The following is a 68,525-nucleotide window of genomic DNA, read 5'->3' as shown; positions in this document are numbered from 1 at the left end:
AAAAAAAAAAGGAAACCCCCAAACCCTTACTCACCTCCCTCATTCCTCTCAACCCTTTCTCTTTCATCTTTCTCACTCCAACATTTTCTCTGTCATCCTATGGTAGCCCCAACTGAAAAAATCAGAAACACTTACCTAACCCTAATCCATCTTCCTCACTTATTCAATCTGTTTCTCTGTCATCTCCATACTCTCTGTCTGTCACATACATACAGCAACCCGCGACACCGTAATTTGTTGCTCTTACTCTGTTTGTTCATTTGTTTTCCTTCTTCTTATTATTAAATTTCATTTTTCAAATTTTAGAATTAATAGTTTATTTTGAGGAGATTTAATATTTTGACTATTAAGTTATTCGAAAATACTGCATATCGCATAAATAAAGAAATTAGATATACTGTTACTTTTTAAATTGATTCCATTTTTTTTTATAAACCCTAAATTTAATTGTATGCAATGTTACTCAGGTTATAAGAAAATAGAAACATATTGGCGTTTGTGTGAGACTGAGAGGAAGGGTTGCATTTTCGGATCATTCAGAGGACGAAAGGCTAAGTTTCTGGAAGGTTCCCGGTGCGAAGGAGGTCACGGAGCGTGGGATTGGTAATCGCGTGGATGAAGTTGCAATGTCATTAAACAACTCCCAACACAGGTATGAGAAAAGTGTATTCAAGTTTTAAATTCTCGTAAATTTGAAAAGTGTTTATTATTATAAGACTCTCCATATATAAGAAATTGTCTCCATATATAAGAAATTGCTGATCTTTTATAATTTTTATAACTTTTGCTTTTCATATTAAACATTAAGAATATTTATGCGTTACTAAATGATAAAAAGAGAACATTAAAAATTATTCATATATTGGTAAAATGCATGATTATGTTAGAAGTATATGGAAAAAGAGCAGAAGTTAAATAGTCTATTATATGAATATATATATATATATATATATATATATATATATATATATATATATATATATATAATTTGTACATCTAGTTATAATTTTTGTCTTATCTAATTTTATCTAATTTTCACAAGTATAATGACATCCGAAGGAATTGGTAATTGGCCTCAAGGGTTATTTAGAGATGATGATTCAACATCTGCAGATGATGAAATTAGAGATATTAGTGAAGATGATGAAATGGAAGAGATCTTGAATAAACCTATGGTTGAAGGCGAATATGCCAATGACTCAACTCTTTACAAAGGAAAATTGTTTAACAGCGACACCGATGCTTACAATTTTTATTGTTTATTTGCAAAGACTTCTGGTTTTTCAGTTAGACGTGGACATAGTTACAAACGGATCAACAATAACATTGAAGATATATATAAAAGAAAGTTTATTTGTCACCGAGCAGGTGTTGCTAAACAAAGAAAAATTACAGAAGTAGAAAACCAAAGGAAACGAAAAAGTTCCAGATGTAATTGTAGTGCAAAATTGTTGATATCTAAAAGAACATTTGGCTTCGAGGAAAAATGGATGGTTACATGTTTCGAAAACTCTCATAATCATGCGTTATTAGATGAGAAAGAAATTCGATTTCTTCCAGCTTATCGTGATATCCCTATTAATGATCAAGCTCGTATATTATTATTATCGAAAGTTGGTTGCTCGGTAAGTCTCATTATGAGAGTGCTTGAAGCGGAGAAAGGGATAGAGGCAGGACATCTACCATTTCTGGACAAAGATATTAGAAATTTTATTAAATCTCAAAGTAGCATTGATAAAGAGAACGACGCTTCAGGTGTTCTCAAATTATGCAAAGATTTGAAAGACAAAGATGATGCTTTCCAATATGATTTTACATTGGATGAAAGTAACAAGTTGGAACATATTATTTGGGTATTTGGTGATTCGATGCGAGCATATGAAGCTTTTGGGGATGTGGTTGTCTTTGATACTACGTATCGGATTAATCGTTATGATATGCCTCTTGGACTATGGGTTGGAATTGATAATCATGGAAGTTCCATTTTTTTTGGTTGTGTTCTATTAAGGGATGAGAAGATACCTTCCTTCACATGGGCTTTAAAGGTAAGTTATAATTATTTGTTGTTATTTTTGTTTCTTAAATATTAACTTTTGTATTTTCATAATTTTTATTATTTTTTATATTTTCAGAGTTTTGTACGCATTGTCAAAGGAAAATATCCACAAACAATTCTAACTGATCAAGACCATGCACTTAAAGAAGTTGTTTCAACAGAATTGCCAAATACAAAGCATGCTTTTTGCATATGGCATATTGCGACAAAGTTGCCAACTTGGTTTTCTTTCGTTTTGGGTACAAAATATGACGACTTCAAAACTGAGTTTTATAGGCTATATAATTTAGAATGTGAAAGTGATTTTGAACAACAATGGGATTTGATGGTTGACCGCTTTCATGTAAGTAATAACACATACATTGAGGCATTGTATTCTCATCGTCAATTTTGGGCCTTAGCCTATTTGAAAGAATTCTTTTTCGCTGGGATGACGACAACCGGACGTTCAGAATCTATAAATTCATATATTAAAAGATTCTTGGATGTTAAAACGAGTTTGGTGGACTTTGTGAATCAAGTAAGAATATATTATTGTTTGGTGCTACAAGTTTTTTCTCTTCCTTTTTTATAATCAACTTATAAGTTTTTCATATTTCCTTTTTTTAAGGTTGGAGTTGTTGTGAACATTAGAAATCAAGTTGGAGAAGAGGCGAGAATGCGTCAAAAGTATCATAATCCTCTAATGAAAACGAGTTTTCCGATTGAGGAACATGCTGCATCCATACTCACACCATATGCCTTTGAGTTGCTTCAACATGAGATTGAGTTATCTACAAAATATGCAGCAACTGTGATTAACAATGACTCTTACTTGGTGCGGCATTATACCAAACTTGATGGAGGTCGTTCTGTAACTTGGATAAAGGAAAAAAATTCAATTCGTTGTTCTTGTAAACAATTTGAATTTTCTGGGATACTATGTAGACATGCTATTCGAGTGTTGTTGAAGAATGACTATTTTAGCATTCCAGAAGAATATCTTCTTTCTCGATGGAGAAGAGAAAGCTCATTGATCCCACAATCAAGACACATAATCAACTATAATGATAACTCCTCTGTTGAGTTTCGATCACTCGTGCAATGTTTAGAGGTTGAATCTTTAAAGACCAAAGATCGAGTTGAAGTAGCTACTAAAGAGTTAAAGAAAGTCATTCACTATTTAAAAGGCATGCATGATGTTCAAGAAAATTCAATTGATCTAGAACATGGTGTTTTAAATGTTGATGAGTGTGATGTTGAAAATCCTATCACTTCTAAAACAAAAGGTCGACCAAGAGGATCAAGGGCAAAAGGAGGAGTTGAAGCTGCAAAGAAGTCTCATCATTGTCATTATCCTAATTGTGGTGGAACCGATCATGACTCACGAAATTGTCCAATTAAAAGGAAGAAAGATTCATTATTAGCTTCTCAATCATCTCCTAATAAGTAATGCATGATTCTGTTGTATTCTAAAGTTTCATTAATTTGTAATATGTAGGTGATTGATTGAGAGTGACATGTATTGGTTATATTTTCCTCTTAATTAAACTTGTGATATTGGTTATATTATGTGATTGTTGCACTACTTTTTTCAGTAGAACTTTATTACACTACACTATATTTTTCAAGACGGTGAAAATGGAGACAAAACAAAACGCATAAATTTCCTAAAAATGAAATACCAAAAACGACATTCATTTTTCTCATTATTTACTAACACAAAAATGACTATACCTTTTTTTTTTATTATACGTTATTACATAACATTTAATAATAATAACCATTTTTAACTTATTATAAACTAGTTTTAGTTCTTAGAGAAACTTATTTTATTTTCTTTTTCTTATTTTCTTCTCCTTAAAAAAAGTGTTTATATAGATGTTCATGTAAATAAGTCTAATGTTAAAAAACAACAAATACATAAACTGTTTTTTGTAGTACCTCAATTCTAGCACAGTGTTACAGAAAAAGGAGTGTTTTACTTATTTAATGACTTCATGTTTTACTTTTACGGTCTTAATTATAAGATCAAAATTCCCATAAAAGAAATGAAAGTGTAAAATTTCAAAATTAGTTCATGGCCATTTTGTGTACCAAGGAGTGATCCAAGTTTTGAATGTTTATCGTGAACTGTCTTTGTTGGTCAGTCACCTAAATTTCAGAAGATTTCAAACAAGTTAAAAGTTGAGTATAAACTTTTTGAATTGAACGAGTTACCTACAAATATGCCTACATAATTAGACTTAATAGAAAGCATGAGCTATATGAAGGTATTTAACAAAAATCCTATTCATACTTAAAATGTATCTCCTCATCATGTCCAACCCATGTTGTGGTGAAACTGGCTAACATCTGGCATTCTTCATGAGACTTTGCCTCAGAAACAACTCCATTAGATTTGATGATCTCGAAATCATCTGGTAAAACTTTGGCCATATAATTGTGAAGTTGCTGATATGCACTGTCTCAAGATCCTCAACTGTGTTGCCAATATCAAGATGTATAACACTAACATCATCAATCTTAAAATGCTTCAAGGACCCTTTGCCAACGAGTTCAAAGAACTCAAGTGCACAATCTTTCAAGTGCAAGGTCTCAAGCCCGTCAGCCTCCAATATAAACTTGTCCAAACTGATTGATTCTACATACACCTTCTTCAGCGTTGAACTACTCAATTCAACAGTCACCTGTGCATCAGACATTGCAATCTCAGGATTCACAAGCTCCAAAGCTTCAATCTTCGGGCATGCATATACCAGAAGATTCAAATCCAATGCAGATATACTGACATAACTCAGGGAAAGAGACTTCAAGCAAGGGAATAATTTTTTTTTTAATTTTAATAATTATCACTAAAAAAAAGTCATGTATACACATCAATAAATAGACTCAATGTATACTGTGATAAAGATATAATGAAATGTAGTGTAGACGTGCAAATGATGCATGGAAATTTCTATGATTTGAAAAAAAAAACCGAGACCCTTACTCACATCTCTCATTCTTATCAACCCTTTCTTTTTCATCTCTCTCACTCCAACCTTTTCTCTGTCACCGTGACTTAATTTAAAAATAAAATTTAATAGTAATAAGAAGGGAAAATATATAACATAGTCCTCCAATCAAAAATCAACATCATCAATTATTTTGTTATTAAAGTGGAAAACAAATAAACGAACAGAGCATGAGCAATTCTAAAATTTAAAAATGAAATTTAATAATAATAAGAAGGAAAATAAATGAACGAACAGAAGAGCAATTCTAAAATTTAAAAATGAAATTTAATAATAATAAGAAGGAAAACAAATGAACGAACAGAGTAAGAGCAACAAATTGCGGTATCGTGGGTTGTTGTATGGAGATGACAGAAAGTATGGAGATGAGAGAGAAACAGATTGAATAAGTGAGGAAGGTGAATTAGGGTTAGGTAAGTGTTTCTGATTTTTTCAGTTGGGGCTACCATAGGATGACAGAGAAAATGTTGGAGTGAGAAAGATGAAAGAGAAAGGATCGAGAGGAATGAGAGAGGTGACTAAGGATTTTGGGGTTTCTTTTTTTTTTTTTTAGTTTTGAGAATGAAAATTATTAAAATACCCTTAACCTTAAAACTTAGAATTCATGATATATTAGGGTAATTTTGTCTACTAAAACCCGATACACATTGCTAAAATGTACCAACTGAAAAACAGGCGTACGCGCGTTAGCAAACCCCTATATATATATATATATATATATATATATATATATATATATATATATATATATATATATATATATATATATATATATATATATATATATATATATATATATATATATATATATGAATAACGTTGGAAAATCTAAAAACCAATCATATCGGCTTTAGACATTAGTTTAAAATAGTGATGTTTAATTTTTGAGTAATGGTACCATAATATACTTTTATATTCATTTGATATAGAATATAACAGTAAAATGATCATAAAAAAAGTAAAATTTTATATTTTTTCAAGAAAGAAGAAAGTAAAAAATAAATAAAGATAGTATCAAATGAACGTAAAATATTCAAGTGTCAAATAATATATATTTTTTAATTTTTTTAGACATTTAAAAAAGTCAATTAAAAAGAATATTATCATAGAATTTGACATAAAAAAAATCAAAGTATCCACATGATAATAACGCATTAAATCATTAAAAAAAACTCTTCTTAAAAATACCATTCCTAAAAACCCAATTGACCGACATAATAGCTTCTTTTTCCCTATTACCAATCTTCGCACTATTTTTTTTCTCACCAGATCCAAACAATTTAATAGTTTTTTTCCTTTTTAGAAAAAAAAATACTCTTGTGATGTTTGCATGCATTTTCTTTTCTGTTACCGTGATTTTTATACATTAGTCATTGTTTACCTAAGTTATAATGATGGGAAAGATTAAAATAAGAAAAGAAAAAGAAAACATGAGTTAGGTTTGTATTGTGATGGAGTGTCATTTATAATTCATTGATATACTATAGTACAGTTTTTTAAAAGTTTTGCATGATCCGAGAAGCTCAAGATCCAACCAATAACAATTAATAACGACCGCTCATTAGTACTATCGTGAAAGAGACATTCTTTGTTCAGAAAATGCAAAATCAAATTAATCCCATGTGCTCCTTTCTTAAAGAACAGTCAAACAATTAGCGTACTGTGCTTTTTAGGTTGACATAACTTAACTCTTTGAACTGCAATATTGACGGAAGAAAATGGTTTATGTTAAAAGAAAGAAGAAGCGTGAACCACTTCGTCCATCAGAGCTTCATAGCAAAAACTCTCCTCCCAAGTTTCTTAACTCTTCATTATTGTACATAACTTACCAGAGTTTGAAATGAATGAAAACAGAATGCATTTTTAGTTAATTTATTGCATAACAGTCAAGTTTGTTTTAAATTCTAGTTCTAATTAGATGTTCCTAAAATTCTCCATAATAGATATATCAGTTTTAATTTGTCACAAATTATTGATAAGAAGCGTATAAATTAAGCCAAAGTCGACACCAGTTTGAAAAGAAACCAAGTGAAACCCGTAGCTATCCCAAAATTCACGCCAAAAAAACTATTAACTTTACTCAGCGCACGAGGGAACTGAACAATGATTAGTAGGCCTTCTTAAAAAAACAGTAGTATCAGTGATTTCCTTTTTCTTCATTGTTGAAGATGCATGATCAGAGAACTTATATTAAGTTGATTCGAGCGAAACAATATGTTCAGCAAGGATTTGAGTTTATGTAAATGAAAACAAAAACAAAAACTGATTAGGAAAAATAACCACTCAGGTTTTCTGATAATCATATTACGTACTAACTATAACATAATTAGCAAAAATGAAATGTGTATGTGTGAGTAAAGTACAAAGTTTTAAGGGATGAGGGAAAGATTGAGGTTGGGATGTTAAACTTTTGTTGTGGGATCTGCTTCTAATATATGTGAGTTGTTGATTGCTGAAAGAAGAAACCTGAAATTATTCTACCGAGGGTTTTGCTCCCGCTATCACTCATCTCCACCAATGCAAACATCCCACGTAGGGTTAACACCGACACCATGCATTAGCCTGCGGAGCAGTGACACCACCTGGCCTAACTTGCCCCATGCATGTTCATGTGCATGGCCGCATATACAATTCCAAGATCATATCCAAAGGCCACTCTCACGTGCATTATTATAAAACGAACTTCACCTTTACACTCAACGTGCTTTATAGGAGTTCAAACCCTCACCATCACACATAATCTTCTATAATCAATTCAAGTCTTCCTCCTCTCTCTCTCTCTCTCACACACACACACCACACACAAAGTATACAAACAAACCATCGAGAGGGAAATGCATTGATTGTGAGTGGTGATGGAGAGAGGGTGGAAGGCTAACAGTGTTGAGATTTCACCAAATTGTCCTAGGTGTGGTTCTTCCAACACCAAGTTCTGCTATTACAATAACTACAGTTCAACTCAACCACGGTACTTTTGCAAGGGCTGCAGAAGGTACTGGACCAAAGGAGGATCCCTCCGCAACGTACCAATTGGTGGTGGCTGCCGGAAAAGTAGAAGGGGTAAATATAATAAGGCCCTAAGACAAGCCCATGGCCCAGTTGGGCATTCTGATGATTTAAGGCCTTCATCTTCAGTGGTGTCTGATGGGCCAAATATTGATCTTGCGCAAGTCTATGCAAGTTTTCTCAATGTGAAGCCAGATCAAGTGCAAACAGTTTGCTCTCCTTCTCCTGAGTATTCAAGCATAGTTAACACTGATTTTGGCCACAGTGTTTTGTCTGAAGAGCATCATGGTCTTACTGGGCGTTTGCATTTTCATGAACAGCCCAGAGAATCCCATTTTGGTGAGGATATCGAAATGTACTTTTGCGGGTTGAACTCTATCCAGAAGCATCAGAAGTATAGTAGCAGTCATGATACAACGGTTACAAAAACAAATTTTGAGTTGCCTCCATTACCAGGTGAAGTTGCAGAAACCTCACATGGCAATGTGTTGTGGTCCAATTCTGAGATGATGGTAGATCATGCTTTGCAAGCCACCCAATGGCCCCTTCTTGGACCAGAAGCTTATGATGCAGACTTCTTAATGGGTAACTGTTGGAGCCACTTCGATTTTCCAAGGGATGCTTCTTTTTCCATGCCTTGATAATATGTATAACATGTGATTCTTTAATACTGCTGCCTTTGTTTGGTTTTCTGCTAATATACAGTTTATGTATAGGTTGGATCAAATCACTAATAAATAATATGTAAGCATATGCACCCAAATAATGATTGATTAGAAACACTTTTCTAAATCTTGATGAATATATATCTCAATATCTGCATCCAGTCTAGTTATACTTTAGTATGAATTTACTATAAATACAAATAAGGATATATATTTCTGCTGGATAATGATTGATTAGAAACACTTCTAAATCTTGATGAATATACATCTCAATATCTGCATCCAGTCTAGTTATACTTTAGTATGAACTTACTATAAATACAAATAAGGATATTTCTGCAGGATGAAACAAGTACTGGCTCCCCCAAACTTAAACTGTAGTATTTTTTTTTCTTTCTTTTAACTATATATTGTGTCATGTTCTTATCTTCAAATAAATCTAAATAATAGTATATAGTAGTTTGAAGTTTAAATTTTAAATATTTAATTGTATTAAATATTCAACAAGAAAGAATTCCTTCTAATTATCTTATTTAATTTAAATATAATTGTTTTATATGAAAACATATATAAATATATTATGTATGGATTTATATCATTTATTTTCTTAAGCATTCTTCCACGTTCGTATGATTTTCTTAAACTGTTTAACATATTTATTCAAATACATATAGGTGAACACTCGAAAAGTACGTTATCTGGGATTAGAAAAATCTTTCGAAAAAGCTGTGTGAATTCATGGGAAAAGTTGCGTCACTGTTAGTGGAGTTTTGTTAAAATCGCCGGTATTATTAGGAGTTTTACCAAAACCACTGGTATTAGCGGAGGTTTTGCTAAAATCGTCAGTATTAACGGAGGTTTTGCCAAAACCGCCAGTGGAGTTTTGAGAAGAAAATGAAGACAAAAGAAAACAAAATAAAACGAAGGCGCGAGAGGGGGATAGGTTTTCGAGGAAACTTATTCTAAAAAAAATGTTTAAATTTTAGGACGGTTACTTTTATAAACCGTACGGATAATTTTTTTTTTTTTGAAAAAAGAATTACGGGTGGTTTATATTATAAATCGTCGAAAATTATTCGGAATTTATAAAATCGCAAGAAAGAAATTCCTACTAAAATATATTATTTTTGTAGTGCATATTTAGATTATGTGATATACGTTATAAAATAAAAGTAAAATGATTATAATGAGTAAATTTTTGTACTTTTAAAAAAATAAAATAAAACAAAATAAAAAATAATTTTAAATAAATGTAAAACATTTGTATATATAAAGTATATTTTTATCCAAAATTGTGATGAATAATTACAATAATTTGACAGAGTCCAATGAATCATGCCAAATTCAATAATTATAAGTCTGAATACTATTTTTTTTTTACCAATTTCTTTTTAAAAATATATAAATTTAACAAGCCAAATTTACAGTCCAATAGGCCATTGGATATTGAGCCGTAAAAACAGACTTTTAGGCATGTTCCACCCACTTTTACATTTGATGCCTCAAACCGAGTCTTACATCACATTTTGAACCTCTAGAATTTTTTCCATCTAATTTGAGTATATTATTGTTTTTAAAAATATATTATTGGTTAATATATTGCTAGTTTAAGTTTTATATATTTATTTTGGGTATTAAAAAAGCCGTGGAAAAATGACATTTGTATGGTTGTAAGAATATAACAAAAGAAAAAAAGCTCATCTGATATTGTTGCTAAAATTTAGTGCATATGTGTTTGCGTTCGATAAATAATATTGTCAAATAAGATCTAAACCTTTAGAATTTGAAGTTGTATTTATTGTTTTTTCACATCGAAACATATATTATAGGTGGTAAATTTTTAGCGATATCTTTCTAATGTAAACCATCACGTAAGAAAACTGTTTTTCATCCTTCTATATAACCTTACATTTATAATTTTTCAGTTAAAAAAAACATGTTATTATTTGATCGAAATAAATCTTAACACTTCGACATCAACAAGACAAAGATAATTTCTTATTCTTATTCTCAACTACATCTTGATAAATTCACAAACAACAGACAAATTCTTTGACTTATATTTAAAAGCACACCAAATGTTTCTATTCATACTCAATGAATCTTTTCATGAAATAATCAAGACAAAATTTATCAATGCGTCTTTTCATGAAATAATCAAGACAAAATTTATCAACTAGACTACTGATATTGTTGGAAGTCCTACATCAATTAAAGATAAAGTCAATTTAAAATATATAGAGATAAGATCAATTTAAAATATATAAATGAGTGCAAACTTCACTTTATTCTATAAAATTTAAAATTGTGTTCGTGCAAAAAAAAACTCATTGCTCAATAAATTTAAAATTCGAATTTAACCATCACACAATATATTTTCATCATAAGAGAAAGAAAGACTTATGCATTAAGAATTTGAATATCAAAATTACTAAAAAAGTGTTTTTTCTCTATGATAATATTTACCCAAAACCACTTACCTGTTCCATTAATGGTTTTTTTTCTTCTTCTAGAAACCAAACTCATAACATAAAAGAACTATGTTGAAATATTTGTTGCAAAGTTTGACAATGTTGTTCCTTAACACCCTTCTAGCCTTGAATCACTCGCCTTCATTTCTTTGTCTCTTACTTTCTTCTTGAAAATATATATAATGTCGGTTACCAAATTCAATGCCATGATCTCTGGTCTACTATTCCAGTTTGGTAGTGCATATACAGTGAGTTGTCATCAGCAAGAAATTCACTCGTTCTTTTGAAGGAAACCTAGCTTTTCCTTCATTCAGAATCAAACAAGTCATATCAGTATCAATTTTTTTAACACACACTCTAACCAGGTGAAAAAAACAGTCTAAAAAGAATCTCGTAAGTAAATTATTTCTTTGCACTGAGTAAGATTCTTCACTGTTTTCCTCAGCAAACAATTATTTCTATTTTTCTTCACTCAACATATTACAAGTTATTAGCTTTGATTTGTATTTTGAAAATCTTCGTTTCATTTCTGACTTGGTGTTAAAAAAATTTATTTTAAATTTTTACCTCCTCAATTTTCATAACAAAGTCAATGGCATTTTACATATATTTATGAACCAAATGAAAGTTAAAAAAGGAAAACTAAAGTGATTATTATTAGAGACTAAGTCAAAGCTTTGTTAAATTTGTTGAATAAAATAAGAAATGCTAACTTCTTCTGATCTCTCGCAGTCATTTCAATCCAGCCACTCCAATTCCAAATCTTGTCTGAACTATTTTTCTCCTTGTCAAGGGCTAGATCTTTAGGTTGAATTCATTATGTTAAGGTTTTCTAGGTCTGTTGGCAAAATAACTTGTAAGCAATGTCTAGAGGTATTTTTTTAGGCTTAAAGGCCATTATTAATTATATGTGCTCATAAAAATGAATATCATCTTATCACCTTTTACATATAAAAGATATATAAGATTGAAGTTGAAAAGAAAAGTGAGAGAATTTGTGGGTTCAACTCTCTCACTAACACTTTAGAAATATAAAATGTGTTTAAGTTTTTGGATTCAACTCTTCCACTAATATTTTAAAAGTGTGTATAAACCTTATTCGTATAAATTAACATATATTTTGTAATAACAATTCTATATTGTTCTTTCTTATTTAAAAAATATATAAGAAAGATTAGAGTTGAAAATCATACAATAATTTCTTTTAATGGAAATACACTCCCAAATAATAAAAACACAAATCTAATGAGACTTATATAATTACGTTAAATTAACTTTTTATTTACATAATAATTTTATATTTTTGAATATTTATTTAATATGAAACTTGGATGTATATCCACTTAAAAATAACAAAAAAAAAAGTAAATGATATGTTGTAATCTTAACAATTATCTTTTTAAAGTATTTAGTGGGGGGAATTCTAGAAAACCTCAGTCTTGTGATGAAAATAGTAAAATAGAATATAAGATATTTACTTTCGGAGACAACCATCTCTATTAAGTCGATTTTGATTGTACTACCCTTGTTTCTTATGTCCATCTGAAGGTGGTAAAACAAACCAACGTTAGAGAGGAAATGCAATCAGATAGTGGCAAGAGAAGGATATACTCTATGAGGATACGATACTCAAATAAAAGAAAATATAAAGTGTGTTAATAATAAAGAATGTAAGATTCTATTGTCAAAGTTAAAAAAGTAGTATAGTCAATAAAATTAAAGAATTAAGGAGGAAGATACTACAATTCAAATACAAAGGAGAAAAGGTTTATACAAGTCTTGTTATTTATATGTAATAGAGACAGATTTAATTAAGAATCCATTTACCAAGAGACTCATAAACTCATATTTTAAGACCAATTTCAGTATTATTTTTTTCACATTTAATTTTTTCCCCCTCAAGTAGCCTCCTGTTGACAAAACCCATGTTAAATCTTTTGCTACAATAATTATGAATATTGTTCACTTTTCATTAAAAAAAATACAAATAATACTCTAACCATTATTAACAATGCCTGTGACTGCAGCATAATTATGTTAAAGTCGATTACTCATTCAAATTACACTAATTCAATTTTTTTAATTAATTAGATAGGTTTACGTAGAAGTAAACTCCAATTGCATCCATCAATGGGTGATTCAATTGACTTGATCCTGAATGTCCCAGATAAAATGGTAGATTCTTAAAACAAAAACCGCAACTAAACTAGAAAATTCCATAAATATAATTAGCTAGTATTTTCATAACAGCAAAAATTATCAACAAAGCTAAAAGATATTTTATATCAATAATATAACCATAAAAATTCTATATTATGCATTTTATTATTAAATCACCACGCATTTTTTCTATTTTTTATTCCTTTCTATTCGTTTGTATATATTTTACCGATTCGTTAAATATTTAATAAACCTCATAAAAAAAGACGACAAAAAAATATGATACTATTTTTAAAAATTAGTCACAAAGCAACACCATTTTTATTTTTAAATTTTATGACACGTTAATATGTTGTTTAATGAAGTAGTAAAATATGTAATTAAAATTATGACGATAAAATACTTACAAAATAATTAGATTAATATTGAATGGTAATAGATGTAATTAAATTTCATTAAGAAAAAAAAAGGCAAAGAAACTTGAATAGTTTGTGGAATTAAATATTTGGTGTAATTTTGCGTTGAAGCAGAAGAAGCTTTGACAATATAAAGGTCAGAAGAAGGGTACTGAGTAATGGTGTATAAAAAGAATTTATTATTGGAGGTTCCAACCAACCCAACTTGCAGCTGTTCATTGATCAATGGCCGAAACCAGCTAATAGTGATGGTCTTTGGTTCTGCATTATTCGGTCAGAAAATCATATTCAAATATATACGTTGTTCTTTCACGTTCACCGATATATTGACCTACTACAATGAACACAATCTCACTCTTTGAATTTAATACTAAAATTCATGAACCACATATTCTTGTGTAACGAGGTGGCCACAACCCCACCACACTGTCGTTTTTTGAGAGAGAGGGAAAGTTTTCAATGTCTGAAAGTTTGGACAATCAAACAAACTAAATTAAAGAGCAACCACCGTTCAAGCTGTGTGCAGCACATGACTCTAGAAAATTAATAAGCTATTACAAATTCATAGATTCATCTTTCTGCAAAAATAAATTGCTTAAATGTATAATAGTTTTGATGTCATCATGCATTGTATTCTTTTCGGGATAATGATAATTTTATATAGGATTAATTATATATTTTTTTATCTTCGACTTACAAAATTAAAATTCATTCATATATAAAATTTGATGTTTTAAGTTATAAATTTAAAAAATAATAGATATAATTCTTATAATCTAATTATATTAAAAAAATTATGTGTCAGACACGGTTTTTTATTAATTTGGAACGGAAACCTCTAAATTTAAATAATTCAAATTCCAACATAAAACATATTTAACATATAAATTTTTTTTAACGTAATTAAATTAAAATGATAATATTAATTTATTTTTTAAATTTAAAAACTAAAATATATCAAAATTTCATATAAAAAAAATTTCAATTGTACAAAAGTTTAGTACTAAAAACATATTTGAGATTAAGAGAGATTTAAGAATAACAATGACATATCAAATCTTAATTATTAAAATTAAATAAAATAATTATGAGTGTAAGGATCGAAAAATTTAAGAAATTGGAGAAGACAGGTGTATGCGCAGGATTGGACGCTCTGTTTTCAGAGTCATATATAAATAAAAGTTTCAAAAATTCATCTCATGTTGGAAGTCCCACATCGACTAGAGATAAGGCCAAATGATAATATATAATTGAGGTGCAAACCTCACCTTACAAGCCGGTTTTGTGGGGATGAGTTAGGCATAAACTCACTTTCTAATATGTCTTTCTAATATGGTATCAGAGCCATGGTTAGAGCCTATCCTAGCGAGTTCTAAGTGGGCATTCTATTCTTCTCTTCCACCCGCAATCGGGCCGCTATCGGACCACCCAATTTCTACTATCACGCACGAGATGTCTATACCTCGGCGTGAAGGGGGTGTGTTGGAAGTCCCACATCGACTAGAGATAAGGCCAAATGATAATATATAATTGAGGTGCAAACCTCACCTTACAAGCCGGTTTTGTGGGGATGAGTTACGCATAAACTCACTTTCTAATATCTCATTCTCTGCATGCACAATCTCTCCCCAACCTTCTGATCTCTCTTTTCTCCTCCTTCTCTCTAGATTTCTTTCATCTCATTCTATCTGTTCAGCAACCAAACCGTGCTTAAGCAATCTAGGAATCAAGGGCTTTCTCTTTCACCAATCAAATTAGAGTTTATAGTTGGTAAGTTTCGTCCTCTTTCATTCTTGTGAAAATTCTGAAACTTTTGAGTACATGCAAGCCACGATTTTGGTTGCATGTGTTCATCAGTTTCCTCTTCTTAATCCTGATCTTATTCTTGGTCTTTTGGTTGATCTCTCTCATCAATCGTTGAGCTATAGGTGGTTCTAGGATTTTCTGGTGTTGTGAGCAAAGTTTTGCAGTTGTTGAGCTCTTGGTTCGATTAAGAAGGTAAGGGATGCTAGTTAATTTAATTATGATTTTCTATGTATGAAATTACTGTTTGGATGATTGCATGTATATGAATTGAATGTTTGATTGAATTGTGTTGAATTGATGAATGATGGAACCTGTGAACTGGTTGAAGTCTCTGCATAAGTGTTCGGTCTATTTTGGTTTTGGGAAAGTGAGTAAGTGAAAATGAGAGTTTGGGGCCGAGAGTGAAATTGGTCAGTGGGAAGAGTCTGAGCATGTGTATTTAGAACTGTTAGAACCTTTAAGTCCTCCTATAATGTGTCAAAAGTAGAAAAATGAATTTTTGGTCATTTAGTTGTGATTATGCAGGAATTAGGATGAAATCTGATAAGAGATTCTTTAGGATAATGTTAGAAGGGTTTAGGTATCCTTCGATAGGTGTAAAAAGGAATATGATTCGTGTTTGGGGAAGTTGGGAAAAATATTCAGTTTTGGTAAAGTTAGGAGTTGTTCATAATTCTGTAGATATTTCTGCAGAATTATGCAGAATGTGGAACATGCGTTGTTGACCGATCGACCATGTGCTGATTGGTCGTTCGGCCAGATTCATGTGCTCGTCATTAACTGGGTTCAGTCTCTTTAGAGTCTTACCAGTTCATGACCGTTCAGTATTAGGTGCGAGTGGTCTTCCTCTTGTGTTCGGTCTTAACTAAGTTCTGCTTTTGTAGAATTTTCAGTTAATGACCTGACGATCTTGCACTAGTACTGGGTCTGGTATTGGTGTTCGATCTTAACTGTGTTCTGCCCTGATGGGTCGTACCTGTTAATGACCGTTCGGTCATGTTTTAGCGTTTGGTCTTGTTCTTTGGATACTGAAATACTGCTCGGTCTTACATTAAGTATTTGGTCCTAGCAGAGTATTCTGTCCAGGTCCAAAGTGTTCGGCTTTAGGTGGGCACTTGGTCTTGGTAGTGCTCGTTCTTGTACTAACACTCGGTTTTGGTAGTGTTCGGGTTTAATTATAGTGTTTGATCCTTAACTGTGTTAAGCTCATGTTTGAGCCTTACTCTTTAAATGACCATTCGGTCATGTTGGTGTGTTTAGTGTTTTCCCGTTCAGTCATGTTCGTAGGTTATATTGATCTGTTCCGTTCGGTCATAGTCAGGGGTTGTGTTGTTTGTCGTTCGGTCTTCATCTATGAAATGTTATTTTATCTTTAAAATGTTGATTTCATGGTTTGACTCTGATTGCTTATTATATTTGCATTGATCTACTATGTATGAGAAATTATATTGGTATTCAAATAAGTTATATGTTTCAAGTAATGTGGAAGAGAATTCCAAGGAGGAATGTCTCAGTGAAAAATGTATTGAAGTGGTAAATGTATCAGTGAAAAGTGTATCAAAGTGGTGTTATAGTATGACTATGGATAGTGAAATTCACGAAGTTCATCCTGATATTCTGATGATTACCAATTCTCAAGTAGAGATGGATAAGGCATTGTGTGAGAATGGCAGGATGTCCTAGCCCATAGGTTCTTGGGTGAGTTATAATGGACTAACATCGGGTGGCAACTGATGGTTTTCCAGTTACTACACCACCCGGGTGCATGAACGGCCTCAAGCTACATATTCATACAATCGAGACGGTCAAGTCAAGTGTTCGGTTTATGCATGAAGTATATTGTTCAGTCTTGTATGCTTATCTGTATTTGCATTGGTTGTACTTGTATGAAATGTATGTATGTTTGCACAATTAAATTCCATTAGCTTACCCTTATTTTTCCTGTCTTGTCATGTTATCCGTTCGATCGTCTACGTCTTTGCAATGATCACCCTGTGGGTGTGAGCAGAGTGCGAAGAGGGTTCTATGTAGAGGTGCTGAGCGAGGAGTCTTCAACCTCTTAGGATATGACTTCGGTTGATACATCTCTTGTATGATCGATCAGTCTGCTCTTATGATTTGTATCAGTGTAGAATTTTGTAAGTTTTAAATTTCTTGGTTATTTTAGGATAAGTGTAAGATAATTTTTCCTACAGTAACTGTTCTATTTTATCATTATGTGATGTTTCATTAATGTAGTTTCATATTATAACTTTTGGAATGTTACAATGAGTGTCCAATGAAGATTACTAATCAGTACTATATTCATTCTTAAATATAACATTGGTAATTAATTCACACTTAGTAAGAAAGAATGTAGTCAATTACATAAAGTTTTGTAATTGTAATATATCTTTCAAAAATTACAATTAAATAATTAAGCAAGAGAGATAAATAGTAGTGAAAATTTAATTTATAAAGTAATTTCTTGAATTCTATAATGAGATAAGGAGACACAATTTATAACATTTGTATCTGTGAACTAAAATAATTAAGGATATTTCGGACAGAAAATAACGCATACAAGAAATAATTAGAAAAGAATTAAGAATATATGTTTTTCTCAGAAAATTATCCTCGTAATAAAAATAAGAAACTTTAAACTAATTAGAAAGGAATCTTACGAAGTGGTTTGACTAATTCATTAGCATTGGTTTGACGATTTATTTATCATTAATTTTTGGACGTCCAAAGCATTCTGCTGTCTAACTTTTTGGTCAACATATATAGATGAAGAAGTTTAAAGTTTAAAAGTACATTAGGTTTTAACGTTTAAAAGAACAAGGTAGTTTCTTTAGCTTGGTCTATATATGAGTTTGAACACCACATTCACAACTATGTAATCCTAGATACCTCATTTTCTAGAAGTACATACATGTCACGATTCATTTGTTGAAGAAACCGAAACTTTTCATTAAAAAAAAAATACAACAACGCATTTGCACCAAACATCATGAAAGTTTCAAAATAAATCAAATTTCGCGATCTTTGCCGAAGTAGTTTCAAGTGCGTGTCACAACATAATTATTCCTGACAATGCACCACTCTTTGAATAAGTTTTTATGCAAAGTTAATTTTTCATAAGTACAGGTGTATACTTTATGATGAGCTTAACTTTTTCCAGTGTAGAATGCATTTCTATAGTGATATATATCACGAGGAGAAAAGTGTTTTATTGAAAAAACGAAGCTAAAGAAAATATGGAGTAGGTTATTGTATATAATTTGGATTGATCATAAAGATTATTCCTTTATACTTTATAATAAAAATAATAGTTTCCAATCAAATGTAAATTGTGTGCGACTATGTAAAGTTGTTTGCTTTATTCAATGTACTGAGTTGCGCACGTCTTACCCATGAGAGCCGTTTCAATATTAACATAATGGAAGAAATTTTAATATAATTAGTATTAAACAAATTTCCTTGTTACAGGACAATTAATTAATGCTATCCAAATTAGAATAAAATAGTTGCTTATTAAAACTGAATTACTCTTACTTGATTATAATTATGGAACATACTAGGAGATCAAAAGTGGTAAAAAAAAAAATTTGGCATGTTGGGGAAGAAAAATATTTTTATACCAGTTAGAAAAAGTTTTATATACTGGTTCCATAATAGGTATAGAAAAAAGAGTAAGGAAAGCATTAAAATTTCTATATCGAGAATCATTATAAAAAGTTTTTTTCTATACCAATTCTGAAAGTGTTATAAAAGTTCCTTTTTTTATATACGTCTCACCAACGACCATCACGACACCTTTTCAACTTCTCAACTACAACACCATACAACCACGATGCATTCACTAGCAATTGTAAGTGCAAAAACGTATATATATATACACCTACTTTGCAAGAACGACACAGTCATCGCATTCAAATATGCAATGCGATAACACACTTACCAGACAATCACGCGAGCAGCCACCACAAATCCCTAAATCACACTTCCACATACATAGATATGCATTGCTGGCCACCAACAAACTACATATGCAACACACCTAAAAATGCATTCAAAAATAGACCCATGACCTATAAAAAAAGTGTTGTAAAACAAAAAAAATGAAAGACTAACGCGCCAACTTGCTAACTCGTCCAATGACAAAAGGAGTTAACTCATTTAATTGTGTCGAATTGGTCTATCTGATAGGTCATTAGCATGTCAAACATAAACTGAATGAATTGAATTGTTTTTCCACCCCTACAGAAAAGAACAATTTTGTAAGATAAATTTTGCTTTAGCAAATTATAATAACTTGAGTCAAACTAAAAAAAAAAACAATTTAATTTTCAGTCTTATTTTTACTCAAATGAAATTATTCTGCTTAAGTAAAAATAGGTTTTTTCATCCATAATATAGGTTTCAGTGAGTGCAAAGAAATCCATTTGAGAAAAGGTCATTAATTCTCCAATATCTATATGATTAAAAAATAGATTTGGAAGAGAATGCAGAGAGAAGAGATGATTACGAGCTGATAAGATATTGTTTTGAACTCAGAATATAAGATTCTACCTCAATCATTTCTCTTTTTCATCCTGTTCTGTAACTTAAATTATGCCGCGCCAAGAGTGAATAAACCTCTTTTGTATTTAGATTGAACGTAATCTAACTGCTTATGATTTATATATTTTATATCATTTTGTTCATTTAGGTTGGAAAACAAATCTTGAGTTGAATCACATAATCTAATAATTTGTAATACTAAGGATAAATTTAAAATTATTATAGTTGAATAAATTTTGAACTTAAGAAAAGAAGTTTGTTAGTATGATTTGGGAAATCAATTTGGTTTAGAAGAATCTTTAAACTTACAATAATATTTAGTAATTGAATAAAAATATACGGTGAGGGTGTAGAAGAATTGAATAGTCAAAGTTCAATCTCAATACTTTTATTAGTGAATTACCATAATTTTATTAGCTCTTACTTTTAAGCTAATTTTATAATTCGAAGTCCTAGATAAATTTTATTGAAATGTCACTCTTTGTAAATTTTTAATGCAGGTTTAAAAATATATTATGTTAATTAATAGGTGATTTTTTTTAATTTTTATGATTATTAACTTAAATGTTATTTTACTTAAAATTAAAAAAATAATGAGTATGTGTTATATGAATAAAGGTTATGAACAGTTAGAGGTGGCAATAATCAATGATTTATTTAGATCAGGCTTTGGCAATGATATGTATTAGGATCACAAGTTCTATTCTGCTTGAATTAAGATATGCCCACAATTGATAGCTCCAAATTCAATTTGAACATTTCATGCAAATGACTGTAGGGGGGGGGGGGGGGGGGAGAGAGATGAACTCAAAAGTTTGGAACAAAATCGTATGAATGAATGTATGAATGACTAACCCTTTCTGTGTCAGTGTAGCAAAAACAAAAATTCATTGCACAATTGTGAGGAAACACAAAGGAAAACCTAAATGGCTATCCACCTATAGTTTTTGCGGGCAATCAGTATGCTAATATGTATAACTTGAACCTAACTGTGTTGTGTCTGTACATAAAAAATTGTAAAAGAGGTATATATGTTTCAAAATTCTCTATCAATGGTTTCACGCATAAGCCGGGTATGAAGAAAGCAAATTGTTGGGTATGCATGGAGTATTCTTCCACGCCCGAGCATGCAACTTGAGTATCTCTCTTGCCTTTTCCTTGGCCTTGTTTCCGCTATCCACCTGAAGCACCAAGCACAGTTTCGCTGCCACACCCAGTTTCAGCATCTCTTGAACAACGTGTGGAGTCGCAGAGAACTTGGAGACAGAAAGAAGAATCCTAACAGCCCTATCATTCGCCAATGTCGAAACTCTTAGAATCTTCTTTGAAACAATGGCAAGACCTGCTCCATGACTCAATAGTTCTGCTCTTCCCTCCGCACACTGGCATAGTATCTCCAACAGCACCAGCATCATCTCGCAAGGCTTTCTATCCTTGCAATCCAGAAGAAGCTCTATCAAAACAGGCACTGCTCCTGCTTCCACAGCCTTGACCCTGTTCCTCCCCCAAGGAGAGAATTGGATTAAGGTTTGAAGGATATCCTTTGATGTCTTCGTTGAAATCTGATCCCTCAAGACTTGTACTAGTTCCACGAAAATTTCTTGTCTTAGATGCAACAGTTGCACTGGATCAGCCACTTCAGACATAGATTTCAACAAGAAAACTGCATAAGCGCGTGATTCAAAGAACCCTTTCTGCATGACTCTCGTCAAAGAGTCAATAAAATCTCCGTTTCTGAAGCCAAGAAGAGTCTTCAACCCTTGTTCAGTTAAATCAAGCGTGTGAAGCAGGCTCAATGCTTCATCGCTTGCAGTTGTTTTCAACTCGAATCCAGATCCATCATTTGGGTCAGCCCCATTTGAAGAATCGTTGCTGTTGCTGTTGTTGTTCATTACAATGGATGCGAGGAACTCAACAGCACCCGCAGCCTCCATGCATCGCTTATTTGTCTCGCTTCCTGAAGCAATGGATTTGAGTCTTCGTAGGCATACGAGAGGGGAGTGAGAAGCGTCTTTGAGAAGCTTGGTAATCTGTGTCCTGTTAACGGGAGGTTTTGGAGTTGGGATCCTTTCGATGCCGTGAGAAGCGTTCATGGTACACCAGGCTTGGATGAGTCTCCGAAGAGTGTGGTTAGGGGTGAGATCGGTGTAATCCATCAAGGGTTGTTTGGTGACGGGGCATGTGGTATTTTTCTTGGAAAACAGCCACGTTTCGATGCTTTCACGGTCGTAGGTGATGCCCGTTGAGACCGTCACCGGATCCTTCATGATTTCTAAGGAAATGGGGCAGACGAAGAACGAAGGAACATCGATCTCGTTGTCCATGGTGATCTTGTAGAAGAACTATAGAGCTTAACCTTGATTAGATGGGAAAAGCAATCGAAGAAGAAGATGAAGAAGGCTTTGATCTGTGAATGGTTTTTGAGCGTTTGAAAGTTTTGGAGTTGAGAAATGAGAGGGGAGTTGTTGGTATATATACAAAGTGGGAGTGTGAAATGTGAGAAGGTCAAAAACACGCAAAAAAGTAGAGCCTCCGTTGAAGAGAGAGAAAGAGCGTGCTATGACTATTCCAAAGATGAAACCTTTGAGATTCACTTTATCCAGTCTTCAACACGGACAAGAGACAAAAACATGAGCAGAAAATACGAGTGAACCATTTAATGCACATGGCGAATTAGCTACTTGCCAGCTTCACCAGTCATTATCATCAACTTGCTTTTTTTCATCCTTATCCTCACACCACACCAATTATACCAATCTTACCGTTTCTTTTTTATAATAACATTTTTACTAATAATTTTATTTAATTATAAATTTTCCTTAAAATTAATTTTACGCATCCTGTTGACTTTCAAAAGTAACAAATTTTCAGATACATTAACCTAGAGTTCAAGCTGAATTCCTCCCACCCCAAACGTAATTTGTAGGGCAAACCCGATAGACACAGTACGCAGGTTTATTTGATTTAAGGTTGACTGCATTTTATTTTCATAATTTTAATTACACACGTTTATTATTGTTTCGGGTATAAGGTTTGGGAACGTCTTACTCTCAAAACACTTCACGTTGTGCCGAATATAGGGCAGTCCTTGATAACCGGACGAACGTTGAAGACTGGACGTGTCACATAAATACTTCAGGCGCTCCAAGCTGTAGAAGATCGGACGGGCTCTCTCCTCTTCTTCGTATCCCAGTTGTAGTATTTGTTCTCCCTCCTTGTTCTCCAAGCCGGCGGGCGGGCACCTGTCAAAGACACTCCGACGCTCAAGTCAGTAAAGTGACCGAGCGGTTATTATAGCAAGTAGAGCATGTATTATGCAACCTCTCCAGAAATCATACCTGGAACCTTTATTTATACTAGTTGTAATAGGTTTTTACCTTTTGTGGGCCTGATGATGGTCCAATCACGCCTTAATCTTCATTAGGGACTTTAATGAGTTATTACTGTTTCTAATCTAACCATGCGGTCGGCCTAGTGGTTGGTCGGCCGAGACGGTCGATCAGTATGGGTGGTCGGCCAGGGTTGTTGGCCTGGTGGCGGCCTAAGAGGAACCGTTCGACCTAGGAATAGTCGTTCGATCTGGACCATGTGGTCGGCCAGGGTTGTAGGCCTGGTGGCGGCCTAAGAGGAATCGTTCGACCTACGAATAGCCGTTCGGTCTGGACCATGTGGTCGGCCAGGGTTGTAGGCCTGATGGCGGCCTAAGAGGAACTGTTCGGCCTAGGAATAGCCGTTCCGTCTGAACCATGTGGTCCGTCAGGGTTGTAGGCCTGGTGGTCGGCCTAAGGACCGTTCGACATATGGGGTAGGGAGGACCGTACAGTACACAAGCCCCCCAAGCCCGAGCATGATTTTATTATGCGAATGGGTTATGTAGATGGCCTTCCTGCTACGGACGGGATCTTCTGTTGGCCTTTTTTCTGTCTTCGTCGTTCGTTGATTAAGATGACTGGTTAGAAGGCTGAAACCGATCGTGCCTTAAGGACAAACCGCCAAGGCTGAACGTTTGATACCTAATTCCGCGAAGTTCGAGGTCATCGAAGGTCGAGTAGTAGAAGCCGAACGACCAGAGATTGATGGCTGAGGAGGACGGATGACCATATGGTAGAGGCCGAATGGGCGTATACTGAAGGCCGAATGGCCATATACAAGGCCGAATAGCCATATAGCTGACGCTAATTTGGTTAAGTATCTGAATGGTAGAGAGGCCGGATGGCCGAACAGTTAGGGCCGAATGGTTGGCTGAGTATTTGTGAGGTTGGACACTTGATGCCAGTTTTGGCTAAGTACCTGAGGCCAGATGGAAGAGGTCGTATGGCCGAATGGTTGATTGCCGAATTTGGCTAAGTAAAAGTGAGGCCACGGACGGCCGAGAGGAGGACTTGACGCCTTTAGAGGCCAAGTTGAGGCCAAGAAATGGCCGAACGGTTGAGGCCTTTGGAGGCCGAGAAGTTGAGGCCTTTGCAGGCCGATAAGTTGAGGCTGAGGGGGCCGAACGATTGAGATGTTGAGGCCTTTTGGAGGCCAAGTTAAGGCCTTTAACGGCTGAGCGGGTGAGCAGGTGAGGCCATACGAAGGCCAAGTTGAGGCCAAGGAGTGGCTGAAAAGTTGAGACCACGGGAGGCTGAGAGGTTGAGACCACGGGAGGCCGAGAGGTTGAGACCACGGGAGGCCGAGAGGTTGAGGCCACGGGAGGCCAAGAGGTTGAGATCTTTTGAAGGCCGAACAGGTGAGGCCTTTTAAAGGCCGAACGGTTGAGGCCGTTGGAGGCCGAGATGTTGAGGCCTTTTGAAGGCCGAACGGTTGAGGCCACGGGAGGTCGAGATGTTGAGGCCTTTTGAAGGTCGAACGGTTGAGGCCATGGGAGGCCGAGATGTTGAGGCCTTTTGAAGTCCGAACGGTTGAGGCCTTGGTGGCCGAGAATGTTGAGGCCTCTGAAGGCCGAACGGTTGAGGCCGCAGAGGCCGCAAAGGCCGAGGAGTTGAGGCCTTTGAAGGTCGAGGAGTTGAGGCCGAGAAGCCCAAGTTGAGGCCAAGCAGTGGCCGAACAGTCGAGTTTTGTGAAGGCCGAACGGTTGAGGCCGTAGAGGCCGAGGAGTTGAGGCCGAGAAGGCCAGGTTGAGGCCAAGCAGTGGCCGAATGGTCGAGGCCTGTGAAGGTCGAACGGTTGAGGGCGCGGAGGCCGATTGCTTGAAGCCTTGGTGGCTGAGAATGTTGAGGCCTTTTGGAGGCCAAGTTAAGGCCTTTTGGAGGCCAAGTTAAGATGTGATCGGTGTTAGGCCGAACAGTTCAAGCCTTGGAGGCCGAGAAGTGGAGGTTTGTGCAAGGCCGAACGGCTGAGGTCTTTGGAGGCCGAGTTGCTGAGGCCAAGGAGTGGTCGAATGGTCGAGACCAAGGATTACGAGTATCGAGGAGTTTGAGGCTGATGAATGGTCGAACGTTTGATGCCAAATTTGGCTAGAGACCTCCGAGGCTAGGTTCGAGGAATTACCTGATCATTAAGGCCGATAGGCTGAGGTCTTTGGAGGCCGAGTTGCTGAGGCCAAGGAGTGGCTGAATGGTCGAGACCAAGGGATGGTCTCGAGGAGTTTGAGGCCTTTTAAGGTCGAGAAGTTGAGGCCGATGAATGGTCGAACGGTTGATGCTAAATTTGGCTAGGTACCTGCGAGGCTAGGTTCGAGGAATTACCTTGGAGGCCGAATGGTCGGAAAGTGGAGACCGAATGGTCGTACGAACGAGGCCAAGTGGCCGAGTAGACAAGGCCGAGTTGTCGGGTAGTCGAGGCCGAGCGTGAGAGGCCGAAAGGTTGAGTTGACGTTCTTTTGAGGCACCACTCACTGGTTCCTTGTGGCTATAATGGGAAATACCAGCTCGGCCCCACAGTAGGCGCCAAAATGTTTCAGGTATAAGGTTTGGGGACGTCCTACGCTCAAAACACTTCATGTTGTGCCGAATACATGGCAAACCTTGATGACCGGACGGACGTTGAAGACTGGACGGGCCACATAATTACTTCAGGCGCTCCAAGCTGTGGAAGACCGGACAAGCTCTCTCCTCTTCTTCGAATTCCAGTTGTAGTATTTGTTCTCCCTCCTTGTTTTCCAAGCCGGGCGAGCGGGCACCTGTCAAAGACACTCCAACGCTCAAGTCAGTAAAGTGACTGAGCGGTTATTATAGCAAGTAGAGCATGTATTATGCAACCTCAGAAATCATACTTGGGACTTTTATTTATACTAGTTGTAATGGGCTTTTACCTTTTGTGGGTCTGATGATGGCACAATCACGCCTTAATCTTTATTAAGGGCTTTAATGAACTATTATTGTTTATAATTTAACCATGCGGTCGACTTAGTGGTTGGTCGGCCGAGACGATCGATCAGTATGGGTGGTCGGCCTGATTGGCCAGGGTTGTTGGCCTGGTGGCGGCCTAAGAGAAATCGTTCGGCCTAGGAATAGTTGTTCGGTCTGGACCATGTGGTCGGCCAGGTTGTAGGTCTGGTGGCGGCCTAAGAGGAATCGTTCGGCTTAGGAATAATCGTTCGGTCTGGACCATGTAGTCGGCCAAGGTTGTAGGCCTGATGGCAGCCTAAATGGAACTGTTCGATCTGGAAATAGTCGTTCGGTTTGGATCATGTGGTCGGTCAAGATTGTAGGCCTGGTGATTGACCTAAGAACCGTTCGACACATGGGATAGGAAGGACCGTACAGTACAATTATTATTTTTAAGTTCACTACATTATATATTTGATCAAATTAATTTTAAAGCTTTATACATAATTGAGATGTGTATTAACAATATTCCCATTGCTTAAAAATACGTGGTCAAAAGAACGTTTGTAATATCTTACACATCTTCAAATGAAATAATACATTTTTTAAGTAAAAAATGTAAATTATTTTAAGAATGAATAAAATGCAGTGCTACATACATCAAGTCATCCACCGTGGATCGTTTCATAGTGGCCATCAACTCATTATTATTATATTTAATAGTTAGGATGGGTCGGTTTGATTAAATTATTTTTAAATTGTCAATGTAAGTTTGTAAAATAAATGTCCATTGGATAAATAAAATCTGTAGAAAATTGTTATATATATCGGTCAAAATTTATGCTACATGGTGAATCATTGACCTATTAATTTAAGTACAATAACGTATATTATTTATTCTATAGTGTCGATCTGGCTGCTGGCTGGCCGACCAAATAAAAGTGTTTGTTCCGCCACAGAACACGTGTAAAGCGTAACTTATAATAGAATAAAAAGAAAAAAATGAAAATTTTATTGTTTGAATTAATAAAAATTAAGACAAAGATACTTTCACATCAAAAAGTTTTTATATCAATTTGATATTATTTTTCTTTATCGTTTATTTTTTTTATAAATATGGAAGGTTACTTACCATTTTACATTTTACCTATGGGTGTAATTATTAATATGCAATAATTTTGTTTTCTATAAATTATTCACTGTTCGGTGACATGGAAATAGCCGTCGGCGTTCGTTTCTCATGTGTGTTACTGTTATTTTCTTCTCTTCCGTTGATCCAGTTTTCTTTAAGTACCAACCTTTGACTTAGTGCATTCTCTTTTCCTTTTTCTCATTTTAAGATTATGGTAAATTGCATGTTTTTCTTATTGTTTGTGAATGTGATTATAATTATTTTTATTTTAAATTGCTAAAGATACAATGATATTATGGAAATGAGTGTGTAAAAAGTTTCAAATACTTATAAACTTCAATTTTTAGAATATTTATCCTTTTTTAATACTCTCATTTAACTAGATAGATAGGAGTTGTCCATGCAGTAACGTCTTAATCAATTTAGTAGGTGAACAATAAATATAGTATTTAATAAATATAAAATATATTATTTATATTTACTGTTTTTGAACTTTTACAAATATGGATCTGAACCCATTAATCCATATACTTGTTAACTTCTAAATTATCAAAGTCATTAAATCAATATAATTAATTGTTTAATATTATGTTGTGCTGGTCAAATAGAGGTAGACAAAATACATAATAGTTTCACATATATTCAATTAGAGATGGATCCTATAGAAGTATTATTGAGAAATATCAAATCGTATGTAATACATAAGGTAATATTTTAAATTTACTGGAAATGATGAAATACTCATGACATCTTTGTTTGGACCAATTTATAACATTTATTTAAGCCAAATGATTAGATTGAGTTCAAATTATAATTTTAAAAATTAAGTTACTTAGATTCTACTCTTGTACAATTTAGACGAATTCAACATGCTTTTGTACCTAAATTATATGTATTTAACTGTTTGTTGTAAGAAATTAGTTCCAAATCCAATGTGTCTTTCAAAATGAAATAGATTATGGTTAAATGAAGAAAAAGAGACAGAAAATAAATAGGAAGAAAAAAATAGTATATGTAGTCAATGTTGAATGAAAAATAAGAAAAGAGAGATACCAATGTGTTCAGAAGCAAGAAGGAAAAAAAAGGAGTAATAATATAGGTTATTTGGTTTGAAAAATATATATAAATTACTTTATTTTTTAAAATTCTCAAATTAAAACCTTTTTAGTCTTTTAAAATTTAGAAAACACTATGCGAACCTTTAAAAAATCGTAACGAAAAACTTAAACTAACACCAGATACAATATGTTTTGTTGTAAAAAAAAGGATCAATTTATCCCAATTAACCAAGTGGTTAACTTAAATGAGATATAATGATAAGTAAAATAATATTATTTTAATGACTTTTTATCTATTGTCCCTCCCTAAGTTTTCGTCTTCAGGTTGTGTCAGCATTATTATGAAACTGATTTTCAACTTTGCTGATTGAAAAAAATCTAACAGCTTCATCTTATTTTTAATTTAGTATGAAATTAATACTCCATTTATCCCATAACTATAAACCGTAATTTTAATCTGGATATACGACGTAAAATGTAAGTATACTTAATATTAAAAGTTCTATCTAGTTATCAAAAGTATAGATTAATACATATCGGTAATTTAAGTTTTCATTAAATAGAATTGACACCACTAAATTTAATCAAATGGAACGAATGTTGTAAAGCTAAAATTTCGATTATACATATAATCAAATTACTCTTAAAGGTATTTTTCAAACAGGCACCTCATCGTCATTTTTATTTTGTCATAATTATAAATTATTCTTTTATTGCAATTATTAGATTACTTAAAAACAAAAATTTATATAAAAATATTATTTTTATACTATATCTAGAGTAAGTTTTTTAGATTTAAACTTTTAAGAGTTTAAAATGAGTTAGAAATCTCGTATTAAATAAATTTGAGAAAAATAGCTAGTATATAAATAAAAGGATCATAAAACTATTGTTTTAATATTTTAAGTTAAAAGTACTATTTTAGTTTCTTGTTTACAATTTATTGATATCTAATATTTGTTTTTTTTTACAAAAATCTTCGTAATAATATTATAGTCAAAAATTCATTTAGTAACGGTTCGAACAAGTATAAAATAAAACAGGTGTCACTTAATTTCATAAAATTTTAATTGAGAAAAATAAAAATCCTGAATTGAAAACAATTTAATGTTTTGTTGATGTGCATGAAAATTTATTGTATTGATGAGGTCGTGCTGTTAAGCATTGACATTACAAGTTGTGAAAAATAAACTATTCATATTTCAACTTTTAAAATAGTTGACACGAGCAAAACGTTGTTGGCAAATGAAATTTGTGATGGCACCCATGACGTGGGTGGTGATTGTCAAAAGACTTGAGAGATGTCGGCTATAAAATTTGTCATGTGCGGACCCACTCCTACTCAATATATTTGTAATATATATAAAATCTCTTTTTCTATTACAGCGGAATGACTGTCTTCTAAAAAATATTAGAATGTGAGCAGATTTATCACAAATAACTTTGTTGTCTTATATATCCAAATTAAATTGTATTAATTATTTAGAAAATTGATTTTAAATTTTTACTATTTTATTCATGCTATAAAAATATACTTTTAACATTTTAGATTGTCTAAGAATGTAATCTCGGTTGTGGTGGTAAAGATGGAAGAAAAAAACGGAAATAAATTGTAACCTCGAGTTTCCCTAACAAAAATATCATATTAGTGACTAATATTTCTCAATAAAAATATTCATATAATAATAATAATTATTATTGAATAATATATCAGATCGTCAAATAACATGTTACCTCGAATTAAAAGAAAAAAAACACACACAAAATTTTGTTTGTATATATACATATACACACATTCAATCAAATTATAAGTCAAGAAAAGTAAAATACATTTTTTTTCTTAGAATGTTGAATTTAAAATTATCAAAATAAATGTGTTCAACCTTCTAATAAAATCTTGAAAATTTATTTGGATTATTATTTTTTTATTAGAAGGTTGAATTTAAAACTCTCAAAATAAATGTGTTCAACTCTCTAATCATCACATTATCTTCTTAAAAAAATTTGATAAAATGATACACGTAATTAAATATATATATATATATATATTCAATATTATTGTAGGTAATATAAATCTATGTTACATAAAAAAAACACAACATACACTTAAGTTGGATCTTTAATATTTTACGTCGGACACTGTTAAAGATTTTGTGTAAATAAATTATTTTACATCAGACACTACTAAATTTAATACAAAAAATGTTTGTTACAAAAAAAGTTACAATAAAATTATGAACTTGTTTTAGTTTAGAGTATTGGATATCAAATGAATGATTCTGATAAAGTGAAATAAAAGTTGATTAACAAAGAAATTAAACTTAAAATAAAGGTTGAGTCATAAAAAAAGATTGAAGTGTATAAGTTCAAGAATAATCAATATTCTTATAATTTAGACATTCTTGAACTTGTTTAACTCAATCTTTTTTTTGAGTGGTCCAAATTTTTACCTACTATATATTTTTTTTAAACTTTATCAAAATCTTTTCTTTCAGAGACAACATTCCAATTAAACAAACTTATAAATACTCGGTTTTATTATAGTTTTTTTATTGGTGGTATAAATGAACTAAGTGTGAAACGAGGTTCAATTTTTATTTTAAATATCATGAATGTAAAAATAAAAATATAATTTCTTTTACCAATACAATATATTCTTGCAATGATAACTATGACAAACAAATGAGACATTTATACAATGTAGTTCTCCAACAAACAATATTGACAAATGAAAATACATAAATAGTAAAAGCCAACAACATACATACATGAATCTCCAAACCATCACCATTTTGTTGCTGAGAACGTATAATTTATGTTAGACACTGTAGTGTAATGTAAAATGTTAATAAAAAATTTACCATAAATCATTTGTACTTATTTATTTATAAAAGTGTCGTCACATATTTTGATATAGACTTATTTACGGTAACACATAAATTAGGTGATATAAATAATTATTTAATGAATGTTGACCATCATCTTAACTCACACATAAGTTGTATGGATGAAAAAGAAAAAACGGGTGAGAGGGAAAAAGAAAATGAGGTTTGAAAGTGGAGGGAGAAGATTTTATAATTTTGGAAAAGCATTGAATAATATTCCAATCTACTCCGGCACCCCTTTTCTTTTTAGTTATCGCTCTCATATTATGTATTTTCAAAATGAGACAATGCATGTTCAATCTCACATGCACAGACTATTTTTCACTATATATAGTTATTTCTTTATTCCTATTATCGTTCATCGTCCCTTACTAAAACATAATATCTTTCACATCTCTTGAAGGAGGGTATATTTGAAGGGTCAAACTCCTGTTGGCTTATATAAAAGTATATAATTATCGCATAATATCATGCTCATGTTTGCCCAGGCCAATGTAGAGGTGATTCCAAACCCTAGTCAGAAGAAAGTTACTGAGACACTGTGAGAAGCACAGGACACGACAAGTTTACAAGTTTCTTCTTGTCATGTTTTAACAAATTATTAAAAGAACATGTTTTGCCCTCGTGTTCCAGTATATTAATTGTGTCTTCCTATTCCAAAATAATAAACTCAACACTCAAAAAACAATATGTTATATGTGTTTAGTTGTTTGGATTTATTTCAATTAATAAAATGATTTAAACATCTAATTTGTGATAACCTTAGTTTTCAAGAGACAAAAAAGAATATATCTTTAAATAAAAAGGTTTAAAATAAATTTCAAATTTGAAATACTAAAAAGAAGCTTGACAAGAAAGAAACCAAAAATATATTTAAGTTTTAATAATGATTCAAATATTAACTAGATTAACTAATAGCACAAATAAGACAAATTACTTGTTAATGTGCTGTCCCATTTTGTCTTAATTATAATGTGCGTCCTAAAACTACTATTTAGATTTAAACACTCGCAATTTATTAATAATTACTTTAAAATTTTTTAAGTTGACTTGAAAATATTTTTTCCTTTCAAATGTATCTATGTTATTTTAAACATGTTATTTTTCATCAGTATATATACTAATATTGTTTTAATCTTTATTTCATTAGAAAATTGAAAATGTACAAAGTGTTTTCTAATTAATGAAAAACTACCGAAGAAAAACAACTACACGTTTCTTTTTAGACTGACTTTGTATAATATTTTTTTAAAAAAATATCAATACTAATTATTCAATGTTTTTATTAATAATAATAAGTTGACTGAAAATGTGACGAAGACCGAAGGCCCTTCTAGTATATTCAAACTTGTGAGTGTGTACACGAATAGTCAAACTCTTTCAATTGTTACAAATAATCCATTCACCTATTCAAAAACCCCGAGGGTGTGTAAAAAGTGGGCGATGAAAGATCAAGATAAGTAAAATAGCTAATTTATATCAAGAACATAAAAAATAGTTAAACGATTTCATTCTGATTATTATAAATAATTTAAATGATTTTTATATTTGATAATAATATTACTCATAAAATGTGTTTTTCCACCAAAAATTAAGACAAATTCTTCTGGTGAGGGATATTCATTAATAAATATAATAAATATTATAGATTAGGTCTTACAAAAAGACCAAACGCCACTTTTACGTTGTGTCCTATAATAAAATACTAGAAAGAGTATTTACCTTATTTTCCTTCTTATTTATGTCCATTTAAACAAAATATTTTTGTATTTTAATTTTCAATCATGCAAGAGCATTTTAGAAGTGATTAATATTATTGAGTATTAGTTAAAGCATTCAAACCAAAGTTGTTAGAGGTCAAAATTTGCATGGCCAAAAACAACGGTCAGCCGCAACCTTAAAACCTTTCTATTCTTTATTTCCCGGTTTTAATACTACGTAAGCCTCTCACAGGGAAGACCAGAGTCAACGCCAATATTCATAAGTCAGACATTTCTTATGAATATTTTGTATATTTCTATTATTTGTTAAATTTCATTTAATTTCTTCTAATATAAGTATTAGGTGATTAGTTTCTTCTAGTAGCATATATATATATATATATATATATATATATATATATATATATATATATATATATATATATATATATATATATATATATATATATATATATATATATATATATATATATATATATATATATATATATTAAACGTTGCTGATGAACCCAATCAATCTCAATATAAAGATTTTTCAACATAATGCACCACCCAAACATTGAAATTGTTAAATGAAACAAAAATTACTTTTTAAGAGAATCAACGGATGTTCGTTTACTTTGGTTATATGAGTATTGGTGTTTTTTTTACGATTTGAAAATATTGCTCCAGCTCAACTTCTTTTGTCAGGATATTTATCAAATAAAAACTATTTCTTTTCGATGGTCCACGAGTTGTTTAATCATTTACTATGAAATATAATTGATTCTATATGTTATATATTGGTATCTGGATGTGTGTTTGAAAAATAATTAACAACATTTGAAAATAAACTAATTGTACTGATTTATATAATCTATCATTTAATTCATTTGTCCACCTCATTCTTTTACAACAATGAATTTCAATAAATTTGTCGCAATTTAAAACTATCTGCTTTTTTATTATTAAATATATAATATTCTATAACTTATATTTAATAAAAGTTGTTTTTTAATAAATATGTTTTCAAAATTTTATAATTGCCGATGAATTTTAAAATAAATATAATTACGAGTGAATTTATTAATGAATTTTAAAAATAATTTTTTAATAAATTGAATTATTGACGGATATATCGATAATTAAAACAGAAAATCATTATTAATAAATGAGACTTGGATGTTGTGTATGTTTGTATGATTGTTGGAAATAAAAACTATATATACTTGTATGTATCTGGTATATGTTTGTATGATTGTTTCAAATAGAAACTATTTTGAAATTTTATGACAAGTTTTTATTTTTATATTACTTAATAAATAAATGGTTTACATGATTAAAAATGAGAAAGTACCAAATATTTTCATGTAAAAAAATAATAAATAAAAATGTTAAAGAAGAATAAACCTATATAATCAAATACAAGACCTAAAAACTATTTTATTAACTCAAATTAATAATATAAGATTTGACCATAATTATATAAAAAACATAATTATATAAAGAAAAATGTAATTAAGATTGTGATAAAAGGAAAGTATCTTCCAACTTTACTATTTATGATTGATCCCATTTTAAATGATTTTTGGAGTCTGAAATTTATGACAAAATTTAAATGGATAGGTGGTGTTGTCCTTATTCCTTATTTAAGTTGTGTTTTTATTAATAGGATAATAATGATACTTTGATAACATTTTTTTATAACATTTTAAAATCATTTACATGTCATTATGTGATTGGTTCAAAATTATTTCACAATCAATAATAATTATAAACACTAACATGAATCAATTACAGAATAACACATAGATAGTATTAAAATATTGTCAAATTATCATTATCCTTATTAACATGCATTAAGTAGAGATTGCTATTTGTTTTTTTTTTCAAATTAAATGAAAAGAATATAAACAAATTCTATCTTTTGAGAGTTCAAAGTTTGATAATAAAATATGACATAGTTACTCCGAAAAGGATGAACCCCGCGAGTGAGATATAATTTGCATGCTTTTAAGATTAAGAGACCCAGTCGTTCTGAGTGTTGTTACCGAAAACGGTAGCCTTTTTTGAATTCATCTTTTCATCAGTCACATTAATTATTAATTGTTCTACACTTTCAACTCTACTTTCTTTTTCATATTCTAACCAATTTGGGACCAGACAGCTTCTACTCCAAATACTAGTACTACGTTATTTTTGCTTTTTTAGCAATACTTTTAAGATAATACTAGTGGAAGAGCATTTAATATACTTCACTACAACTTTTAATCTCTTTAAAAATTATAATTTTATATTAATTGTTTAATATAATGTTGCTTCTTATTAATGTTTATATATAGTTCTATATTATTATTTTTATTGAACAAATTTTCTATGCAATCTATTTTAATAAATTATATGCATTATTTTAATGAATTACTTCCTCAACTGTTTATACATAGAAACTCTAGAGAAAACTAAAATTTATCTCAAACATCTGTTTTATTTGATATATTTGATATATTTAAATTTAATTACTTTTTACATGGCTGTAATCAATGTAACTTTTCATTTTCTAGAATTCTTTTCCTATATTTTAAATTATTTCAATTATTTTTTTTTAAAAAGTCTTTCTCTTTCCTTGTTTTTCTGGAGGTTTTAGCATTCTTATTCACTTTTGAATAGTCTCCCTTGACAAGCCAATCAACAACTTCATTGTCATGCACTTCCTATCCCACAGTTTTGTAGAAGACTTCCATTTGTTGTAGCCATTAAAGAGGAGACAACAACTCTTATACACTCAACTCAGAAGCTAAGCACACCTTCAAACAAAGAAAAGTATCACAATAATATTTCGTCTAACTTTAACCTAAGTATTGACCTATACAAATAAAACCTATTCAAAGATATGTTACTTTTCAACACATTTATTTATATGTTAAGACTCTAAATTATATTTTTAATTGGTCATACTATAAAATTTATTTGTCAATCTTACTAATTTCATGCGATCTAATTGAACTATTAATTGAGTATAACAATTACTACTTCATATGATAACTACTAAACTGGAAAATCTTGTTTGAATTATTGCTCACTTGGGCCTCTATAAAAAACTATTTAGTGATTTATGAGACTAATTGATATATTTTAATTTACGTAAAAATAGTACTTAATTGCGCATCATAAAATTAATAAAAATAATCTAATATTACCTTATAATTTCTCTGCCACTTTAAATTTGTTTACCTAAACCCATAATATATTTATTGTCGATCCTTTAACTTAAAAACACTATTGGAAAACACATCTTTAACGATGATTCTTCAGACATTCTCACAATGGTTTTAGAAGCATAATTAAATGTAGTTGTAATTGAAAATAATTTTTTTTTATGATGGTTAAAATTGTTGTCATAAATGACACTTATTACGATTATTTTATTCGAAATTGGTGGTATTCTCAATGACATGGTAACACGACAATTGATGACATGACTTGCAAACTTGATCTAACAAGAATGATAGTAACGATGCTTAACATAAACAACCTTGAGAATAACTTGATCCAAAATTCTATAATTATATGATTTTATATTTGTTTAATTTTAAAATTTTAATTAAAAACTAAATATCATGTGGCAATGTTTAACATTTAGAAAATATTTAAATAAAAATCAATTTTAGATAAAAAAATAATTGATCACTAATTCAGATATTAATTTATAAAATTCTTATTATTAGTTACAAAAATAGTCATTATGAATAAAAAACTATAATTAATTTTTGAATTACTATAACTTTGGTCACTAAAATTAGATTTTGACAGTCAAATAAATTAATATTTAAATTGATTCTTAATTAATTTTTATGACCAACTTAATGATAAAATATTTTTGTAGTCAAAATATTGTTAACTAATGTTATTGATTAATTTAGAATCTAATTCATAAATTAATTATACGTTTTTATTTATAATAATAACTATTTTAGTGACCAATAAATTTTATTTTATAAGTTACAATCTAAATTAGTCATTATAGTTAACAATTTTTTTTAAATTGATTGTTATTTAAAGATTTTCTTGTAGTGTAAGATAACGAAAATATAAGATAACTAACAAGAAAATTTAACTGTATAGACTCAATTAAAAAAAATTAAAATTTCAAACACAAAAATTTAATAAAGATTCAATTATATGTTCTCAAAAACTCAAAAAGTTAATCAAGAAAAAAAGCCCTATCATTTAGAGTCATCAATTCAATATTTAACATTCCTGAAATGCGTCTAATTTTATTTGTCAAGGGAGCTTCCACAAATCGAATTAGTAAAAGCAACAATTAAAACACGTTTAAATAATAATGATAACTGTCAAAATCAAAGTCGGATTGGCTCAATGTATGCTTTACTGAGAAATAAGTTTTACAAGGAGATTAAAAAAAAACTAATAAACATCTTCAATAATGTTATCATTAATTAGACTGTGGTGCGCATAATGAAAACATGGGGGCAGGAAGAAATTATCTAAAATGAGTCAAACTAAAATAAATGGAGACGAGTTGCCTGGAGTTTCACCCTACACCACTAAACACTTTATTCTACACCTTCAAATATTAACATTTTGAAAAACACGATTTTACCCCTAATTAAAAGCAATTAAAATGTTATTAATTTTTAATAAAAAGAGCAGAATCTTTGACCAGATTCTTTCAACAACTTTTTCTTTCTTTAAAAACTGTTGTTTTTCTTTTCAATCTCAATTTCTCTTTTTTTTTTTACTTTCTTTGATTTCTTCAAATACAGTTTTGGTTCTTTTCCACTTCCAAGTTCGCTTTTTTAAATTTTATGTCATTTGATACACATATATTTATTTTAATTAATTAATAATTTATATTTTGATTAAATTTTTTTGTTCTAATTTTTTTTTCTAGTTTTTTCATTTTTTTTTAATTACATTGATTTATAGTTTTTTATTTTTTTATAATTTTGAGATATTTTGTTACTTTTTTTATTGAAATATTATGATTTTATAATTATATAAATATTTTAGTTAATTAAATTTATTTTGAATTAAAATTAATTGTTTCTAATTATTTAATATTTATTTAAATTTTTATAATTTTATAGAATTTAATGTTTGATTTGTTTAATATTTAATATTTATTTAAAACTACCAAAAAAATCATTTTAAATTTTCATATCAATTTTACATACCAATTTTATTTTAATAAATTAAAAAGTCATATAATTTATTTTATAATTTTTTTTAAGAAAATGAAAAACTAATAGAATAAATTAAACATTTATAATTAAATTTTAAAATCTAAAAAACAATGTAATAAACTTAAAAAATAAAACACCAAAATAGTTTTTTACATCATTCAAAAAATAAAATAAAAAACTAATACAAGAAATTCAATAATTATAAATTCATCAACTAATAAAATAATTTATACATTTATAAATAATTTAATAAACTTAAAAAAAACAAAATAATATGACTTAAAACTACGTAAAAATTTATTTCAAATTGTCATTTGAATTTTAAATACCAATTTTAAAAAAAATAAAAAAAATTCATACCATTTATTTTATACAAAAATTTTAACAAAATAAAAAAATAATAGAATAAATTAAACATTTATAATAAAAATAAAAAATCATAAACTAATGCAATAAATACAACATTTATAAACAATCTAAAAAACTTAAAAATAAATTAAATAATTATAAAAATTCATTTTTTATTATAAAAATAAACATTTAAAATACATTTTTTATATTAACAAAATTAAATAATTATAAAAATTAAATTAACATAAATGATGGTTTCATCTCATTTATTATATATCTAACTCTTTTAATGTTACACATTTCCAGCAAAACCACAAATCAAAATCAAAAAATAAAAATCAATGTTAATTTATGAATGTTACTGATAAATGAAAAAAAAATATAATTAATGTTACGGTAAGAATATCAATTTGGATCATAGAAAGAAAAAGCAAGTGGATTATGCGTACAAAAAGCAAAACTAATTAACCCAGGTGTATATTTCATTCAACGTGACATGAAAAATTGAAAGAGAACATCGAATCTCAACATCCCATTCTCTATATATCGAATTTTGACATCCAAAATTTATAACATGGGATGTCGATATTCGATCTGTTTTTCATCTGATGTGTTATGATTTTCAGATTTGATTTATATTTTTGAAATTTTACTCTTCTTCGAATATAGATATTCGAGGTAAAATGTTTGAGCGTTCAAGTTTCTACCGCCTCCAATTATCTCAGACCTTTATGTCTAAACTGCTTCCAACACCTTCAAGCTGCCAAACTATCTCAAACAACTTCAATACTCAAGAAATGGTCTAACAATTTCTCAAAACTTAACGAAAAAATGAGGAGAACACTCAGTAGGAAAACCTTAAAAGAAATGGGGTGCATAGGGAGCAAACACTCAACAAAAATGAAATGGATATAAGTCTTTTGAAACATTATATTCAACTTTTGAAGACTTCATTTAATGCACATATAAATTCTCAACAAATCAATTTTAATGCATAACTACCTCTATTATTTAAAGGGTATTTATAAAAATTTGGAGTGTAAGGTGAAAGGGTTGGAGACGCAGATGAAACACTCCATAATCAATACAACTTTCTTTTTCTTCATGCAGCTCCATAATTTTTATCTCTACTCGAATAACTTTAAAAATGATATCTTACTTTTTGTAAAAGTGAATTTTGTATTATTTATTTTAAAAATATCTCAGAAGAAACTATTTAGAATTTTTGGAACATAATTTCGGTATAGAATACATTCAGAATTACTATTTTAGAACAAAATTTTCAGAATAAACTTTTGAGAACATATGCGATATCTTTCAGAAAAAAGTTTTTGGAAACAAGATTTCCTGGAGAAACTTTCTAAAACATGTTAAATACGTTCCAAAACAAGATTTTTTTCACGTTTTTTCTCTTTCTTCTTCTTCCTCTATAATGTAATGAAAAAGAGTATTTTAGTATCTTTTGGTTAATAACAATGGGAGTGCAGGAAAAAAGACCTACCAACTTTATAACCCAACACAATAACCAATAAGGTCACTTTTGTGACAATAATTTAAGAATAACGAAGCTGTTTTTTTATTATATAAAAGAATATGTATAATATGATATCCAGGTCTTAGCTTCCAAGACCGATTGACCTATCTACTTTAGCAACACTTATCAACCTGGTCAAATCGGGACAATGTTCGTCAATCAGGTCAAACCGCGACAACGCTCGTCAACTATGTGTTATACCTAGTAGAGACCGAACGGTCATACACTCAACACTGTTCGGGTACCATTATGGCCAACAAGGGCAAACAGTTCCATTAAAGTTGGACCAACGCTTATATTATTATTGGGTCCGATGTCCAACGGATGATAAAATAATTAAAGATATCTTATTAAAGATCCAGATGGCGGTTTATAAGCAACCAACCGGAGTTTAAGGTAGTTTTGTTTATATTTTATTAGACCTGTGTCATTTTAGGGTCCATGAGATAACTTATAAATACAGGATCAGGACCAACAGTTTCATTCACATTCTACTCACTTTCTATGCACTCTCCACTACGATTACGTCCAAATACTCAACAGTGATAACAATTCACTGAATCCTTCTCCCACAAAATCCCTATCGAAATAGAATACAATAATGAGTAAGGGCAATTTGGCAGTGAAAAAAACACAACAAGAAGAACCACGAAGGTAAAACAGATGTGGCATTGGGCTATTGGGCTTATGGCCTGTTGGAGAGGGGCGCATAGGCTGAAAATCATGACAAGAGGGAAAAAAGGAAAAAAAGAGAGAGTAAGAATGAGAAAGTGTAATTTGGAGAGGAAAAGCAAAGAAATTATAGTGAATCCATTATCTTCAAGTTGATTAGGCACATGCATACGCATAATTAAATTGTTTGGTAAAAAATGAATAAAGTGTAGATAGATTTAATAGAATTATGTGTATATAATCCATGCAAGTTGAGCAAGTTGGCAAGTTGGAAAAGGAAAAACATAAAAAAAGGGAACGCAACGATGCGTTTAAAGTCGATAAGAAGCAGCAATGGGTAATAGGACAGGAGAGTGCGTGTTCTTCATTCGTCGTTCCTCAGATTGAAAGCTTTTAACTTTACACTCACATGGAATACCTAATAGATCCGGTACTTCTTTCATTCTCACTCATTTAATCCTCATTTTCATCATTTCTTTATTTCGCTTTGCTTCCATTTCAATTTCATACACTCAAGATCCCATGCTGCTTACTTACATCTCTTTTACTCTTGTCGCCTCCTTCCAATTCTAATTCCTCTTTTCTGATTGCAGCTGTAGAAATATCGCTTCTCACTGCTCTTAATCTCAATGGACCCTATTGTGAGTTTCTTTCTCCACCCTTTCCCCCTTCTGTTTTGTCAGATTTCACCACTGTTAATTTCACTTTATTAATCTTTAAAATTAAATAAAAAAAAAAAAATTAGGTTTTTATACAATCTTCTTTCTTGGGTTGCTTTTCTATCTACATCAATGTACGTCAAACGTTTTATTACATGCAAGGGCAATTTATGAATTGGAATTTGTCAATCTTCAACACTAACAACGGTCAAGGTTTTGAATTTTAGTTCTGGTTGAATTGCTTTGCGTTGTATTTTTTTGAAGTAGCAGAGAAATTCGTCCAATGCAGTTAAATTTGCCGTGGCATACACCTTAAAAACCTTTAATAGTGATTGAGGACCTTTTTTTTAAACATTGGCAATAGATCATCTGCTGCGGATTTTTCAGTTTGTTATTTCAGTACTACCACCTAAATGTATGGTGCTACAGTCTCTTGTATCTGTTATTAGTGATTACATTATCCTCTTTCGTCCAGGATAAAGAAGAAAAAATTGCTTGTGTGATTGGTGACCGATTAACTAGTGATGTTGTTGTGAGGCTACGCACTCCGGAAGGTCGAGATGATTGGCTATACTGCCACTCAGAGACTCTTGTAAAAAATTGCAAGTACTTTGCGGATAGGTTGTCTGAGAACTGGCCAACATGTCAGATCCTTGATTCGCGCAATTGTGTCGATATCTATTGCCAAGAGTTGGATTTTGATTACCATGTAAATCTTATACGTCTTCTCTACATTGTCATAGATGGTTCAGTTGATGATTTGTGGCATGGTGTTAGAAATGCCCTTGGCATTCTCCAGGTCGCGGTTGAACTTGGATGCCCACAGATAATAACTGCATGTGTGAACTACTTAGAAGCTGTTACATGGGAGGAGGCCGAGGAGGAAGAGATCTTGAGAATTGTACCTCGAATGGGATTACAGGCTGAACCTATCCTTGCTAGACTTCAACCAGTTAAGCAGTCTGCTATCGTAAATATCTTTGTCTCTGCTATCCGTTTTTCTACGTCATCTCCATCCCCAAATATGAATGATCTTAAATCTTCAGCACAAGAGCAACTTGAGTACATGCTAACTGAAGATGATGATGCCCCTTTACTGACAGCTGACGACAACATAAAAGTCGAAGTAAAAGAATGTGTAAACAGACTGTTTGCCCGGTTTATAGACTCGGTAACAGCTTTTTTCTCTGGTACTACAGAGTCACTCTCTGAGGCGGGAAATGTTCAGTTGTTTCAATCCTATTTGACTGATTTGTCGTGGGCCTGTCAGATATTGAGTAAGTTGGAAATAATGAGAGAATTTGTTGAGTATTGGTCCGATGCATCAGAAAAAATTGTCAAGGTTCTTGAACAAGGAAGTTCTACAACAGAAGTCATTGAGATAAAGTTAAGAGCTGTTGAGGTGACATCAAAGGTTTTAGAGGCAATTGGTTATGGCACTGTTATATTGCCAACTGCAAAACGCCTTCAAGTTTTGAAAGTGTGGCTTCCGTTTGTGAGGGTTACAAAACCATTGATTGATTCTGTTACAACGAATTGTGAGAATGCCATGCTACTTAAATTAGATGGCGAAATGTGGCAATCCCTAGAATCCACCTTTGTATCTATCATTCTTGCATTGCCATCTGGGGATCAGGCAGATATTTTAACTGAGTGGCTGGATAACGAGTATATGCAGTATCCAGACTTAACTGAAGCATTTGAAGTATGGTGTTATAGGTCCAAGGTTGCTAAAAGAAGACTATCATTGGTAGGGGATGAGCATGCCATGACCAACTCATTTTGAGGCTTTCACAAATTCTGTTATTTTATATTGCACTACTAATCCAAGATCTTGTCAAGGCGTTTCCAAGAAATCATCTCTTTTTTCACATGAATGGAATTTTTTGTTGGAGGCATTTAGAATCTCCATATCTCAACAATTCAATGTAAATTATTCTGAGGAGTTTTGTAAAATGTTGTACTAACTATGAACTGTAAAGGATGTAGTTTTGAAATTATTTATTTCATAGTAAGCAAAATCATGATACACTACTTTTTGACGTTGGATTTGCTTGGGCATTTCTAATTACATGGAGATGCTGTTCAAGACAGGTCCTGCACCGTGGTTTGTTAACTCAACATGAGCACACAGCGCAATCGTACGAAGTTGTGTGGTATTTTAAAGGGAGAAAACTAATCATTTTGACGGCTACTTTTGATCGGAAAGGAGAATTCTCCCTGGTTGGTTCCAAGGAGCATCAATGAAGGTAAAAGATAGAACAGGAATTGAGTTTGAGAGAATAGAATTCGAATAACTGCTTGGAAAATTGAAATTGAAAATTCTCGTTATGTGCATAACAATGTCATTTCCCAAATCCTATTACGCTGTAGGTAAAAGGTGACGAATATTAGTGACATTATTGGGAAGGTGGAGGTAAAAACCATAATGATATTTTAGTTATATTTTTTTTTTTTTACAATTTAAGTTAAACATAGTTAGACAAACAACATGCTTAATGAAACTATTACTTCAGATTTTAAAAATAGTTGCTATGTAGAATAATAAAGAGAACACACCAGTAGCTGATTCATAGCTTAGAAATTTAGTTCAACAAAATAAACTGTTTTTGCTAGAGTATTGGTTGGAATTTTGGAGGTAGAAGAGTAGTGATTTTTCTAATCTCTTTGATAGTCAAGCTTCATAACGTATTATACACAATTTTTGTGACAATTACAGTAGTCGTCAACTCTCTTAGAGTGATCACCATTGTAGACTAGCCAAAACCGTAGGGTAGTTGTATAATTCATATGATCAGGGACTACCCTATCACATTAGATATATTGGTTTAAAAACCTACCACCAATAAACTTTGATATTATACATTCAGAAGCAATTGACTAATTTATAGATCAACTCCAAAAATGTTAACACATTAACCAAGCTTGCAATTGATTGACCCATTACTCCCAACAACTGCTTCAGGATATTAAATTGTTTCATTAATTCAATTGTAAGGTATGGGATTCTATTGTGAGGTTTATTAGGTGTTGAGCATTTTTGTTTGTGGTGTGGCTCCTTAGAATCTCATCATAAATACAGTGTACTGGACGTAAGTTTACCGGAGAGAGAGTTGATGGAGATTGGATCAAACATTCATAAAGTTTGGTCAACACCAATTTATGTTGTATTCAATGTGTGTTCGAACCGTGTTACTATCTTGTACCAGTTTTGGACAATCATCATACCAGTGTCTTCTGCATGTTTGTGTTAAATTGACATGCCAACTATCAGTTATGATGCTGCAAGATGAAAATATTTAGCATCAACTTTAACCTGCAAAATCTCTTGTCATAAGCCAAATCTGCAATATTATTGTTCAAAACAATATTGCTCTGTTTATTTGAAAAATATTTACAACAGTGAAAAATCTTTTCCTGTTTAACAATTTCTTTATCAATAGTCTGCAACGGAGTGAAGTTGTTTATTGGACAAATTGGTATGATAATGTTGAACAAGAACTATTCATGCTTCACTTGGGTCTCTTAATAAAATAGCACATACCTATCTTTAATAAATTCTCACTCACTTTTCTTATTATTTTATTTAATAACTAAAACTTATACCAAATACATTTATAAAGATTACAAATTAAAGTTTTAAAATATAAAAAAATTAAAAAAAATAGTCATTATATTAACAATGTAAAAAAAAATCATATCATCCTTCAATTATAAATTATCATATAATTAAATAGAGTGAATTTGTTACTATTTAATATAAATTTATATCTTAATGTTCTATACAAATAAATGAACATAAATTTAAAATAAGATAAATCACAATTACAAATAATTCTTTCTATATATTTAGTGACACTTTATTGTAATTAAATAATTTAATGTACTATAACTAAAAAACAAGAGATGTGAGTATAATTAATTTCTCCATATGTTCATGAATTGACCATATCAATTATTAACTTTTTTACCAATGAACTTGAACTCTAAACACAAAAACTTGAACCATAACCTCTCCCTCCCCTTACATTTTCAAACCAAGTCCCTCGCATTGGTAAATTTTGTTCACAATTCTAGCATGCTGTTGGCGTCTTGTCCAATAATATTGCATCTATATCTTCATGTTCTACCATTTAATGCAAAAAAATAATAATTGTAGGATGGTATCTGGCATATTTAGTTTTTCAATAATGCAGATTATGCATGAAGTATTTTACATCCGAATTTTATGAATTTTACATTAAATATTTTGAAGATGAATTTGGCTAATGAAATATCTTTGTAAAAGTTAATGTGGATTTTGACATTTATCACTAATTTTAACACTCTTTATTTAAACAGATTCATCAAGAAGATCTAACAACACATGAGATCCGAGTTAAACTTATTTGAGATATTAACAGTAGCTCCAATTTAAAATCTTAATAGAATGGTTTATGGATTTTTTTTACCAACATTCTCATTTATAAACATTGAGTTTAAGTCACTTAGATTTCATAATATTTTCTTTATATAAAATATGACCTTATAAGACGGTCCATTTAGTCCTAATTTCTTAATAGAAGTACAAGTTAGTTATATGCTTGAATTTTCTATATGGAAGAGAAGTTAATCTTTAAATTATGAAACTTTGGAAGGTAATTACTTCTTTGTAGACTTATTGAGATGTCCATAGTTATTAAATTCAAATTGTTGGTTTAGTACTAATTTCTTAATACGAGTTTAAATACAAATGCAAGTTAGTTATTTTTACATGGAATAGAGAGTGATCTTTAAATTATGGAATATTGAAAGGAAATTATTTATTTATAGAATTATTGAGACGTTGAGAGTTATTAAGTTATTAAGTTCGAGTAAAAATTATAATTAATAGGAAGATAGGTAACATTTTGTGCAATCTTATACTCACCAAATTAAAATTAGCATAAAAATTACTTGACATCAATAACTACCATTAGAGAGGTAAAAGGGTCCTAACAAAAGTGAAAGTGAAGGATAGTGAAGTATAGTGTCAAAGGGAAGTAGAAACTTTTTTGTGTCGGTAGATTTTCCTTAAAAGTTACTTATAAGCAAATTGTTGAATAAGAAAATGTGTTAATTCACAAATTGACTGCCACATAAAAATAAAAAAAAAAACTTGTTATTAATTGCTTTTGGGTCTAACAGGGTAGAGGATGAAAAGAAATACATTTAATGTATCAGCTTGAAGTATAAAGACTTTTGGCTATGACAGGTCTGGAAGGTGCTTCTGAGATCATGTTCAGATGGAACTAATTTTGCTTTCATTTCTTGAAAAGAAATTCTGTGTTAACATCTTCACATTTTGTTTTCATTTATGAAAGACATAATCCTTCTAGATTTTACTTTCAATTCTGTAGACATTGTAGTTAAAAAGAATATATTATATTGTATTTGGTTGTGGTTTGTTGAGAATGTAAAAAGGCACAAGATATATTTTCAATCGAAGATATATTGGTATCTTTTACCAAAATAAAGTTTATGACAACAATCCATCTATCCCACCTTCAGAGCTTACAAAAATAATATACAACCTCAACCATATACTTTGAAATCCTAAGCTATCTAAGAACTCAAATGGTTCTATGCAGGGTATAAACTTATACTAAAGTAAAATTCCTTCTTTCTTTACACTACAATTGTTCAGCACTCCCCGCATAAGCAGGGAACTAAGAAGAAATTGTGAGGAACTCAGAAACTGTGGTATCACATTGCTCACCTTTTGATGTCTTATTCAGGTCACAAAGTCTGGCAACAATTGTGCAGCAAACCTCTTTGGGTTTTGCATGCTGATACTCTCATAAGCAGCTGAAGAGTGAGGAGAGGAATTGTTTATGCTACCAAACTCATTTGGTTCACCAATGTCCAAGCTTCTACCCAGTTGAATGTTTTGGTTTGGGAGGAATGTTTGATGGGTTCCGGGTAATGAATCAAGACCAAGAGTGAGGGAAACACCATTACCTGAAAACCTTGGAGCAAACTGCTCTGCATCAAACCTTCCAATATCCCCAATTGGGTACTGTCCAAAACCACCGATGAAGTTTGTTTGGTTTCCCATGAAAGAGGATTCGTTTCTGCCTTGCCTTTCGTCACCAAATTTCATTGAGAGTTGCTCATTGTTTGCCTCATTGGGCTTCACATCAATGTTCATTGAAGGGACACTATTTGGGGAATGCATCATCTCATGATTCCTTGCTTTCTTCGGACTTCCTTGTGTGATCCCTTCCAGCTCTGAAGACCCCATGAAGCTGAATCCTGATTGGTTTCTCACACTCCCACCAAGTGGTGACGTTGATGGTCTAGAAACTGAAACCATAGCAGTGTTCTGGCTCTTTGAAACTTCTTGTTTGGAACTGAAACTTTTAGCCTCGGTTTCATTCGAAGGACCTTTCTCTGCTGGAGCTGCCATTTTCGTTGAAGAATCTCCATTGCTCTTGCTTGATTTATCCTCAGATCCATTCTGTTCATGATCCTTCATTTCTTCCAAGTACATTTCCTCCACCATTGGCTTCCAAAGCCGAACCCGAGCATTTATAAACCAATTTGAGACCTGTCATCCACCCAGCACTGTTAAGGCGAAGAACCATTCATCAAATGGAAGAGATAAATACCATTAGTATGTTACTTACCTGGCTCCTTGTTAGCCCTGTTTGCTTTGCCAACATGTGTTTGTCCGAGTCCTTGGGATAACTGGAACCAAACTCAGTTATTTCAGCACAACTTGCAAATCTTTGAAGTAATTAACAGTCACCCTTTTAAAATACTGTAAACCTTTTCATTGTAAGAGAATCAAGAAGTTAAAAAGAATTGGCTTATCTCAACCCACGCGGTTCAATTTTTGAAGAAGTTAGAAGAGAGAGTTTTTGTAAAAAAGTTAAGTGCTTACGGGTGGAGGAAGTGTTCGAAGAGCCAGGCACGAAGAACAGAAACAGATCTTTCAGGCAATCCCCTCTGGGGTCTCCAAGCATTGTGCTGGATCATTCCCAATTGTTGGAGAGCTCGTTGTTGCCTCAGATGATGGTCCACATATTTGAGCCTCGAACCTTCTATTTTCCCTCCAAAGCAATCTTCTTCTCCTAAACTCTTATTAGCAGCTCGAACCTGCCCTGCAATAGCATCTTTCAAACACCGAAACTGCTTAGAGATTGTTTGCAATGCAAGAGCCGTGTATGTTCTCGCAGACCCAATCCCCGCAGCTTGCTCAAATGATGACACCACAATCTCCATCTGCTGGTGGTACTGCCTGTACCTTTGCTCCACCTTCAACCAAAAACATCACGTCAATAAACTATTCATTAATTCAACTCTCACAAATATTTTAGTACTTGCAATTGCAACCAACCACAACCATGCAATCCACCACTATCAGCCCTTCATAATCTTTCTGAATTTCCATGCATTAATCATTAGATTAGATAAGTGAGACATTATCATATATACTATATAAAACGCCTTTTCCATTCAAGAATTCTATTTGAAACATTTGAAGTAATTAAAATAAACACTTCTTTTAACATAATTTCGATCTATAGTTTGTCTTAATCAAAATTATTCTTTTCTCTCAGGCTCAACCCAATTCACTTTTCGTTAGATAAGATGAAGCTATGATTTGAAGTCCAACACTAGTACTCATACCAACATGAAAAGTTAAAAACACCAATAGTGTGTTTAAAACTCGTTGAAAAATGGGAAATCCAATTAAAAATGTGAAAGTTATAACGATTGAGTTGTTCATAACGGAAAAACCCATGAGAAGTTTAACCAAAGATGTTGAATTAAAGTGAACTACACATACCTCATCAAGCATGGCAATCAGTTTGGCTTTCTTCATCTGAATTTCTTGTCTTTCTGCAGTTGATAGCTCAGAGTTACGTTTTCCGTTCCCTTCCCCACCAACTGAACCATCTCCACTACCTGCCGCGGATGATTCTCCAATCACCTTCGTCTGTCCCCCACTCTTTTTACCCAACTCGGTGCCAATCCCATTGTTAACATTCACAACCTCTTCCAGAAGCTCATGCGCTGCCTTCAAGTACTTTGAGCTCAGGAAAACGCTCTGAATGCCCGATGCTCCATTATTGGTAACCCCAGACGCCGACGACGGCGAACCCCCTGACACGCGCAAGTCGTCGCCGGACATGCCCGGGGCCTGACCCTCTCGGAACGACCCCAGCCCCAGAGACAAGCCCTGCTGCGCGCGTGGGGTATCACGCGCCGCCGAAGCCGGGTCTAATGCGTTCCAGTGATTGTACTGCATGCGCGGGAGGAAGCCATGCAGTGCCGAGACATCGTGGTGCCCGTGCATGGAGTGGTGGTTGAGGTCCTGGGAAGCGGGGAGGGGGATTCCAACGAATTGTTGGGTGTGAGAGGGCGGCGCGTGAGGGTTGAAGGAGCCGTTGCTGTTCGCGCCGGCAACTGCGGCGGGGTTGAGAAACACGAGATTTCCCGCAGCGTGTGAGGGCGGGGGCTGTGACGGTGCGTCGGAGTAGTGGATGTAGCCTGGGTTCATGAGGACAAGAGTTTGGAGTCCGTCGGCGGCACCTGATTGGATTTCGGAGTTACCATGATGAAAGTATGTCGCCATCGGTTTTTGGTATAACAGGTTGTTACTTCACTGAAAAGTGAGCACTACCACCACGTTAGTTACTCTGTGCTTTCAAAGTTCACATCCAATCCAACACATAGCCTAAACATGCACCTCACTTACACATACTTGAATTTGTGCCGTACCTGCGATTAATCTTGTAACGATTTGTGGATCAACCCATCAACACAACTCCCAATAATTGCAGCTCTTTTGGTACTTTCTCTCTCAAAGGTATCCTGACCAAACACACAAACACAAGTGGGAAAACCGATGAAAACTGAACCTGAATAACAATATTTGAGATCTCTCTTGTTGTTCATTCCGAATTAAGTCGCTTTGTGCATGGTTTTGTGATGGTGTCTGATGAAGTTTTAAAGAAAAACTTAAAAGATAATTCATTGTGTGTGTATTAGTTAATGGAATGAATGATATGGTATGTAGTGTACCTGGTGATAGGAGAATTGGGGTGCGCACGTGGTTCATGATCGTTTCTGAACTGCAAGGGAAAGAAGAAATTGATTTGCAGTGAGCTGAGAAGTACGAGAAGGAGAGAGAGAGAGAGAGAGAGAAGGAGAAGGACGCACACGCACAGTTAGTCTCACCCATGAAAGCAAAACAGTTATGGGTAACGAAAACGTACATGAAAGCAGAAAGAAATTGATGGATCAAACGGACCTGTCAACGTGCATATGTGATCTATGTATCTATCTATCTATGTTGGGATTTCATCAGTCGCTTCACTTGCAAAGAGGAAAGCTCTCTGTCAGACTCAAATCCGCTGCAATTCCACCCCAACTGAAAAGGGTAAAAAAAGAGTTGAAGAGAGAGATGGTTAAAAAAGACTCGGGAAAAAGATGCCCATCTTTGTTCACTTCATTATCCACACATTTATGATCTTTTTTCTATAAAAAATTGATTTTTTATTATATCAAATTCTGGGTTGGGGGGAAATTGTGAGAACAATGAAGTGAGCATACATGCCTCGGTGCCTTTTTTTCTTTTGAAAAAGAAGTACCTGTGAAATGAATAGATCAAAACAGGGGAACTTCTTTTGATTTGACCCTCTCTTTTCAAATCATTTGATGCACAAGCCAAGCACCCTTTGATGAGCAACAAAGAACTTTTGAAGAGAGAGAGAAAGAGAGAGTAGCTTTGTGCTGAGAAATCTATAAAAAATATATAATGAAAATGCAATCAAGGTGTGTCAGAAGATACAAACAGCTGAAAAACGAGGAAACGTCTCCTTCCGCAAAGCTCAATTAATTGTTTGTTTAATAAGAAAAAGAAAAAGAAAAAAAAAAGGAGGATGATGATGGACAAGAAGCGGGTGGAGGGATCTCATTGCTCATTTCTCCATTAAATATCTTCTTGTCGTTTTCGCAATTTCCATTTTTTTTTTCTCATCAACTTATTTGGGAATTTTTTGTGGTTGGATGCCTGAGTTTGAAGATAAAGCAATTAAATGGCTAAGGAACGCAGAACCAACTACCATAACACCAACTTTAATGCTTTAAAAGCTGAAAATATATGTCAAAATTGTTTTCCAATTTATTTACAGTTGTATTTCCCTTGTAATGATTATCCCTCAGATTTATTTATCAATTTCTCAATGCATTATCATCTCTTGAACTTTACCAATTACCCTACAGTGTGTAAATTTTAGCAGATAAAAAGGGTAACCGGAAAAAGAGAAAAGTTAAAGAGAGAGTTACAAAAGCAAGGGGTCCCAATCAAGTGCATGTATGATGTGTCTATGAATCATGAGCCCCTAAATAAAGTGGTCCCTTCTTGGCTCTCATGCATCAGACCTATACTAGCAGACATCAGCATATCACAATGATCAACATAACAAAATAAAAGAATTTCAGTTCATATAGTATTTTATTATTTTAAATTTCTATCTCTGAGAAATTAATCTATTCCTTCTCTCGTTTTCTTATCCCAAAAAATGAAACCCTGTAAGTAATTATCAGAATTTGTCTGTGAACAGATACTGAAGGCAAGCAAAGGATCACTTGACTGTGATGCGTGAAAAGAAGCAGAGAGTAGAAAGAAATGGACAAAGAAGGAAATGCACGGCCCAATAAATAATTAGTAATAACCCTTTCCAGCTTGTTTGAGGTAACCCCATGATTCGCATGGAAAGACACAGAATAACCATATTTATTAAAATTCTGAAGTGCAACGGCTATTTTCTACATCTCAGGCTTTTAGAAGTTTTCAATCACCATCAGTAACTATTATTGTGTAAGAATGAGCAGTGACAAATTTAAGGCCTGTGATGTTAATAGGACTACAAATTTCGAAGTTGGGGACATTCATTCATTTAGCTAGCTCGGGTATCATATCATATCCATTCATAAAGCAAAGCAAACATATATATATATATATATATATATATATATATATATATATATATATATAATGGTAGGCGCGCTATTAATATAGTATATGTGTATATAAAAGTTTCTATGAATGGCCTTTTAATAATGAACATGTCATTCTCGTAGAGATCAATGTCAATAGTATTTATTTCATAGGTGTCTTGGATTCTTTCGTGAAAACTCATGCCAACTTTTTGTTCTTGCCCCAGTTGCATTAACAACCAAGTTTTCAGTTTTCACAGCTAGTAAAAGCACATTGGATCTCCCGCGGACACTTGTGAAAACCAGAGTAAAAGGTTGCCTTCTTCAGTTACTCCATACATAGATACTGAATATTCATATGTCAGATCTTTCAATACTTCACCCTGTACTTAAAAAGGTACATCCATCCACGCTCATCTACACGCCACTCTGCTTTTTTTTTCTGTCTTTTCTATTCTTTTTATCTCTTCAACGCCTAAATTCTTTCAATCTACCAAATTTACTATTCATACTTCCATTTTGCTAAAGATCATATAATTTTATATATATATATTCTAATAATCCCTTTTGATGAAAAAACCTCACATTTATCCATGCATTCAGCAAGATTGTCTTTCTATTAAAAAATAATGTGCTTTTTTTAATCTATTTTAAAATTTAAATATATGGGTATCATTCAAAATTTAAAATTTAGATGATAAAACTAATTTAAAATTTAAGAAAAATGAAAAAAAGGTCGAGCTAATACACTTATAATACCTATATGGGTGATTATTTAAATGATATAATTAATTAAAGGAAAAGAAAAGAAAAACTTAGAGGGTTCAAATTCCTACTTGGGATTTAACTAAAACTTATATTATATAATTGGATGCATGTTCCTATGCAAATGATTTGTAAAAGTAAAAGCATTATGGAAGGCTAGAGTTACCTAAGAAGGTGGAGGTTTTATTAGCATGATGATGGTGACACGGAATTCAATTAGTTTGGATAAGATGTTTCCGCAGAGAAAGAATGGGATGCATGATGACATAATATTGCAATTAAAGAAGTAAGGATTAAGTTAATGGTCAGAAAATGTGGGAAATTAAGTTATGATGATCAGGTGAGTAATTTTTTAATCCAAGTGTATTTATCAGAAGAACAGGCAGCGGGAGCCAATAAGCTGGAAAACATGTACAAGCCCGTACATGGTGTCCCCTAAAAGAATTTTGGATTGTGTTGATTTTGAGTTAAGCAAATAGATAACTGGCACACATCACATCATAGAAACCCCATTCTCTCTGATGATCCCGAACTCCCCTGTCCATGTTTATGGGTGTGACTATATATATATAATATAATATAAAAGGGGATTTTGTAAGTGGCCGTGTATGGTCCCTGTGTGTGTTTGCTCTATCAATTTCAATATTGTTATCATGGGTCTCTTTGCTTGCTCCTGGTTCTCTTGCCCTTTTCTCATTCCGAATTTTTTTTCTCAAGAAAATGACTTGAAAAGAAGGAAACACCGAGAAAAGGTCACAGATTTGCTATTTAAACAATTATAGATATTGAGTGAGTAACATAAGTCATATATGTACGCCCAAATAGTAATAATTAAGATGTAGCAGTTGCATAAAAAGCATGATTGTTTACTAAAGAAGGGGTGAAAAATGTGGAAAAGAAGGATGAAAAATTGAAGGGGAGGTTAAAAGAAGAAAGTAAAAGATTGAGGTGTGTGACGTGAGAAATTTGACCTGGCAATGGCATGAAATTCAGCAGTGGACCCAATGTTTTTATTAGGGAGGAAAAAACGAGAGAGTTAGTTTGGTGATTTGTAAATGGTGTTATGTTTGATGGAAGGAATAGCCGTGTGAAGACGCAACTATTATTTGGTTGTGGTGAGAGAGTGAAGACCGAAACAAAAGTGAAGGGGCCACAACACACCTACCAACGACCCCACTCACCCCAACTTCAACTTCAACTTCTTCTTCCCCCGCCATCTCTGCAACCATACACTACCACAACCAAAATCAAACTTCAAATCTCATCTCTTATACAATAATATCTTTTACCTACAGATACTTCAATATTTCATCCGCATCCATCAAACCAATCAAACTTCACTCTTCTTAAAACTGCCTTCTCATGTTCTAAAACTGTTCATGTCTATATATATATATATTTAACACCAAGGATTACAAAATCTTACGTTCAATATTTTAAATACTTTTAAATTTTATTTTCATATAATTAATAATTTTATAAGAATTGAAATAATGTACCCTCCTTGTATTCTTTTAACCCGCAATCACACAATAAAGAAGGAGATGTCCCATGGGCAGGGATTATAATGAGTTGGATTGGAGTGGATAGTGGTTACGGTTATTACTGCATCTTCCATTTAAAGAAAAACTGTCTCCTTATCTGTTGGATATATATATTTAAAAGATTATTATAAATTATATTTTATACTGGCAGACATGGATATTAATGTATTTATTTTTCTAAGTTGTTTAGATAAAATTATTTAAGATTATTTTCTAAATTCTAAATAGAATTATATCATAAAATAATAACAAATAAAATTAATCTTTTTTTCTAGAAAATAACAAATTAAATACACTACAAAATATAAGTTTGAATAATTTTTTAAAAGAAAATTTAATTTTATAATCTAAATATAAGACACAAATCTGTAAAATTAATTTTTAACAAATATTAATTTTTTTTCCACTACCAATAACTTAATTTTTTTAGTTGATTTAATTCTAAAACACTTTTAAATAAAAATTAACAACAATAACTAATAAATATTTGTTAATATGAATAACGCCTGTCATTAATATTTTAAGAGTTTATCTCAAACTACTACAACTCTACCGATAAAATAAGTAAAGTTTAACTAAAGTTATATATATAGATTAAAAATCAAACTTGAAATATCAGCGTATGAATTCTGTGTTGGCATAAAGAAACAGGTAATGTGCATGCGGATATCCATTTGGATATGCAGAAAAAGAAGTTAGTCATTAATCATATTTTGTTGTTTGTTATCGAAATACTACAAAAAGCGGTGAAGGAACATGGTGGCAGCAGATAACATTAAGAGGATCGAAATTGGCAGCATAGACATATTTAAGAGTAGACGTAACTGGTTTTGAAGAAAACATTGGGTTGGTTTATAATTTTGAAAGGGAATCGCATTATTGATGGTGAGGATGAGGAGATGTTGGTATGTTTTTGTTTATTTGAATGGTCTTGTAATTCTAAAGCAGGCGGCTATCATGCCCCAACTTTTGCGTACTTGGCTACCTTTGGTCTTTTGTTGTGAGTGTATTATAGTATTATATATATTATTATCATATCTGACCTCAACGTATGTTTTGGTTTGTTGGTCATGCCTTGCCTTCGCTGTTGTCTTCAATACTGAAAAGTCAAGACCTATAGAAATTCATACCCATGTCAAGTTCATTGAATCTTCTTGACATGACTCCACCACCTTCGTTTTTTTGTTTTCTTTCCATTCCCATTCCCATGCATGTAAAACTAATCAAACTTACTCTATTCTACAACTACCATAATACCTTTAAACCCATACGCCAATATCAATAATTCCTAAAACACATTCTCAAATTATTATCATCTTTATTTATTTTTAAGTAAATTTAAAACAAGTTATAGAAAACTGAGCCCAACTTTTTTATTTAAAATGCGAGTGGGACCATGTAAAACTCATGAAAAACTTCTTTTAAAAAATGTGCAACTTTTTATGCTCCATCCATCGTCATTGCTAGTTTATCAAGATGCCATGTTCAAATGCCGGAGAGGGATCACATTTTTTCACTTTTAAAATGAATAAATTCAAAGTTAGTTCTAATTCTGTCAATTTTACTGACTAATACCAATATTGCAATCAGTGCCTGTTTTACACGTTGATGGCTTTATTTAGTTAGCTTAGTTATTGAATCAGTAGTTAGAATGAGTCTCAATGACTAAGATAATTCATTGTTAAATAGTATTTTTCATAAAAGAATATATTGAACAACAATATTAGTTTAAAGTGTCTAACATGAATTGATATATTAATACAGCTATATTGAGTGTATACTAATACCTCTCAATCTCCTAATTTTTTTAGCCTATTTATGTGAATCATTATCCTACTAAAAATATAATAATTTGCCAATATAAATAAATATACCTTAATCTTGTAATATTAACCGTAAGTCTAATATTTAAGAATTTATTCTATAAAAACACATTATATATATATACTTACTATAAAAACAAAAAATACAACAAAAGATTAACTAATTAATTATATTTAATTTTACCTTTCAAAAGAAAACATCTTAGGTACTAATCCTTGATGATTTAGTATTGATTCATTGCAAGTAAACCCTCCTAAAGTTGTATATATGCTATGCAACTCAAGGACTTCATTTAACATATACAATAGTCTCTGTGAGTCAAGTCAAGTGTCGTATATAAATGAGACTCCTTCAGAACCTTACTAGTAGATGTTTTCTTCCTTTTCATAGCATCATTTTAATAATCTAAAAACTTTATTAATTCAGTAGCTTGTGCTTTATTAATATATTGATCATGTATCATTTTCACCCAATATTATTTAGCAACTCCACAAAAAAATAGATTGTCTAATTTTCACATATTATTATTATTATTATTATTATTATTATTATCACTATTATTATTATTTTATCAAACCAGCCAATTTGATCACAGATACTATGCAGGAAATACCAAGAAAAAAATTATAACTCTTTTATTTCATAAAGAAACCGAATTGATTGATATTTAAAAGGTTAGCCAAATCAAAACCAGACTCGTTTACCTATCTCTGCCACCTACCATTACTTTGGTAATGGAGATTCTCATACAAAATACCTAATCATCTTGCATCTTAGGGTGACCTGTGTATGTCAAGAATATGTATTGTTAAAGAAAATTCACCAAAGAATTCATAATTTGATTACAAGATTTTCTACATAACCTAAATTTTAAAACTCAACTACACACTTTAAGAATTACTTCAAATTCTATAAAGAAAAGGTGATGTTTCACACAATTACCACAACTTTTATTAAAAGTTGATTTTACAAAATAAATAATAAAATTATAAAGTAAAAATATTATCTTAATAAAAATATTACAATCAAAACCTATAATCAAGATAATAACTCATCAATCTTTAATCTTTTTGAAAAAAAAAACGTTTTATTCAGTGTTTGGTCGTTCAAATCTTTTACTTTTCTTCTCTTGATTTGAAATGTCAAACGATATTGGTTTGAAATAAAAAAATATGTAAGATTTAAAGAAAAACAAATATCTATAAGTATTAGTCAATTAAGATAAAATTATAATTGATTAAAAGATTCTTTATCAAGCCCAGAAAATGAAGATAATATGTTTTAATAAATTATTTTAGGTGTTTGATAAATTAAAATGCATGAGTTATTTTTTAGATGCTTATTAGATTAATTAATTAATACCGAAATGAATTAAGACTTCAAGCTACGTTCACTTAATTGATTAATATTTTATTGTAGTTAGTTCACTTAATCGATTAATATTTTAGTGTAATTGGTTAATTTGTCAGTTGTTACAGATTTTATTTTGAACTTCACTAACTAAGCGTGTGCCTAAATGTATACTGATTGATTAATTTTGAGTTAAAAGGATTAAGACGATCTATCTTAGTTGTACAAGTATGCTAAGACACACACTAAAACTATCTAATACACTTAACTGTTACCATTTGAACATCAACAAATAGCTTATAGACATCATAAAAAATATAGCAATAATGTTTTTTTTTATATAGTAACATTATAATATGCTACAATAACATAAATAAAAAATACGCAAGGACCATAAAATGTATACAAAAAACAAAAAGATAAAAAATATAATAAATAACTTATTTAAAACTATATTAAAAATATAAAAAGTAAATAGTGTTTTTTTTAAAAAAAAAGTAAACTACTATTATATAAAAAAAAGATATTAATAATATGGAAAGAGTGCAAGATTCTTCTTTTTTTTTTTTTTTTAATGTGTGGCTACATGTCCAGAGACCAAATTATTTCGATATTTGGTCTTTTTTTTTTCCTTGGTTGAATTATTGCCATGGGATAGATAGAAATTTGGAGGAGCTGGGAAGCCATGGGACATTTTCCGCATATTTCTCGTAGGGCATGTGATGTGCTTTCACGTCGACTTTAATAAAATCACATTTTTGCTTCATTCAATATTTGTGTTTGTTGCCTTCGACTTATATCCATGGAAGCCTATGCTTAATTTCTACAATTACCAAAAATACTACTTAATTTAATGTAAAAAACTATTAGAAAATTTTAAATTACCACATCTTTCTATAATAATCCCTTTACTACTTAGGTGTGATTATTACTTAATATGTTTTATGTATTGATTTTATTTATTGCATTAGAACAATTTTCTTCTTTTTAATGTGCATTTCACTGTAAATATGATAAAACTTGTAGTTCGATATTGTTGAACTGTGACCAATAAAAATGTGTATCATTATCTTTACACAATAAAAAAACAATTGTATTTTTTTTATCAATTCCTTTATACCAATTAAACTTACGGTTATATTATTTTGTTAGTTGGGTTAGTCTTCTTTATCTGAATCTCACCTTCAAAGTTTCAAAACTTCAATCTCGTTACCTAAAAAATAGTTAAAAAATACCACTAAAAATGATTAATTAACTTATTTTCTTTTCTGATTATACATATTGTTTAATTCCGACTTAATACACATATTTTAATACTACTCAATAAATTTGTTTAAATCTCTTTATTATGAAGTAGTCTAAAGTATACTTTTCTTTAGTCATATCTTATATTATAATATATTATAATTAAATGTCAGTAGTTTAGTATATGGATTATTATTTATTATTTTATTATTATTTTATATTATAATTAAATCTTAGTAGTTTAGTATATTTGTTATTATTTATTATGTTATTATTTATTATATTGTTATTATACTTTTAAGTAGTATTATTTTAATAAAGAATTTATCTATAATTCATATATGTTGATCTTATAGATAAATTTTCATTTTTTTTTATTGACTTGAGCGTCAAAGAGATATAAATATTTCCTTTCTCAACACTAAGGAAGTCCAACACTATGAATTTCTTTTTCTAATTTGACAAATGACTTGATTTTACTTTATAATGGATATATTATTGTTTAAGCAGGTTTAATAGTCTCATACAATACATTTTTCTCTTTTTGTTTTTAGGGTGTGTTCACTTGGGAGAAATGATTTGGGGAGATTGAGTGAATGAATTTAAAGGTAAACTTTTTGTTGTTTATTTAAGTGAATTTGGAGGTGATTATAAGTTAATTGGGAAGTAAAGTTTGTGAAAATTAGGATAGGATTTGATCAATGTGACAATAAAAAAAATTGTTTAATTGGTAAAAATTGAAGATTATCAAAATGTCCCTAATTATAAAAGTAATATAAAATGATGATTGATAATGTTATATTTAATTGTAAAAATGTTTATAAGAAGAAGAAAAATTAAAATTAATTATTAAAATGTAAAAAATGGTAATTTAGTAAATTTTATTTATGATGGATCTTTAAGTTTAAAAATAAATAATATCTTGGATATTGTAATTAACTTTAATAATTTTATCTCAAATGAAATTGAGGTCAGAACATGGATAGCTTTAATAAAAAAGGAAAGTGGTTTCAAAAATTAATCTTAATTATTTTCTTTAATTCTTGACTAAGAATTTGTTTTCTCATAAGTTTATATCACTTAGAGTTCAAGATTAAAAGTAAGATATACTTTTTAAGATGCTTTTAAAAGTAAAATCATGATAAAAATTTTAATTCTAAGATGGATAATACTTCTAATTTTAAAAAATTTTAATTTTAAAATAATTAATAAAATATTATTTTATTAAAACATATTGGTTTTTAATTTATATATTATAAGTAAATGTTACACAAATTTTATTTACATATAAATTATAATTTTCTAGTCCAGCCTAATTTTATAAAATTATATAATTATTGTCAGCTTAAACTAAGAAGAAAAAGAAAACTATCCATAAAACTTTGTAGTATTAATTGGAAATGACGTAATATTATTACTCAACCTTCAATACAATTTTTCTAATAAAAACGGTAAACATTCATACCATTTTTTTGACAAAAAATTACAAAAAGTGTAATTCTTTAAAAAAAAATTGCAAATTTTATCATAATTTTTTCTAAACAAAATTACAAATTTTCATGACACCCAACTACTCAAATCCTCATACACCCAAGAGATCCACTCTCAAATCAACCATTCATTTTTAGAGTAGATTTTTTTTGCTTCCTTCTTCATATATATATATATATATATATATATATATATATATATATATATATATATATATATATATATATATATATATATATATATATATATATATATATATATATATATATATATTATTAATTTTATTTATTGCATTAGAACAATTTTCTTCTTTTTAGCGTCTATTTCAATAAAAATATGATAAGATTTATAGCTCGATATTGCTGAACTGTGACCAATACAAATGTGGATCATTATCTTTCCAAAAAAAAAGGAAAAACAATTGTATTTTCTCTGTTATTGATTGGATAATTTCCTTTATATCATTTGAACTTACGGTTATGATATTTTGTTAGTTGGATTAGTCTTCATTATCCGAATCTGAATTGCAAAATTTCATAACTTCAATCTTATAAATGAAAAAAATAGTTAAAAGGAAGAAAGATTTTCACTAATATTAATTAATTAAGTTTTATCATAAGACTAAGCATGTGAATTCATGAGGCTTGATCTTTTTCACAATAGATGAATAATTATTTATGAACATTCAATAATTTTATATCACTTAAAAAATGAGGTCACTAATAATTATTTTTTTATTAGACATCTTAATAAAATTATAATAAAGATTTTAAAAATAAACAATATCTTAGATATTATTATTAATCTTAATGATATTATCCCAAATAAACTTGAGATCATAACATTATTAAATAATAATGTTTATGAAAATGAAAATATAGTTTTAAGTATAAATTTCATTTTTCTTTTATTTTAATTTAATTTAATTATTTGTTATTTTGTGTTTCAATATTATTAGTTAGCATGTTTTTATTATATTGTAGATGGAGATGAAAAAAAGATGTTTCAAGATAGAAAAATATTATAGATTTATCTATTCAAAACTCTAATATTATAAATGGACAAGTGATAAAAAAATTATCAATATTAAAAATTTATTTGTTTCCCTTTTGTGTTTGTTTTTGGATTACACTTGAATTTTATGATATTTTTTTTATTTTGAATTGTCTTTGGAGTTTACCATCATTTTAGAGTGAAATTTATTTAAATTTGAATAAAAAAAAATTATAATTTTTTTATTTAAAAAAAAACTTATAATTAAGTGAGTCAATCCATTTAACCCACCAACCCGTGGTGAATTGGGTCGGGCTTGAATTTTTTCAGCTTACTAATAAATGAACCGAGTTGAATTGATTCATTAAATGACTAATCCGTGGTGAATTTAACTGGATTACCCGTTTTGACAGTTCTAGAATATAATACTAAATTAATTCAAACAATCATAATTATTATGCTACATGGTACAAATCACATATTTATATATAATTTACATCATTATGTATTTTCAATTTAAAGAACTATCACATTAAAATATATTTTCAATCCAAAAAAAAAAACAACAAAAACAGATTTTGTTTAATTCAAAATTTCAAACTACATAAATCTTTAGTTTTATGGCTTATAATATTAAAATAATATTAAGTATATATTTAAACAAAAATTAGCAACTGATCCATTATAAACAGTAATAATTAAACTTTTCAATTATTTTTCTCTGTCAGTTTCTTAATTATATGTTTTATTTTTCTTTTAATTAATCTATTTAACACTCCAACTTAGAGTATAATGGTACATATTAATATTCTCTCAATTCAACAAACATGATATATATTCACTTATCGTGCTGTATTGATACTAAGTTATGTGACTTTGTCACGTGACGGGTGTGTTCTTCCATGGTATCTACGAAATGCTGGTTAAAGTTTGCGCACCCACTTTTATACCCATTAAGAAATCTGATTTGGTCCAAAAGTTATTCCAAGCAACTTCACCTTTCAAATTAACGTGGGAAGTCAACGAGAGAAAGAATGCAAAAGAATTTGTTAGCCAATAAGAGGAGAAAATGAAAAAAAAATGTAATTAGTAAAAGAAAAGTTTACTTAGGGTGGGTGTTGAAATAATTTGCAATTAATCGGAATGATGGATAATTAATTAAGGTATTAAAAGTGTAATTGAGAAATAAAAAGGGAAAGAATGAATGAATAGAGGTGGTCCCGTGGTGATGGAAGGGAGATACACTGTACACGCGTCAACCCCACAAGGCTTATCTGTATCTACCCTCTCCTAATCGCTTTAAGGAAGATTCGGTCCTAGTTTTCTTTGTGGTTTAGGAGGGTCCCACAGTGGAGGGAAGGTCAAGAAAGGAACCAATGGCGAAGAGGGTTGGGTGTGTCCGCAACTGCCTTTTATCTTTATCTTTAAAGCAATGACATGCCATGCCATACCATGACATGGATATCATATACACACATGTAACAGCTACGACCTTTCTCCCTGTCGCTTTCTGCCTATTCGTGTCCCTCTCTCATTCCCTCTCTCTCCAACTACTTTCTCTTTTCTTCTCTCCTCTCTCATCGCCTTTCTATTTTCGGGGAGACCTCACCTGCATTATTGCTTAGCCTCTTTTCTTTTCGCCTTCCATGCCGTTCGATTCTTCGGGACGTTGCTGTCGGCGAATCCCACGGCTGCCGAGGGAAGGCGTAGGGGATTAGCCGTGTGTGGTGGCGTGTGAAGACAGAAGATTTCAGATGGTGACTGCTGACATAACACGTACGCCACACCAAAAACCATAAAACTCCAAAATCCTCTGTGGGCTCCTCTTCCAGTTTTTTCAAGACCAAGCCAGGGAGAGACAACAAACAAAGGCTCTCATGACCTCACGTCAACGTCATGCGCCTCTCAATTCCGTGAGAACCCTTCCCCCTCCCACCACTCTTTCTCAAAAAAATTCCGTCACATTAATATTTCTAACCACGAAAAATATGTTTAATTATTTATTATTATTGAATCATCCGAGACACAAATTATGAAATGTACATCATAGTGTCCTAATCAATTAATATCAAATTGTCTAGGACAATTTAAAATTTAATATAATTATTGTTATTATAATTTTTACTAAATCTAAATAAACTTTAGGTTATATAAAATTGGAAGAGTATCAAACAAATTAATGTATTAAAATTTAAATGGAAAATTAAAAATCGTTCAATATTTAACAAAGGTCATATGCTCCGAATTTTATCCCAACCTATTTAATAGATATTTAAAATTACAAATTAAAATAGATAAATAATAAATACTAATTAAATTAAATAAATAATATCTAATAATTCATATTCAACGACTAAAAGATTAAGAGAAAGAATTTATAAAAACTACAAATAATAAGTTATTCAATCTAATTTAATATTAGCACATTTTATAACAAAATTTAATAATGGAACTAAATAAAAATAAAGTAGGAAACTAACGTGAATAGATAACAACATAAAAGGATCACAAGAAATCTAAGAGCAGAAGAAGACAACGAGAGAAGACCACGAGAGTCTTATAAATCTAAGTGTGAGTCTAAGTTTCACATTGGATAAAAACGAAAAATGAACACTATATAAAGATGAAAGACTCATTAACCCATTGCCTTAAGATTTTGGATAGAGCGGTGTCAATCTCTTATGTGGTTAGGCTCCTGGTGAACCTCCTCCTTGATAAACCCAATAGTGGTATAAGAGTCGATGGTTCATTTTGGTGACCGACTCAAACAAGTATAATGGTTCCTATACCGAAAGTTTTCTTGGCAAAGGGTATTCAAGTAAGCAAATGCCGTTAAGATGACGGCGGTACGAAGGACTACTCGTGGTTATAGTTGGTTGGAAATGTTTCCACTAAAAGAAGAATATATAATATATGTTGATGGAAATATTAACTGTTGCTAAAAAGTGTAAGTCATATGTAACAATAAACATCTTTGACTCATTAAAATTTGTTATTTTTTTATATAATTTACATCATCGAATTTGGTTTGCATATGTATTAAGTATCTTCGTTGACTAGATTTTAAAATGACTGCACTATGGTCACTTTTATCATTTAAAACATTAGAATGTCACGAACACAAAATGCCTCTTCTAGATGGGATGATAAGAAACTTAACCTTTCTTAAGAATATGCCTTGAAGAGATAAATGATAAGAATAAACCAAAAATACACATTTTAGAAGGGTGTGAAATTTTTTTCAAAAAGACATGACAAATTAAATTCAAAGACAAACAAGATTCATTAAAATAATTTTTTTTAAAGTTGGTTGAGAAAGACAAGTTCTTTGTTGGAATTGTGAAAAACAAACTATCTTAACAAATGAAGAATGGTTTCTTTCAGGTTTTTACATGTTAATTTTTTTTTAAAATATCATCTATACTTTGAAATAAATTAATTTTCTTAACTGGAATTATTTTTTCTCAATACAAATTAAAATGAAATATTTTTAGCTATTAAGAAAAATAAAAACATCACCATTTTTTCAATAACTAAGGCTGTCCAGCTCGATAAGGGTAACAGATTTATCGAATCTGACTCCAAAACTAAAATAAATAAAATATCTAATAAACTGTTTTTTTTTTTCTAACTAATTCATTGGCGTTGATAATCAGATGACAAGTACTCTAATCAGAGACTCTAGTAAAGGTTTTCCGAATGAAGGATTCTGTTTTTCTTTCATAATGCATGAAAGATTAACTTTAAGAAAAATATAAAGAGGTGAATTTGAATAGAATTACTTATTAAAATGATAAATCTCTGTTATGTTATTATATTTTCCACCACTATTACTTATACAACCGCTTAATAATCACTTATTTGATTATTTACTAAATACTGTTTTGTAATTCTTAAATACTGACATAAGTATTTAAAAAAATGTATAAAAGTAATATGATACGTGAGACATACAAGTTAAATTGGTGGTGTCTTTCACCGCATCACAATACTGAAATCTATGTTTAAGGCACATGATTCACGCAAAAGGAGCAGCGGGCGAGTTATATGGGAAATCGCAAATTATGACTAACAACACAAGTATTTTAGTTGTTTTCCTTTGCGCGTGTTTCAACTATATAGGCAGCTAGAACAACACACACAATAATATATGAGCTGAAATGAAAGAAAGAGATCATAGGTAGGTTTGGGTCATTCCTGATTCTTCCTTTTTGTTTTGTTGCCCCTCCCTCAACAGTAGAAGGACCCAACAATATTTGTTGGACACTTGGAGGGCGCAGGGTCACCACCAGCTACACCTCCCACCTTTTAAATCCTGTCCCTTTGCTCAACACTTTCTATATGACCTATGCTAAAAAGTGCATTCCACACATCTTATCTTACTTTTTTCCTTTTTCTTTTTAAATTCATTTCTACCCTATACTCCTTACATATACCCTTCCTTCACCATGCTTCTTCTCACTGTTACCAAACATCACTTGATAACTTATGCAAATAGATCTTGATTCCAAATTAATAAATAATAATGACGCGGAAGAAAACTTTTTCATTAATTAAAGCAACCGACAGATACGTTAATGGAGAGAATTTAAACAACCGTATGTCTCCTTCAGATGTCAAACTTTCTTAGGAGGGAACGGGTGATTTTTCACGCATATATATACGGAATAGACTACTACTGCCTCATGAATTCTACTTTTGCTTTTTGAACAAAATAGAGGGAAGAAAAAGGCAACTGTTTTCTCAAACCAATAATACTTAGATAATTATTAACACAGTATTAGAGCCATAATTGAGTTGTTGAAATTTCTAATTCTTTCAACAAACATAAGATAATAGGTTGTAATGGAAGACTTGAGGCTGTAACAGTGGTTGAGAGATTCCATTAGGAGGTTGTGTTGTGTTCCTTACTTGCTGGTTAACAAACAGTGGGCCATGTGAGAATTAAAACCTCCGAAGCTTAGTTGCAACAACAGCTGATTAATACGTTGGAAATAGTTTGTTTGGAAACTTTTACTTTTATGGTAAGTAACGTGGCATGTTTGTATCCGTGGACTACCTACAAAGTGGTCTATATAGTTAGGCTCTCCCCAGAGGCCAGCCACTCTTTGTTTGGCACTTTTGACCCTTCACAAGATCAGATAAGGACATGTTCTTTCCAGTCATAACATAACAGTGACGTTTTTCGAGCAACCCCACTCTCCCACCACTCTTCATTATCTTTAGGAGAATGCCACCCCATAAGTTTAATATCTCTGTGTATATGTGTCACTTGAAAAGTTGGTTTTCATTTGCAAAAGGGATCACCTTCAGTTTTTTTATTTAAAGAAAACAACAAAGCAAAGAATGAATTGCCTAACTATTCTCGATCCATACTACTTTATGCTATGTTTTCGTTGATTTCCACATTATCCCAATATTTGAATGGTACAAAAGACAAAGGCCAGAATCATAGGTTACCGGTTTTAAATGGATCAGATGGTGACGTTGTAGATGTTATCTATCCTGTCAAAACACCAACTTGCTGCTCAGAGATTAAAATGTATTTCATAATGGGAAGATAGACAGCACTGACATACTCATTCTTTTAGTATACAACTATATTCATATATAGTTGAAGATCAATCATAGAGTGCTGCGCGGTCCATGAAAGATACTTGAGTAACAACATGCTTCAACATCACTGGATCATGAGATTCATGGATCTCCGCACATTAACAATGTAAATAAAATAAACCAAAAGGCTGTGGAATTCCAACACACAATATTAAAATTGAGGTTTGTATTTGATTTTATTCGCCGGAGTTGTTGTATCTTTCATGTAGAATAAAATAATGTTTTCAAAGCTTAATGCCTCCCAAAGTATGGACAATTCCATGTCCTGCGTAGTTTGATTACTTTTCCTAATCCCTTCCATGCACTACGTGATGCACTTGCAGCTTTACATTATCAACATTTATTTTTGAGGGTATGGGATAGGGTAATTTTCCTTCGGTTTATGCAGATTTATGGTGAAAGAGAATTCAAAGAAGTCGGAGGGTTGGATGTTTTAGGTAAAAAGTATATATTTTCTTTCTTCTGCTTTTGTGTGATATGTTTATTTATATTGCCTTTAGATGAGTAAAGGTAGAGAAGGGTTTGGTATGGAAGCAATTTAAATTAGGGCATGTGTGTGTGACTGGAAGAGTGACCCAAAAACTGGGGCTGTCCTCAGAGTGGGTGGCCCATGAGTCAACTTGCAGATTTCTGAAACAATAATAGAGAGTAAATATGGGTCCTCTCTTGTTCCTCCTCATAAACGTTTTCATTGTGTTCATCAATAATTATGAGATTCCCACATACATCATATAAGGGTAGTGGTATCCTACATGTCTTCACACCCTACTCTCATCCAAACACAAAACATCATTTCCCAATCTCTTAATTGCCTTCTTAACTATGCACCAAAACATCATCAGGGAGTAAAAAGATTAACTAAACTACCACTTTCGAAAGATATAGGAGTTTCAAGCTCAGGGGGCTTCGGATTGAGAGATATTTCTGTCAGGTATATGTGGAAGTGTCAATATTACAAACACGTCGTTTGCGTAAGATTGGGACAACCCCCAAAGTGTTCGCGATTTGACATGTAATTGTGAACATTGAAAAGAAGGGGGATTTTACTTTCACCTTTCTCACACACACACACCCTGAGAATATTTTGTAAGAAAGTCTTCTCCTATTATTAGACGACACAAGTCTCATTTTTTTTCCTTTT

At 31.3% G+C, this 68,525-nt stretch overlaps 5 protein-coding genes across 7 annotated transcripts; 3 read left to right on the top strand and 2 right to left on the bottom strand.

Annotated features, from left to right (window-relative positions):
• Nucleotides 1-1,148: 1,148 nt before the first annotated feature.
• On the top strand, nucleotides 1,149-3,488 carry LOC128195375 (protein FAR1-RELATED SEQUENCE 11-like). Its single transcript, XM_052872653.1, has 5 exons — nucleotides 1,149-1,997; nucleotides 2,133-2,403; nucleotides 2,458-2,543; nucleotides 2,667-3,225; nucleotides 3,337-3,488. The coding sequence occupies exons 1-5, from the start codon at nucleotides 1,149-1,151 to the stop codon at nucleotides 3,486-3,488; spliced, it is 1,917 nt and encodes a 638-aa protein (XP_052728613.1).
• Nucleotides 3,489-7,823: 4,335 nt separating this feature from the next.
• Nucleotides 7,824-8,699, top strand: LOC108327586 (dof zinc finger protein DOF3.5). Its single transcript, XM_017561275.2, has one exon. It carries the CDS (start codon nucleotides 7,908-7,910, stop codon nucleotides 8,697-8,699), a length of 792 nt encoding a protein of 263 aa, XP_017416764.1. The 5' UTR covers nucleotides 7,824-7,907.
• Nucleotides 8,700-20,992: 12,293 nt separating this feature from the next.
• LOC108328185 (E3 ubiquitin-protein ligase PUB22) lies at nucleotides 20,993-22,577 on the bottom strand. The gene has a single exon (XM_017562006.2). The coding sequence runs from the start codon at nucleotides 22,443-22,445 to the stop codon at nucleotides 21,180-21,182; it is 1,266 nt and encodes a 421-aa protein (XP_017417495.1). The 5' UTR covers nucleotides 22,446-22,577; the 3' UTR covers nucleotides 20,993-21,179.
• An 18,613-nt stretch (nucleotides 22,578-41,190) lies between these two features.
• Nucleotides 41,191-43,627, top strand: LOC108326857 (BTB/POZ domain-containing protein At3g05675). Its single transcript, XM_017560448.2, has 3 exons — nucleotides 41,191-41,356; nucleotides 41,520-41,567; nucleotides 42,061-43,627. The coding sequence occupies exons 2-3, from the start codon at nucleotides 41,556-41,558 to the stop codon at nucleotides 43,369-43,371; spliced, it is 1,323 nt and encodes a 440-aa protein (XP_017415937.1). The 5' UTR covers nucleotides 41,191-41,356; nucleotides 41,520-41,555; the 3' UTR covers nucleotides 43,372-43,627.
• Nucleotides 43,628-47,037: 3,410 nt separating this feature from the next.
• Nucleotides 47,038-51,466, bottom strand: LOC108329128 (BEL1-like homeodomain protein 1). 3 transcript variants are annotated; one of them, XM_017563176.2, is made up of 8 exons: nucleotides 51,206-51,466; nucleotides 50,866-50,985; nucleotides 50,637-50,686; nucleotides 50,317-50,426; nucleotides 49,399-50,217; nucleotides 48,490-48,863; nucleotides 48,233-48,293; nucleotides 47,038-48,153 (listed from the first exon to the last, which is right to left on the bottom strand). In XM_017563176.2, exons 5-8 carry the CDS (start codon nucleotides 50,185-50,187, stop codon nucleotides 47,338-47,340), a joined length of 2,040 nt encoding a protein of 679 aa, XP_017418665.1. In that variant the 5' UTR covers nucleotides 50,188-50,217; nucleotides 50,317-50,426; nucleotides 50,637-50,686; nucleotides 50,866-50,985; nucleotides 51,206-51,466; the 3' UTR covers nucleotides 47,038-47,337. The 3 variants fall into 3 exon arrangements, with proteins under 3 accessions (XP_017418665.1, XP_052728806.1, XP_017418664.1); XM_052872846.1 differs by having other exon boundaries at nucleotides 50,334-50,426; nucleotides 50,831-50,985; nucleotides 51,206-51,465; XM_017563175.2 differs by having other exon boundaries at nucleotides 50,334-50,426; nucleotides 51,206-51,465.
• Between the last annotated feature and the right edge of the window lie 17,059 nt (nucleotides 51,467-68,525).

This window comes from Vigna angularis, chromosome 2 (assembly GCF_016808095.1).
Source record: "Vigna angularis cultivar LongXiaoDou No.4 chromosome 2, ASM1680809v1, whole genome shotgun sequence".
NCBI lineage: Eukaryota > Viridiplantae > Streptophyta > Magnoliopsida > Fabales > Fabaceae > Vigna > Vigna angularis.
This window is presented reverse-complemented; position numbering and strand designations above follow the sequence as displayed.

Excerpts from the sequence above, each read along its gene's own strand:
- LOC128195375 (XM_052872653.1), top strand. The coding sequence starts at position 1,149 with ATGGAAGAGATCTTGAATAAACCTATGGTTGAAGGCGAATATGCCAAT. Across the intron at positions 1,998-2,132 it reads GTTCCATTTTTTTTGGTTGT|AGTTTTGTACGCATTGTCAA; the intron begins GTTCTATTAAGG and ends TTATATTTTCAG. Across the intron at positions 2,544-2,666 it reads ATATTAAAAGATTCTTGGAT|GTTGGAGTTGTTGTGAACAT; the intron begins GTTAAAACGAGT and ends CCTTTTTTTAAG.
- LOC108327586 (XM_017561275.2), top strand. The coding sequence starts at position 7,908 with ATGGAGAGAGGGTGGAAGGCTAACAGTGTTGAGATTTCACCAAATTGT.
- LOC108328185 (XM_017562006.2), bottom strand. The coding sequence starts at position 22,445 with ATGGACAACGAGATCGATGTTCCTTCGTTCTTCGTCTGCCCCATTTCC.
- LOC108329128 (XM_017563176.2), bottom strand. The coding sequence starts at position 50,187 with ATGGCGACATACTTTCATCATGGTAACTCCGAAATCCAATCAGGTGCC. Across the intron at positions 48,864-49,398 it reads TGATTGCCATGCTTGATGAG|GTGGAGCAAAGGTACAGGCA; the intron begins GTATGTGTAGTT and ends TTTTGGTTGAAG. Across the intron at positions 48,154-48,232 it reads CAGGGCTAACAAGGAGCCAG|GTCTCAAATTGGTTTATAAA; the intron begins GTAAGTAACATA and ends GGTGGATGACAG.